Source organism: Archocentrus centrarchus, chromosome 2 (assembly GCF_007364275.1).
Source record: "Archocentrus centrarchus isolate MPI-CPG fArcCen1 chromosome 2, fArcCen1, whole genome shotgun sequence".
In the NCBI taxonomy this organism is placed as follows: domain Eukaryota; kingdom Metazoa; phylum Chordata; class Actinopteri; order Cichliformes; family Cichlidae; genus Archocentrus; species Archocentrus centrarchus.
The window spans coordinates 30874538-30946626 of record NC_044347.1 but is presented as its reverse complement, the minus strand read 5'-3'; the positions used below and the strand labels follow the sequence as shown (position 1 = coordinate 30946626).

The 72089-nt window shown below is 41.6% G+C and overlaps 1 protein-coding gene across 1 annotated transcript; it reads left to right on the top strand.

Annotated features, from left to right (window-relative positions):
• Positions 1–17562: 17562 nt before the first annotated feature.
• On the top strand, positions 17563–54586 carry LOC115799160 (anosmin-1). The gene is given in 15 exon segments (XM_075074459.1): positions 17563–17916; positions 21545–21604; positions 32901–32966; positions 33365–33587; positions 34833–35017; positions 39157–39286; positions 40699–40904; positions 41412–41538; positions 44269–44373; positions 49442–49530; positions 49785–49956; positions 51218–51298; positions 51301–51437; positions 51791–51932; positions 53027–54586. Coding segments are annotated over 15 exon segments (1959 nt in total). The 5' UTR covers positions 17563–17730; the 3' UTR covers positions 53077–54586.
• The last annotated feature ends 17503 nt before the right edge of the window (positions 54587–72089 follow it).

Genomic DNA, 72089 nt, shown 5'->3' with positions numbered 1-72089 from the left:
AGGCGTGAAATACGGGTTTGTGAGGTAAATCCAGGTCTTCATAGTGGTTCACTTCATGGCTGGTTCATCAGTGTTTGTGAAACAATGCTATGCTTTTATTTTCTAGTATGATAAAAAATGCCCAGTACATATTCTTAACAGTCACAAAATTATTTAATAATTTAAATGTAGTTGTACAAAAGTGACAGGAAGACACAACAGAGAGAGACAGAAGTACAGACAGCTGGAAAAAACATGTTTTAGTAAATATGAAATAAAAGCATCAATGTTAATTCAGTACTTATAATTTATTTTGTTTCATTTATGCAATATAATAAGTTTAATCTCACTTCAGCATCTACTACAACAATGTGAAGTCAGTGACAGTGAAACATAAAAGCCTAAACCGAGTGCTCCCCTCAGCATCCAGCCGAGTATAGCAGAATCTGGTGGAGCCTGTGGCCCTGTGTCTGTGAAGCACGGCTTTACCTTTATGTATTTACATAAAAGGTAAAGTCAGAAACAACCCTACAATAATTAAAAGGGCATTTTGTATTTATTCGGGTTATCTTTGTGTAATATTAAAATATGAACTTAACTGTGACTGAAAAAACTAAGAAATAAGGAAAGGGGCAAATACTTTTCCACAGCACTGCAGTGGTGGACCTGGACGCCTGGACCTGATTATGTCACTTGGTCTGGATATTGGAACCGTCTGTTGTGAGGACAAAAGACATGCTGTGGAAGAGAGCCAGGGATTAATAACTGTCTGGATCAATGAATCTATCTGAAGTTTCAGGCACATTTGCCATAAAATTGAAGACAGAACTTGAGGTCCACAGGCTTCGTTTGAAGGACTTCGTTTGTTTTTAATGACTTGGTGAAGGAAACATGAGCCTCTTACATCTACAAACTCATTTCTGCAGGAAAAAGGAATCCTAAGGTGCTCTTTGACACAATGATAACATTTTGATAGCATTTCTGAAACTTTTAATTGTGCTAGAGAAAAAACACCCCCTCAGACAGTCCCATTTTGCGCGGTGTCTTTGGAGGACATTTCTGAAATGCTAACTCTGACAAAAACCTCAAACCTCAAGTAACTTCTTGCAGCTTAACACAGATGAGACAGAGTATCTAATGCTCCTGAGAAAACCGCTGCCCTAATCAGACAGTGATTGGATGTGATGGTCTGGGGTCAGTTTACTCAGTGTTTTGACTTTTTTGGACTTTGAGGTTTTGCTTATTTAAATGATCTGTTTAAGTCCTGGTTTATTTAGTGTGTATATTAACTTCTTATCTTGTTCTATTCTGTTTCCCATTGCTTTAGGCCACTTCCTCCCTCCTGTGTCAGGACCCTGCTCAGTTTCTCCCATTTTATTCCTGAAGTTCGGGTCTCATTTTCACTGTGTTTGGTTTTGCTTCCTCTGGCTCATCGTCTCTGTTCATCTGTGTTCCCCAGCTGTCTCCACTTCCCACTTCAGCCTTCTGTGTATTGATTGTCTCAGTCTCCCTTTGTCTCTTGTCAGTGTCGGTTCATCTTTCCTCAGTGTCTCCCACTTCCAGTATTCTCTAGCCTGTGTTCTCAGTAAGTTCATAGTTCTCAGTTTTTGTTGTGTACCTTTTGTTTCACCTATTTTATCAGCCAAAATAAAACTGCTCACCTTTTGCTACCTCTGCCTGTCTGAATGCCTGTCCTAATCTCCACTACACTTATGACATTGGGAGCTTTTTCATCCACTGTAAAAGCTAATCACAGAACCTTGGAGTCATGTTTGACCAGTCTTTGACATTTGATGCTCACATCAAGTCTCTGAGGTCAGTTTTTCCATTTAAGAAATATTGCTAAACTCTGTAACTTATCTGTGCTTTCACCTCCTCTTGCTTGGATTAGTGTAATGCACTGTTTTCTTCAATGATGAAAATCATCTATTAATTGTCCCCATCTATCCAAAATCAGTTATTATTATCAATCCTTTATTTTATTTAGGAAAATCTCTTGAGACTCATTGTCTCATTTACAAGAGAGACCTGTTACATACATCAACAACAAAAAATGTCATAAAAGGGAGCGGGCAGAGAATGAATGTAATAGAGTCCTGAGAGCGAAGACTGTGGTATTGTTTTTTACGTGAAATGTAACATGACAAATATGAGGGAACCAGATGGAGGATGGATTTGTAAATGAAGGTATACCAGTGTAAGAGTCTACAAGTACAGTATGTAGAGAGGGCCGTTTACCTAAAGAATACAGGGTGCAATGGTGAGTAAGGGCTTTGCTACCTGTGATAAATCCAAGCGCTCCATTAGAGACAGCATCCAGCAGACGTAAAGAGCTGGCAGAGGCCCTCATATACACAATATCCCCATAGTCTAGAATACTCAGAAAAGTGGCAGGAACAAGTTGTTTTCTGGCATTTTTGAGAAACAAATCTTGTTTCGAAAAAAGAAGCCAAGTTTTAACTTAAAATTTTTAAGCAGATTTTCAATGTGGGGCTTAAAAGTTAAATTTTCATCTATAGTGACGCCAAGATATTTATAAGATATTACAAAATCAATGAGCACACCCTGTGTGGTGGTGATAGCAGGGAGATATGCGGGCACCTTCTTCTTATTGGAAAATAACATGCCCTTTGTCTTACTTGCATTCAGTAACAATCTAAGATGCAATAGTTGACACTGAAAGCTGTCCAAAGAGGACTGCAAGTGCTCAAAAACAAGGGCAACTGATTTTGCATGACGATAAATTACTGCACTTGTAAGACCATGACCCAAATTGTTAATATAAATGGTAAACAGTGTAGGTCCTAAAACTGACCCTTGTGGAACCCCCCAAGAAATGTCCATATAACTTGATGTTTGAAAACCATATTGTACACACTGTTCATGGCCAGTCAGATAATTTAGAAACCACCCATAGTCTGTTCAGTAAATCCTATGTCCAAAAGCCTTTGACACAAAATCTCATGATCAACCGTGTCAGAGGCCTTGGGCAGATCTATAAAGTGGGCAGCACAGTAGTCCTTGGCATCAAGAGCTCCAGTGACATCATTTAGGACCTTCAGGGAGGCAGTAACTGTACTATGATGTTTTCTAAAACCCGACTGATGCTGTGATAAAATATTCTTTCAGTACAAATAATGCTTAATCTGTTCATTGATAATCTTTTCACGAATCTTTGCTAAAATACACAATTTGGAAATGGGCCTATAGTTATTTAGTACAGTTGAATCTCCACCTTTTAATAAAGGCAAAACAAAAGCTGATTTCCACACATCAGGGATACAGTTTTATTGAATTGATAAATTAAAAATATTTGTCATTGGTTCAGCTATAATGTCAGCAGCTAATCGTAGGAAGTGGGGGGGAGATTATCAGGGCCAGCTGATTTTTGATATCTAGATGTTTGAGCTCCCTACAAACCTCGCTGACAGGCAGTTTAGAGAAAGCAAAAGTCTGACCAGAAGTTGGATTTCTGAAAGTGTAGTAGGTCTTATAAATCTTCACATATCATCACATTTTTAAAACTTTCAGTCAGGCTTTCTGTCAGGTTTAGATTTCATTTGGAAATCTTGGTTCTTACTTTGATGGCCTTATGGGGTGAGGGCCCCCACCTACATTAGCCAATTGCGCTGCCCTACTCTACATATGTTGGAGGCTGTGGCTCGGGAGGCAGAGCAGGCTGCCTACCATTTGGAAGGTTGGTGGTTTTCCTCGCTCCTCTTGTCTGCATGTCAAATTACTCCTGTACAAGATACTGAACCCCTAGTTGCCCTGATGCATTCATGTTACTTTCTTCTTTTTCAATTGTTTCTTGGAAAAATAGTGTTGTGTACACCTATATTATTGCATGTATAATTTACATATATGTTGGACAAACCACCAAACAAAATGGCTTGAGGCTGTAGGGCTTACTTTTTCAGCTGGCCGCACTGGTACCAGTACAAAGGAGTATTAGGGCCACATTGAGAAAAAAAATAAATTGTGCATTTTGAGAATAAATTCAACATTTTGAGAAAAAAGTCAAAATGTGCAGATTAAAGTCGTTTCAAGTCAAACAACTGCCACGACACGTCTGTTATCCCCTCCAGAATGTCTTGTATTATGAGTTAGTGAAACTATACTTTAGAATCAGTTTTAGTAACAAGGAAATGATTTCTCTTTTAGTACATAAACACGATGTAGTGATAAGTATGAGGACGTTAAAGAGAGAGAGCAGAAAGCTGCATCTGCTCAGAAGGAAAAACCACACAAACTGGCAACGTTAGATGGAAGGATGGCTGCACCTTCATACAGTACAGAGGGGACATGTAGACACAATAACACAGCTGATCAAGCTGTTTCTACCCAAAGGCATTTTGTAGAGAGTGTAGCAGCTGCGCCGTTATTTGACTTGAACTGACAACTTTGACGATTTTGACTTTATTCTCAAAATGATTAATTTTTTTTTCTCAATGTGGCCCTCACACTCCTTCATATACTAGCAAGCTAAATATTTCAGTACAAAAGTAACGCACAGAAGTGCAAAGTTTGATATGTTTTATTGGTCGAAAACATTTAATAATGGTCAAAAATGCATTTATGTAGGCTGACTGGCAACAGAACTGTTCTTTAATTAAACAACGTTCTGACATGAAAGAATCCTCACAGATAATGTAATGAACAAATTATTCACTTTTTAATATCAACCTTAAGTTAAAAAAACAGCTATTAAAATATGCCTGTTCAGTTTGAAACTCTAATCTAATAAATCAAAATAAATATCAATAAAAATAATAAGCAAAAGAAATAAATAAAAGTGATACCTCTCACATTTAATAGACAAGCCGTGTGCCTCTTTACAGCCCTGCATTTAGTCAAACAAAAGGTTAAAAACTTTGGCCTAAGCAGAAGAGCCAAAATGATTTTTCTGCCTCTCATTTGAAACTCATTGTAAATTGTCTTCTTGTCCAGTAAGTAAACTTTATCCTATGTAACTGACAAACAGCCATATTCATGGTAACATTCCCGTCTTACCTCATTCAGAGTTTCTGGCTCCTGCCGCTGTCTCCGGCTCCCAGACACGCGGCCGCTCAGAGGGGGGCGGGGGGAGCGCTATGTTGCGCCTTCAAAATAAAAGCACGCGAGTTAAAATTTTTTCTCCTCCGCGGTGTAATTTCTGGGTGGGACAAATGTGCCTGTCTCCAACATTGGGGGGGACACGTCCCCCCTGTCCCCCCCGGTTCCTACGCCTATGATTACCCCTGTTTTATGCTCTTTATGGCTCCCACTTGGTTTTAGAATTCAGTTTAAAATTCTCACTCTTACATACTGAGCACTAAATGGACAAGCCCCAGAATATATATCCCAACTATTTGTTGAACATACCGCTGCTCACTGCCTTCAGTGATTAAGGACCAGGGGGGCAGAGCTTTTCAGGCAGTGGCACCAAAGCTCTGGAACAGTTTACCACTGCAGCTCCGTTTAGCTGACTCTGTGGAGTCTTTTAAAAAACTGTTAAAATGTGTCTGTTCAATCAGCCTTTCTGTTCTCCTGTCTCATTGTACATCCTGTATAATGACAATAAAGGCATTCTATTCTATTCTATGCTGTTGACATTATTCTTTTTTAATATGGTAATTCTGGTTTAACATGGTGTTTCTTTTTGATATTGTGTTTTAATTGTTGTACAGCTCTTTGTGACTTTTTGTCTGTGAGAAGCGCCATATAAATAAAGTTTACCTACTTACTTGCTTACTGAGGACCAGTCCATTTATACCTACCTCTCTATTACCTTCTTATGATACCTGTCTGAAAACTATGGGGGTTGGGGTGGGTGGGTGGGTGGGGTTGTCCCTTCCAAGGCTTTGGATCTGCTCACTCTTCACACCTGTGACTGAGTCTTTGTCTTGTGTCATTTTGCCTGTGGCGTGGGCTGGCTTTCATGTAAAGCAGAGATCAAATTAGAAGCATGCTGCGTTCTTGGTATTGTTACTTTTGCTGAACTAAAAGATTGTCTTCTTCCTCTACCACTCACATTCAGGGAAAGACTGCAAGGAAAACAAAACAGTATTAAAGCCAAACAAATTTGGCAAACTTTCCATATAAATAATAACCCAAAGCTGTTTCCTCACGTGGAACCATCACAGCATACTCCTCTAATTGTACAGTATACAAACTTCCATCGTGATTGCTGCTAGAGAGATCAACATCCCCTCCCCATGACACACTCAGGAAACTTATCAACCGCCCTCTTTATGAGGTGTACCCCATTAAGTGGGGTTTCCCTTCAGTAACAAGTGCCTGGAAGCAGCGTGGAGCTGTCTTCACAGCTGTCTGCATGGAGCCTGAAGGACCCCACACTGGAAAATGAGATTCCACCAGGACACATGCAGAGAGGAACACACACACACACACACACACACACACACACACACACACACACACACACACACACACACACACACACACACACACACACACACACACACACACACACACACAATAAAAAACACATGGTCTTCATAGGCTTAGCTACTAAGAATATTTAAAAACAGATGCATACAAATCAGATACACCCTGGTATGATATGGCATGAGTGATGGTGGGATTTTACTGTAAAGTTATTAAAGTCATACTGCAGGCCTTATGGCTGAGATTTTGGAGCACAGTGGCATTGCAGCCACAGAGTATGGTGCTTAGATGGGTTGTAAACAAACCCACCAGTCCATTCAGCTTATCTATATGGTAATACTGAAAGTGCATGACACTAATCATTCTTATCACTCATTTAATTTTTCTTCTAAAAAGCCTCTCTGATTGTCTAATTGCTCAGTTTTCCCAACAAACATGTCAGTGTGGGCACTCAGTGGGCAGGTGTGGGTAAACTGTGGGACTGTGTGCAGGGCAAACTCACACTTATCCCACGAGGGCCTCAAGTGGGTGTGCCCACACAGTGTCCACAGGAGTTTTGCCCTTTGGGGCCCCTATACGGGTTTTCCATGTGCAAGTCCACAGTTGACCCTTTTGTGTCCCCAAGAAGTAATTCCATAAGGGAGCCATGTAGGCTACATTTGACATGTTCCCTTCTCCTCTTAGATGCTGTAAAATAGCATCCAGGCCAACCTGAAGTGGCAGTTTTGATGGATGCGTGGATCTTGAGGCTGGGATGGGGGAGCAGCAGAAGGAAGTGCCTTTGCAGAATGTGACTTAAATGTACAGTTGCAAGAAAGACTGCAAACCTTTTGGAATTACTAGAATTTCTCAGCAGCCTTATAAACAATTGTTGATGCTAAAGAGGGTTCAATGAGTTCTTTACTTTTTCCAGCCTGCGCTGTAGAGTTATTACTCTATTTTGTACAATAAACATATGAACAGTACAGCCTCTTGGGTGCTATTTGTTACGTCAGACATTTTTTTTTTTTTGGCATTTTTGGCCACAGCGGCTTTTATCGACAGTGGAGAGGGACAGGAAATGGGGGAAAGATACAGGTGAAGACACGTGGGCAAATTGGCGATGGGCTGCGACGCGAACCCGGGCCGCCCGCACCGCAACGCGGCATATGTATGTGGTCGCCGGCTTTACCAATAAGCCACGCAGGCGCCCCACGTCAGACAGTGTTTGTCTATAACTGTTACTGTAATTTTTTACTGTTTTGATAGATTTTTACTCTTTGACTGTGAATAAAGGTTAGTGTTTAAAACATGACTTAATGAATTTATTACTTCTTCTTCTTTGAGTAGAAGAAAAAAGTGATATATAAGTCCACTTACCTATGTTTATGTCCACAGAGGGCATCCCAATTGCCATTTTTTTCATCTTCTGATTTTGGTATTTACTTGCTTGAAAGGTTTCCTTGAAATGGTAAATGGTCCAGTACTTACATAATGCATTTGTACTCTATTTATACACTCAAGGTGCTTTCTACTGCTGCTGCCTGCTACTCATCCACCCAGTTCATACAGTGCTTTGGATCTGTGTGTGCTGTGTAGCTGGAAGGAAGAGGACCCAAACTGCAGACTCTGGAAGCAAAGCTCAAAGTCAAAATGCAGCTTTATTTGCTGGTAATCCTCAAAGTTAAAAAAAGCTACAGAAAAGCAGGTCAATTCAATTCAATTTTATTTATGTAGCGCCAAATCACAACAAACTGTCGCCTCAAGGTGCTTTGTATTGTGGGTAAAGACCCTACAATAATACAGAGAAAACCCAACAGTCAAAACGACCCCCTATGAGCAAGCACTTGGTGACAATGGGAAGGAAAAACTCCCTTTAACAGGAAGAAACCTCCATCAGAACCAGGCTCAGGGAGGGGGGGTCATCTGCTGAGGGGGTGGGGGGTGGGGGGGCTGAGGGGAGAGAAAAGACATGCTGTGGAAGAGAGCCAGAGATTAAAAATAATTAATGATTAAATGCAAAGTGGAGTATAAATGAAGTAAATAAGGTGAATGAAAAGAAACAGTCTATTATGTGAACCCCCCAGCAGCCTAGGCCTATAGCAGCATAACTAAGGGATGGTTCAGGGTCACCTGATCCAGCCCTAACTATAAGCTTTATCATAAAGGAAAGTTTTAAGCCTAATCTTAAAAATAGAGAGGGTGTCTGTCTCCTGAATCCAAGCTGGAAGCTGGTTCCACAGAAGAGGGGCCTGAAAGCTGAAGGCTCTGCCTCCCATTCTACTCTTAAGTATCCTAGGAACCACAAGTAAGCCAGCAGTCTGAGAGCGAAGTGCTCTGTTGGGGTGATATGGTACTATGAGGTCTTTGAAATAAGATGGGGCCTGATTATTCAAGACCTTGTATGTGAGGAGAAGAATTTTAAATTCTATTCCAGATTTAACAGGGAGCCAATGAAGAGAAGCCAATATGGGAGAAATCTGCTCTCTCTTTCTAGTCCCTGTCAGTACTCTAGCTGCAGCATTTTGGATCAGCTGAAGGCTTTTCAGGGAGCTTTTAGGACAGCCTGATAATAATGAATTACAATAGTCCAGCCTAGAAGTAATAAATGCATGGATGAGCTTTTCAGCATCAATCTGAGAAAGGATGTTTCTAATTTTAGAAATATTGCACAAATGCAAAAAATCAAGAATCAAGAATCAAGAATGCCTTTATTAGTCCCACAAATGGGGAAATTGCAGTTAACAGAACATCCATCCAAAACAAAAACATAACACAGACAGGGGGGGGGACAGATGTCTGAGGTCATGCAACCGTTTCTCAACGGCGCTACCTTTAGCAGAGAGACAGAAAGAGATACATTGGGATAGTTAGGTTCAAAAAATCATCTCATACTGTGTTCATAAAGAACACCTTACGAGGTTCCAAAAAACACCTCAGCAAAAAGCATATTGCACATATAAAGCCGGGATAGCAGTATGGTGGGTAGGGTCAGGGTCAGGAGGGGATGCAGACGGAGACGAGAGGGTGGGGGCATTGTGGAGCCCAGATGCCAGCTCCCAGCCAAACAGTTCGCTGATAGTGATGGAAGTTCATCAGCGGCCTTGGTACACCAGATCCAGCTTCACAAATCACAGAGAGGGCTGAGGGGGATAGCGGCCTTCACACATAGCTCTGGAGAGATATGATTGCCAGCCAAGGCCGGCTAGGGAGCCGAATTCTGATAATGCAGATGTTGTTTTGGAACAGGCTGCTTGTTATTTCAACAGCCTTCAGTCTCACTGGGAAACCATTCAATAAATCCAATAATCCAAATTCATTAGTTACCGTCCTCACTGAGCAGAACCGTACCTTATCTCCAGATCGAACCCCTCTCACCTGCTACTCCCCAAGTCTACGGCTCAGGTTCATCAGGCTTTGAGTCTGAGTCTGTACCATTCTGGTCAGCCCAACCACCTGGGTCGGCAGCCTCTGCAGATGTCGAACTGCCGTCCAGGTTTTCTTGATTTCACGGCAAATCAGGTATCCTCCAAGCCCAAACAGAAAAGATACCGCTACCAGATAGCCAAATATGTAAGCGTCTTCCACGTCTTCCACCTCTAGGGCCGAGAAGCACACAGGTCTCCACGAGCTCCAAGAGTCGATGACGTATCCAACCGGGTCTGTTCCACTCGGACACGCAGGCTCCCCTTTCCCAGATCTCATAGTGGAGAAAATTCGATCAATGGTCTTGAAGGCCCAGTTTGCCAAATCCATATTAATCTTATTCTTATTCGAACAGTGTGCAAGAGACGCTCTCACAGCAAGCAGCAAGCAGGAAAGATAGGGAGGGCAGGGAGAGAGATAGAATGCGACCTTCCCCGTCAGAGGCTGGAGCTTATCAGTCCTACATATTTGTTTAATATGTGCATTGAAGGACATATCCTGGTCAAAAATGACTCCAAGATTTCTCACAGTGTTACTGGAGGCCAAAGTAATGCCATCCAGAGTAAGTATCTGGTTAGACACCATGTTTCTAAGATTTGTGGGGCCGAGTACAAGAATTTCAGTTTTATCTGAATTTAGAAGCAGGAAATTAGAGGTCATCCAGGCCTTAATATCTTTAAGACATTCCTGCAGTTTAACTAATTGATGTGTGTCATCTGGCTTCATTGATAGGTAAAGCTGAGTATCATCTGCATAACAATGAAAATTGATGCAGTGCTTTCTAATAATACTGCCTAAGGGAAGCATGTATAATGTAAATAGAATTGGTCCTAGTACAGAACCCTGTGGAACTCCATAATTAACCTTAGTGTGTGAAGAAGACTCCCCATTTACATGAACACATTGGAGTCTATTAGATAAATATGATTCAAACCACTGCAGTGCAGTACCTTTAATACCTATAGTATGCTCTAATCTCTGTAATAAAATGTTATGGTCAACAGTATCAAAGCTGCACTGAGGTCCAACAGGACAAGAACAGTGATGAGTCCACTGTCAGAGGCTCTAAGAAGATCATTGGTAACCTTCACTAATGCTGTTTCTGTACTGTGATGAATTCTGAAACCTGACTGAAACTCTTCAAATAAACCGTTCCTCTGCAGATGATCAGTGAGCTGTTTTACAACTACTCTTTCAAGAATCTTTGAGAGAAAAGGAAGGTTGGAGATTGGCCTATAATTAGCTAAGACAGCTGGGTCAGTGATGGCTTTTTAAGTAGAGGTTTAATTACAGCCACCTTGAAGGTCTGTGGTACATAGCCAACCAATAAAGACTGATTGATCATTTTTAAGATAGAAGCATCAATAATTGGAAAGACTTCTTTGAACAGTCTAGTAGGAATGGGATCTAATAAACATGTTGCTGGTTTGGAGGAAGTAACTATTGAAAGGTCAGGAGCAAACAAACTGCAAACTGCAAAAGGACACAGGACTAGACTAGAGAGCGCAGTCTAGTCCTGTGCACAAAGGTAAGGACTTAGGACAAAGTTGTAATGATTTGCACAGACCTCTCCCTCTAAGGGTACAAGCTGACCCAAACCGTGACAGCAAAGTGGTCTCCACAGCATAACAGAGTCGCCAGATCTCTTCAGCAATGGCTGCTCCAGTCTACATGTCAAAGTATCCTTGGGAAAGATACTGAACCCCAAACTGCTCTCCGATGCGCTCATCGAAGTATGAATGTGTGTGACTGTTAGATAGAAAGCACTTAGGCTTAGAACAAAGTGCTTGTATGAACAGGTGAATGAGGCTTGTTGTATAAGGGACTGTGAGTGCTCAAGTAGAGCTGGAAATCTCTTTATGAGAATTAACCATTTACCATTTACTTATCCCATGTGAGGTCCAAATGGGTGTGCCCACAGTAGTTCTGCCTTTTGGGGTCCCTATATGGATTTTTTTTTTAATGGGGGAATTCACTATGGGTTGCCCACAGAAAGCTGTCACTGGGGCAAACTTACTGTGGGGTGTACCCACAGGGGGATGAAAGGGGATTTTCTAAAGACAAACCTACCAATGGTTGCCAACTGCCATAGACCTCACGGGTTTTCTGTAAATTTGAAGAAATAATAAAAGTGACTAAAACTGCAAGTTCATTATACTTGTAGAGTGGAAGAAATCTGAAGACTGACCGAATCATGTCATTATTTTATTCTGTTTTTTGTATCGGTTACAGAGGACTTCCTTCCTTGGAGAGAGTGGCATCAGAGGCTCTGGCAATGAAGACATAATAATGAGAAGTGGGCTACTGAAACAAGACACATATGCAATTGATGGAATGCTGCTTTAATAGGAGGCACAAAAAAAAAGTTATGTGAGGCTTACGTGTAGGAACTATGGAAACCAATATCCCCATTGGCAAAGCAGCACCTCGTAGCTGGAGGCTATAACATCAACAGAAGGAAGCTACTATCAGTGCTGGAGATTGAGTGGCTGCAATAAAACTGGAACCATGCTGAGCTGACCCTTTCAGAATAAAGCAATTTCAAAGAACTAGATTATATCCCAACATCTGTCAGGACAGATGCATCCACTGAGCTGAAGATGGAGATCGGGACCAGAGTGTATGAGATGTAACCTTGTTCAAAAAGTCTTACTGAAAGAGATACGTGCCAATGTCAATTCAGCTCACCGTACTATTTCCACTTGGCTACAGACCCACTAAACCACTGCAGCAGTAATCCTGGAGATACTCTAATTTAAGATCAGGAATAAAAGAGGCACCCCCAACAGAGAACAAAGTTGGATTCCAGGATCAAGAACCCCTTAGGGGTGTTAGATGTGTTTAATGAGAGGCTGGTTCTGAATGGAAAAGAGGTACCACAAGCTGTCCACAAGTGCAGATCTACAGCTCTGGCTGCTAGGCTGAGCAGATACACCAGAGAAGCAGAGACAAGAGAATAATGGCCTGTTCACCAAAGACCCATACAGGATGTATTTCAAGCTGCAAGGAAAATAACACAAGGACAGACCCACCCTGAGCTGACGCTGACCAGTACTGGGAGAAGCATCGTCACACAACACATCCAACGATGAATCCTGACATAACTGACTCCTACTAACAACAACCATGTGCATATACTTGTATTTTGCTGTTATTGTTGTTTGTATGTACATAAAGATATAAACAGTAAATGGTCTGGTTCTTATAACACTTTTCTTCTCAAAGCGCTTTAAAGAGGAAGACGAGAGCAGGTAATGAGAGGCAATGACTGCTCAGCAAGTCAAATATGACAAACAGGAATTTAGAGCTTGCATGTATGGCTCTAAGTCCTGTGAGATTCCTGTGAGTCCAGCAGTGGATCTGTACATGATGTGAAAGCTATTTTATTTCATATTGTGGATTACCTTTGAAAATACCCTGAATGATAACATTTGTGTGATGTTCAAAGGTTATGTAATACTGGCTGGTTTGAACAATAACAGACTAAACTGGGCAGTAGCAGTACTTTGAGACAGTTGCAGTGATGGAGTGTACTGGCATGATGCATGGCAGACTGTGTTGGGGTGGGCTCTACGCATGGAGCACAGAGCCACTGCAGATGTGGTGTGGATGACCAGGGGGAAAATAATAAAATTAGATTTTTATATGAAAAATAAATAACTAGTTTCCTGTTGATACTCTATGGACTTTTATTTCACTAAAATTCAGCTTGTATCCTTCTGTTCTGACTTCTAAAGATCTGAACACCTTTAGAAAAGTGGAGCAGTAATTAATTTAAAATTATGCCACATTCTGCCTCTTTACTGAAGTCCCCAGTTTTAAGGTGCTTGCAGGTAAACATTTTGTGTAAAAAGCAGAGCAGGGATGGCACGTGCCAAAATGCTTCAGCGAGCTCGGGTTATCGTCTGACTGTGTTTCACTGTTTAACATTTATGTGCATTAATAAATAATGTCTGTTGAACAGAAACAAAAAGGCTAAATTAGCAGATGGGTTGCCAGATAGGAACTTTAATAATGGGGTAAAGGGTGCTGTGTAAGACATTATTTTTAAACGTCCCAGAAGTAGAGATGATAAATGGAGTAGTTCCTATACAGTGCTTTTCTACTCTAACTTAGCACTCAAAGTGCCTATACAACATGTTTACATTCACACCCATTCATACAAACATGTGTAACTAAGCTATATGCTTACTGTCTAACACTCACACACATTCAACAACAACTTGGGGTTCAGTATCTTGCCCAAGGATACTTTGGCAAGCAGCCCAGAGCAGCCAGGAATCAAACCGCCAACCTCTTTGTAGGTGACCTGTTCTACCTCTACCTCCTGAGCCACAGCCAGCACTGGTGAGTAAAGGTCAGAGCACATGACTGGAATTATTTTCATTCTCCATGACTCCACCAGCATCAGGGCCTAAAGTATGGCTCCCCAGTGGGAACACATGATTCACAGGGCTCTGTCCGCATGGACGTACTGGATCGCAGCCTCTATCAAATGCCTGCTAATTCCTGTTGTCTTCCCTAACTGAAGGGAATATAGCCCCAGCACACTGGCATAAACAAATGCACACACAATGAGTCCATTACAGCGTCATAGTATGCTGCTTTTATTTGTGAGTAAGTCAAAGCCCTCACGGGAGGCTCAGAGGGATTTTCTCCATCCTGTTGTGGGTGGACCACCAGAGCATCAGCAGCTCCCTGCTTATGTGGAGAAACCCACTTCATTAACACCATATTCTAGGACTATCCCTGGCAGATGCTAAACAAATCAGAAAACACTTCAGAGGCTTGCTCATAGGCTCCATGTCAGTTTCTCCAGTGAGTACACTGAGGAGCCAGTCTGTTAATCAAAACTGAGCATCTCATCGCCTTTTGGTCTGAATGTATATGCAGAGGTGTAATGATCCTGCTCTGCCTCTCTTTTTTAACCTGTGAGAGGTAAGAAGGCTCATTAGGTCAAAGAGAGTACTATAAACCCTGAGCGTGAGCAGCGAGGTATGAGTGACTGTTTGGAAAGCTAGTGCTGCTGAGAAAAAAAGCCCTCATTAACCCTGCAGGATGCTCCAGCACTGCAGGGGGGGGGGGGGGGGGCTTACAGCAGGCATGAGAGAACTGACAATCCAAGGAGGATCTCTTCAGAATTTCCAAAACGTCATGTTTTCTCCTGTCCTTGGGCAAGGAAACCAGCAGTGAACTGCCTACTTATGAGAGATATGCTTGTGGTTACTTTAATAGAGGAGTCTATAAAAATGCTGTTTGCAGCTACCGATAAACATAACAGCTGGGATTCCCTGAAAAATGCATTGCCTGCTATGCCCTGGTCACACTGAGGGGAAAGCTCTCTCATCCTTGGAAAAAATGTCTCCAGCGTGTAAAATCACAGATTCAGGAACGTAAATGTTTCCTCTGCTTTAATAGAGTGGCAAGAGGTGTTTTTAACTCGTGCTACTACGTCTGGCAAAATGTAAGTATTGGAATGATGTGGTAAGAGGAGCAGACCCAGGGGAAATCTGGCAACAAGTGGCACACATGCTGTGAAACGCTGTGCAGCCTGGCTATGAGGAGTGGACTGACAGAGGCACGAGTCTCTTCATTCACTCACTACTCACAATGCCTGCCAAGGAGACCAAAGTAGACTAAAACATTTACTTCATTAAAAATTGTATGAAATAAAGGTGGAACTTACATGAAACACTCCTCTGAAAGGAAAATATGTGGACATGCACTGAGAATAGGGGACGGTGGTGAGGTGGTTAGCACCCTTGCTTCAGATCTAGTCTCTGGGGTTCTCTGGGGTTTCTCCCACCGTCCAATAACACGAGTGGGCTTGGGTTAGCTGGTCGTTCTGAACACACTGTAGGTGGATTGTGTGTGTGTCTTTATATGTTAGCCCTGCAGCAGAGTGGAAGTAACCTTTGCAGCAGCAGAGATGAATCGGTTTTTGCCCGGCTGAGCCTGCAGCTGCAGCTCTGTGTAGCTGATCCACAACAAGAACCAGCTGACTGGATACAGGTGAGCTACAGAAAATACAGGTGTGTGTTTGTGTTGGTTAGACTTTCATTACAACATTTTCCTTCATCCTGTTCCTTGTGAAGATTCGAGTGTGTCCATTCAGTCTGCATGTGTTTTGTGGACTCGAAGAAAGTATTGGACAGTTTATGGCCATTTACAACACTAACCATTTAACCACGTGCCATCCATGGTGGCGCAAGAGTTGCTGGTTAAAAACCCCGGCTCTGGGGCCTATCTGTATGGAATTTCCATGCTCTCTCTATCTCTGTGTGGGTCTCTGGTTTTCCCCACAGTCCAAAGACATCCATGGTTTTTCCATGAAGAATAACTGACTGATTACTGATCCTGGGTCAGAATCAGGAACAGCCCATGAAGTGGTCATTATTACTGCCACCACAGAGGCTCTGCTTTTGGTTTGTGTGTGTGTGTCACTCTCTCTGCAAACATGACAGCTGGAAAAGTTTGAATGAACTGTGGTAAATCTTTGTAGGGGTGCAGAGTGGGGTTATTATTCAAACTGACCTTACATCCACCAGAGTCTTCAAGGTCAGCTCAATGATTTATTGGCTGAAAATTGACAAAAATCCTTATAAGCTGGAAGCTATGATTCTTACAAATATGGTGTGTACATACTTAGAAAGTACTATTTAAAATAAGATAAAATGTCACATTTGACCTCTGACCTCTCCTTTAAGGCCAACGATGATGCTAAATAGAGCTACTTAAAGCCCTGTTTCTTTCTGCCATTCTTTGTATTGACATCATCTACACGGATCAGACATCACTCACAGGTGAAGTGATTAACACTAAGTATCTCTCCATCATGGATCCTGTTAGTGGATGGATACATCAGGATATATCAGGGAGCAAGGGAACATTTTGTCCTCTAAGTTGGTGTTAGGAGCAGGAAAATGGGCAGCGTGACACCTTCAGGGCTCTAGTCCCTGGATGGGTCAGGGCAGCACAGGGGGACCAACACAATATTAGGCAGGTGGTCAAATAAGATCAATTATCATAAAATGTCTTTTATCTTTAAAACGATGCTTAAAGTTCTGGTGCCTTTGTTTCATTATGACTTTGTTATGTACATCACAGTAACAGGTTATAACCATTCAAACACATAACAATGTGAATACATGTACAATGGTCCCCTTTTTTTCAAACAAAATAAACTTGTGATCATAAACTCTTTTCACTTGATATTTATCAGGAAGCATTTAAACTTATTTTACAAACAATGAAACCTCTCTCAGCGATATTAAAATAACAAAGTGAATATATACCAAATACAATAATATTTTCTTCAAAGTAAATGCCGCTCAGAGTGAGCTGCCTCGGAGGACGTTTGCGCTCTCGGAGTGCTTCTTCTTCACAGACGTTCAACATCATCGTGGCCAAATGATCTATCTATCTATCTATCTATCTATCTATCTATCTATCTATCTATCTATCTATCTATCTATCTATCTATCTATCTATCTATCTATCTATCTATCTATCTATCTATCTATCTATCTATCTATCTATCTATCTATCTATCTATCTATCACTGCTGTCTGCAGTCTACAGCGGCTCATTACAGCTAATTAGTCATTATGTGACTGCTCGTCGTATCATCTTATCGTTTTTACCTTATTACAGTATAAAGCGCCTTGAGGCCGCTGAAGTTGTGACATAAATGAAATGGATTTGAATTTTGGCTTCATCTGATGGTTTCCATTGCTGAGCCAACACTGCTGGAACTGACAGGCTGTGCGTACAGTGAACAACTCCGCCGACAGGAACAAAACAAAGGCTCTGAGCATCCTGACCCTGACCGCGTACGCCTAGATCTTATAGCTCCACCCTTGGCTATATAATGGCTAGTTAAGCTGGGCTTTCCTCAGATTACTCCACACAGCATCTCGTTGTTTCACAGTCCCACCCGCGGACAAGGGAACGGAGATGCTGACCACAAAGAGCAGCGTGAGGACGAGCCTGTGGATTATTTTCCTCTGTAGCTCAGGTGTGTGTACCAGGAGGCAGCGCGCCGATGCTGACGAGTCCTCGTCGGAGGCTGTTTCCAGGGCCAGGTGTGCGTCGCGATGCCTCAGCTTGCACAGCGTAGCGGCGCTCTCCACACCTCTGCAGGTTAGGACACACCGGAGCGCATGGGCGTTGAAATGCTGCGATGAAGTTGTTCATACATAAGGTTCAGTGTTCCCAGACTTAACCTTTACTGCTTCCCACCAAACTCCTCATTTTCATGCATTTCACTGGGACTTATTTTTTAAAAACATTATCAGCAAATGTTGGCTTTCATTAGTCTGTAAGAAAAATATTAACCTGAGCCTGCTGGAGTTATGAAAATCAGTCCCAAAGAGCAGGATATCTGCATAACTTTCTATCTAATGTTATTAAATGAACTTTTAAGTGACTATTAATATTAACTCCCATAGACAAACAAGTATGTGGTCAGAGCTGGGCAGCTTGGCTGTATTAAGTGAAACACAGTGATGTAAAGTCATTTTTGCACTACAATATGTGGTCATAGGATTCTGGTGAGTGACTGAGTCAAAATCAATGCTAATTTTAATCTAAATATCCTAAATGCTAACACTGTCATTAAACACAGTGATGTCATGGAGGTAACAGCTCATCTATCTGTCATGTTTAATACAGAACTGGACCATAAGCCTTATTATACTGATTATTCAAACAGTCTTCTTCTGTCAGTAACACACACACACACACACACACACACACACACACACACACACACACACACACACACACACACACACACACACACACACACACACACACACACACACACAGCCAGTGCTTGAGGCTTTAGTGCGATGGGGGAAGCCTGCCTGTACAGTCACTTAGACCAATGACGACTGCACAGAGTGATGGTCCAGTCCATCATGAACGCCTGCTGTGGCGCTGTCCTCTTGCTTGTAACATGCCAAGAAGCAGACCACTGTAGATCCAAGTCTTCACAGCTGCGCTTCACACATGCATCACTGATACATCCCTTGGCATTCCTGGTCGTACAGTACCCAGCATTCCCAGTGATGTCAATTCATTAACCACTGAAGTGTGAAACATGCTCACGCTGACCTTGTGAAACGGCATGAAATGAGTGTGACCAAGTCACACCATGATTGTTAGAAACCCTGTGGCCTTGTGACTAATAGGGCAAAGTCAGTGTAAATGTCAGTCACTTAGAGCTGACATACACAAAGAGCTTTGAAGTTAGAAAGCAACAATCATGGCTGATTTGTTTAGGCCTGCACTGTTTTAATCTATACTATCATAGTTATACGTCCACACTCTGGCTGTCCACTGGCTCCATTCCTCATAAAGCTCCTGTAAAAGTCACAGTTAAAAGCAGTACAGTATATGTTTCATGTCAATTCACTCTGCATATTATTAGATACAGCCTAATCCAATCTAATCCATCAGCTTCTGCAATGATTTCGCCCTTCAAAAGATCAGAAACTGTCAGTTCTTTTTAGCTGTCAGGAGGGTGGTAGTTTTATTGGTAATTTTCATAATTTGCAAAATCATCTAAATGTGGGTAGGCTGTAACCTCTAAAGACAAACCACACAGTGCTTGTCCAGCCCTATAACAGAGTGCTGGAAGGTGTCTGAGCTGGTTTTAATAGGTAAAGATTAATGGTCTAGCCTTGTTCTAGCTGTGTAATAACTATGTAATAACTGTGTTATAACTGAATTATAGTGTTGTCATATTTGAGTTGAATTTGGGCTGTAAATGTGCAAACTAATCCCCTACTATAAAGGAAAAGGGACATAATAGGAGTCTTAGACTGGGGAAGAGCTTGAAGGCTCTTCTTTCTCCCAGCTCTGTCCCCTCACTGCCACATTATTCACCACAAAGGCTTTGTAGGTGGGGCCCACCCAAAGTTCCTGTGCTTTCTTTTGGATCACCACAGCGCAGGAGGGGTAAAAAAGTATGGCGCTATATAAAAATAATAAATATAATGTATCACTAGGTCATACATGGTTCCTCTATGGATAACTTCCTCCTGCATAACATTTATTGGGTCTTTATGTGAGACCAACATAAAGTAGCACGTATTTGTGACATGGACGAAAATTATACACAGTATTAGGAATTTTTTACAAATAAAAATCTGAAAAGTGAGGCATGCATTTGTTACCCTGATACCCCTGAATAAAACCCAGTGAAACCAGATGCTTTCACAAGTCACCTAATTAGTACAGAGAGTCCACCTGTGTGTACTTTAATCTCAGTCCTAATCCAGCTGTTCTTTGTCAGAGAACATCAGTGAACAAAGGTCAGGGAGAGAGTTTAAAGTTAAGGTCAGGTTACACAAACACGCCCCAAACTTTGAGCGTGTCATGGAGCGCTGTCCAAACCCGGAGCGAGAACATTTACATTTTTGATTGTAATGTGACAAAATGTGTTCAAATGGCATGAATCCTTTTTCAGTGCACTGCATTCCCATTTATTCCACAATTCCTGTGATTCTACGCAAGGACTCCTTTTAGGAAATTGCTGCTCGGTCACTTAAGATATCCCTACCAGTTTTTAGATGTTATTACTATTACTAACAATTGAACTGGTGCTTGACATAGTTCAGGGAAAAAGAATGACCTTTCCTTTAATAAAACCAACCCCAGAGAGGACAGCTTGTCTCAGCTCTCCATCATTTATGCTCCATTTATTTATTGACAGAGCAAATGTCAGTGTTTGACAGGCAGCGTGATGTTTCAGTCTCAGTGTTTGCTTCCAATATTTTACTAGCTGTGAAATGAAAAAAGAAAACACAAAAACAAAGAAACAATTCTTATTTACTGTCATTTTATTCACCAAACCTCAGCGGCCCACCCATCACCAGCTCTGACTCCCAAAGAGCAAGAGACTGTCAGCATTGATGTGCAGACTGCATAAAAAATGGATGCAGTCACCATGATATTACTTACCAGTGACGTCCTGTCTTGAGGCTTCGAGCTGAGCACTTTGGATGTCACCATCTTTGTGTTTTATAAAGGTTTTGTAGGTAGAGTTGAATTCGGGTTGCACTGTGATTGCTCTGAGAATGAGACGACTGACAGTCTGTTCTGTTCCTGCTGGAAAATGAATTCAGACTAGACAGGGATGCATGGATGTGACATCCTTTCAGCTTGTTAGTCTCCTAAAGGACTAAAACAATCAGGGTAACAAGTCTTACAGATCCCGTGGAGAGAAGCTGCTCCTACAACTGCAACATTTTTGCATGTGTGAATCTTGGTGAAAAGGCTGCGGAGTGAACTGCTGAATACTTATCAGTGTAGTGAATGTTCCTAAAAAAAGACTGCTACCAGCCACAGACAGGAAGCTGTTTAGTCTTTTAGAATAATGCCACTATTACCCGTCAACGTGGGCAACCAGGCAATCAGACGTGTGAGTGAAGAAATGCAGCCCTGACCAGAATAATCGAGGATGTAGGCAGTACCTGTTTAATCGTGCGTCCACAGAGCTGTGAGGACTGCATGCATCATTTCAATGAACACAGTTAGCAGTAGACTGTTCTGGTGTGCTTATGCAACACTGTAACAGTCTTCAGACACCTGTTTGCTTCTAAAATCACCTGAAAAACAAACCTTCACTGTTACACACGTGTGTGTGTGTGTGTGTGTGAACTCTGGTCCTCTGTAATTTCTAATGTGCTTATCTGTGCTTAATTCAGTTAGACTCACTAATTTATACATGTTTGTATTTATCTCTTTGTCTCCCTCACTTCAGTCTCCTCTTCAGAATAATGGATCCCTGGGCTGGTGTCATACTCATAAACAGTGTGCAAAGGTAGGCAACTGTGGTTCCCATTCTTTAAAAACTACTTCCTTCTGATTTTCATTCATCACACAAACCTGAGACTGTGGGTTTTTCCATGGAATATAACAGTGCCTGTGGGTGGACTAGTTCTTATTTAACACTTTTCTACTCTAGCTGAGCACTCAAAGGGATTTATACATGTTTGCATTTACACAAGCACTGTTTCCTATATCAAAGTGCTTTCTATCTAACATTCATACTCTGACAGTTGCATCAGAGAGCAACTTGGGGTTCAGTATCCTGCCCGAGGATACTTTGGCATGCAGACTGGAGCAGCCAGGAATTGAACTACCACAATTCCAGTCAGTAGATGACCTGCTCTACCTCCTGAGCCACAGCCACCCCAAGTGCTGCAGTGGTTAGCACTATCACCTCACAGGAAGCGGAGCCTGGGTTCAAAACTCCTGGTTAGCCGGGGCTTGTCTGTGTGGAGTTTGCATGCTCTTCCTCTCACTGTGTGGGGAACCCACAACTGGTACATGCACAGGTTAACTGGTGAGTCTGAGTTGACCGTAGGTGTGGATGTGGCCTTGAGATGACTTTTTGGCGCTATATATCAAATTGAATTGAATGTAAGATATTTGAATAATTTGATGCAACTTGTAGATTGACATATTTTATAATTAAAAATAATATATTCTTAACATACATGATGTCATATCAGCACAGTATGACAGCAGTATTAGGACAAATTTAGACACTGAATCATTCATGAATGTACTCATTATTCATTCTAACTAATGAGCACTTTTAACCAAAACATTTGAAATATATTTTGAAGTAGACATTTTGGTACTTTACATACTTTTGTTAGGATGTAAATACTTCCACTACTGTGCAGTTTTGAATGCAAAACCATTTTCCTCTTCTTGCGTGCCTGTTCACATAAAGCCATAAAACCGTGTATATTAGTCTGCAAATAGCCGGAAAATTGTGACCAACATCTCCTAAGCCACTTTTCAATGCCATATTTATTTCTAATAGAATTTTTTTATTTCCCATGAGCCTCCCTGATTTGGTCTCTCCTATGCCATCACATTTTGAAAAATCCCAGACTTGCCTCTGAGCACAATCTATGAATTTATATCAAGTTTATTCCCCCTTGTTTTGTTGTGTAAAACAAAAGATGTTGAATAAAATGTAAATACATTATGGCACCCAGGATGTGACAGAATTATTGCTGCACAGTCTGCTGCATATACACTTTTACATCATGGATCAGAATTGAAGTGCTTCTGTTAGCTGTTCAGTGTAAAAATAGGAAGTCACGTGGGACTGCTAGTGTTCGTCAGTGTAATAAATCACTCTTCATCGTTCTCTTTTGTGTGTGTGCAGCTTTATGTGTGTGTGTGTGTGTGTGTGTGTGTGTGTGTGTGTGTGTGCTTGCTGCTTGCCTTTGCAGTAATAAATCAGCCCACATGCAAACCGACAGCGTGCTCTGTGCACAGGTGTACATCTGTAGGTACTGATGCATGCTGGTGTATTATAGTAGTTATTATCCATTTCCTAACTCTGCCATTCATCACCAGTTTTGGCTCTTTATTCGATGGCATCCTATACATCACAGCAGTTTTCCTGCTAATACATCAACAGTCATGAAAGAGGCAGACAGTAATAGATGGAGGATATTCTCTGTTTGATGCTATGGTAATCTAAAAATTTGCCATGGTATCGTTCACAGCGTGATGCTCAGACTCAGATAGTTCTGGTGTTTTCAGATACAGTCGTGAAAAAGAAAGTGCAGTCTGTGCAGTCCTGTGAAGTATGTCCCATCATTCAGCAGCTGGCAGAAACACTTTTAGCAGCAGTTACTTTAAGTAATCATTTCCTTTATGACTTATCGGTATCTGACATTGGTGTGGAGGAATTTTGGCCTGCTCGTCTTTGCAACATTGTTTCAGTTCATTGACGTTTGTGGATTTATGCACAGTCCTCTCAGGGTCCTGCCTCAGTATTTCAGACATGTTGAGGTCTGGACTTTGGGCCACTGATTCTTTTCTTTTTCAGGGATTCTGTTCATTGTCCTGCTACTGCAAAATAAGCACAAATCATCAGCCCTCCACCACCGTGGTGACAGGTGTTCGTGCTCATATGCTGCTTTTGGTTCTCACCAAACATGCCACTGTGCATTATGGCCTCTGTGGTCTCATTTGTCCAAAGGACATTGTTCTACAAGTCCCATGCTGTGCTGCCATGTTCTTTTCAATTTCAATTTCAGGCTTTTTATATATGAACAATTCACAACAGTAATCTTAAAGCATTTTGCACTGTAAGGTAAAGACCTACCGTAATGGAGAAAATCCAACAATCAAGCGACCCCTTATGAGCAAGTACTTTACTACACTGGGAAGGAAAAAATTTCCTGCACAACCAGGCTCAGGAAGGGGCAGTCATCTACTCTGATGGGTTGGAGGTGAGAGAATGAGTGGAGTAGAAGTCCTACAACAACCTACTGTAGGCCTATAGCAGCATAACTAAGGGAGGGTTCAGGGTCACCTGATCCAGCCCTAACTATAAGCTTTATCATAAAGGAAAGTTTTAAGCCTAATCTTAAAAATAGAGAGGGTGTCTGTCTCCTGAATCCAAGCTGGGAGCTGGTTCCACAGAAGAGGCGTCTGAAAGCTGAAGGCTCTGCCTCCCATTCTCCTCTTAAGTATCCTAGGAACCACAAGTAAGCCAGCAGTCTGAGAGAGAAGTGCTCTATTGGGGTGATATGGTACTATGAGGTCTTTGAGATAAGATGGTGCCTGATTATTCAAGACCTTGTATGTGAGGAGAAGGATTTTAAATTCTATTCTAGATTTAACAGGGAGCCAATGAAGAGAAGCCAATATGGGAGAAATCTGCTCTCTCTTTCTAGTCCCTGTCAGTACTCTAGCTGCAGCATTTTGGATCAGCTGAAGGCTTTTCAGGGAGCTTTTAGGACAGCCTGATAATAATGAATTACAATAGTCCAGCCTAGAAGTAATAAATGCATGGATGAGCTTTTCAGCATCACTCTGAGAAAGGATGTTTCTAATTTTAGAAATATTTTGCAAATGCAAAAAAGCGGTCCTACATATTTGTTTAATATGTGCATTGAAGGACATATCCTGGTCAAAAATGACTCCAAGATTTCTCACAGTGTTACTGGAGGCCCAAGTAATGCCATCCAGAGTAAGTATCTGGTTAGACACCATGTTTCTAAGATTTGTGGGGCCGAGAACAAGAATTTCAGTTTTATCTGAATTTAGAATCAGAGGTCATCCAGGCCTTAATGTCTTTAAGACATTCCTGCAGTTTAACTAATTGATGTGTGTCATCTGGCTTCATTGGTAGGTAAAGCTGAGTATCATCTGCATAACAATGAAAATTGATGCAGTGCTTTCTAATAATACTGCCTAAGGGAAGCATGTATAATGTAAATAAAATTGGTCCTAGCACAGAACCCTGTGGAACTCCATAATTAACCTTAGTGTGTGAAGAAGACTCCACATTTACATGAACAAATTGGAGTCTATTAGTTGCAGCACAGTGCCTTTAATACCATTTGCATTAAAGTATGTATTACATTTATTCCCCACTGCTGTGTAATGCATTACTGTAAATTTAAATATTACTAAGAGATGATCATAGAAAGGAGGGTTTTCAGAGAATACTGTTAAATGGTCAGTTTCTATGTCTTCAAGAAACTTTAAAGAAGTCCAGCTGCCTTTTTTTCAAGCTTCAGAGATGACCATGACCTGGTAGACTGAGAACCTACACTGACATTCAGTTTCTACGCAGTATGTCAGAACAAGGTCCAGGGTGTGATCAAAATGGTGGGTGGACTCATTTACATTACAAGATAGCTTAATCTGAACAGGCCAAACATTGCAAATTTTAGGCTGAAACATTTCTACAGTACATGATCTATGGATCTGCCATGTACCCATGTTCATTTTGCACATTACACACTACATACAAGCATCTACTTTTAACAGTTTCTCACTGAATGCCCATAAATGTTTTAATAGAAACTAAAACAGGTCAAATTGATATATCTTTCTATGGTTTAAGCAGACTTAAAAGGATAAGCAGATTTTGGTTGGTGTGGCCTCAAGTTCAGTGACCACACCCTCTGACTTTGAGGACCTTCTTTAAAAAAAAAAAGAAAAAAAAAATCTGTTTAGGGTACCCATAATTCTTTGTGATGTTTTGTAAAACCCATCCAATAAAGACATGAGTGGGATCTGTAAGAAGATGTGAGATAATGTCCTCCTCAGTAACAAAATCAATGAGTGGAGTGAATCCAGTTGGTGCTGCAGCAGATTTTATTTTTGCCAGTTGCAGCGATAACCCATATGGCCTATCAATTGTAATTGTCAAAATCATGGGATCTTCAGTCAGATTCTAGATAATCAGGTACTTTAATGCTCAGGCCTCCCAAAAAGTGGGCGTCGCCCATTCAGCACAGAAGGTGTTAATCTGAAAATGAGGGTTAACATTTCCTTTTCCAATCACCTACCACCATTATCCTGTAATATAATCAGATTTGGAGACGGTGATTTCCCAAGTGCTGCTGATTTCATGCAGTTCTTATCTGGAGCCACTCTTAACATGCTAAGTGAGGCTTGTAGAGTCTGAGATGGAGCTCTGGGTTTTTGGTTTTCTCTGAGCATTGTACGCTCTGACCTTGATGGGAATTTGCTTGGATGTCCACTCCTGGGAAGACTGCCTTGAATGTTTTCCACTCATAAATAATATTTCTCACTGCAGAACGACAGACTTTGTTTGGAAATGACCTTATAATCCTTGCCAGATTGGTGGGCATCAACAATTACTTGTCTATCACTGCTAATGGCTCTCTTCCGTGTGGTAACACACACCTGAATGCTTTTATAGAGGTGCTAACACTTGCTGATGATCACTTAATAAAGTGCATCCCCTGGCTTCTACTTACCCTCTTAATTACTACAGCAGCAGTAAGGATGTACTTGGTTTTCACAGGTCTATAGAATTCTGTGACTGTACACTGTAAAAAACAATCCATAAACACAGTACAATGTACTGTATAAATGTGTTCTTGTTCACAGACGCCTCAGTACACAGCAGAGGAACCGCTGAGACAATCGCTCTGAGAGTTAGAGGCGGTAGAGAAAAATCCAGGACTGCCACACTGATCACTCGTAAATATGATCTGATCTTCGTGTCATGATTCTCGACAAACACAACTCCACTAAACCAAAAGCTTTGTTCACATCTTTATTCAGCACTTACAGAGAAGACTCAGTGAAACTTGAATGGAGCCACTCGGAGCACCGACTGTATCAGCTACAACAGCTGTTAGACATGCCCTGTAGCTCCTCACTCAGTGACAGGGAGGAAAGTAGGACCATTTCCCCTCAAAGCGTTTTCACTTCATTTCTGGGATGACTTGATTGATACGTCCTCTTCAGGTCATGGCACAACATCTGACTTGGGTTAAGATCAGGACCCTAACACATCCCAAATTTTATTCTTCTTGAAGCATTCTGTTGAAAAATTACTTACACGCTTCAGGTCTTTGTCTTATTACATCACACAAGCTCTCCTAAGCTTAAGAAACATTATATGATATTTCAGGAACACTTGCATGGGTCCTTTTAGAATATGATTACTTAGTTGTTCAAAGTTGTAATCAAACAGTACAGATAGAAAGAAGTTTATATTATAAACTGTAAGAATATCATGCCATAAGGGTCTCTCCTTTAGGGCGTTCATTAATAATTGTTAGATAAGATGCTTATAGACAAACAGCTCTTTAATTATTAACCACTTTGAAAAGCTCAGACATCTTCTGAGTGATAGCCTTGGATATGTTATATTCTCTGTATTACTTAAATATTATTCATGTCTTGTTCAGACTCGTGCATTTGACTAATATGACAGTCCCAGTTTCAAGATACCCCTGCCCAGCTCTTAATCTCAGAGAGGTCTGATGATAAGCTTGCTGATCCTTGTTGCTGTGAGACAGCCTATCACGTTGGCTTGTGATCATTTGGCCCCATGTCATCCTCATGGGCCCTGGTGGTAATGAGTGCTTGTTAATCCTTCTGTCACTATTTCCTCCAGGCACATAGCCATTTGCAAGTGCCAGAGTTGATTAACAAGACACTCCCACACAGTCCGGTTCGATTCAGCTCTTAAAAAGGGCTTAAGATGGCACTGCAGCATTGGAACAATGAGGGAGCATCGTACTCGTGCGCTGACGCTGGTGTCCGAGCTCGTAACATAGACAACTGGCATCGAGTGCAGCGTAGTGACCTTCTTCCAGGAGCACTTGGCAGTAATTAGTATACTTCAGTATTCCCAACAGCTTTGTTGTGATGTTTGACTAAGAGCCAAACAACACTCAAACTCACATTTTCAGGCAAATAAAGTACTTGGGAAATAATTTGCTTTTACTTTGTTTATTGGGAAAAGCTGAGGTTTGGCTGTGGATGTTCACAGATCTGGAAAACTTTCACAGACAATGGCAGTTGTTGAAACGGGAAGCAAGACGTAAACACAAGGCCTATTTCCTCTCTGAGGGGTTTGTCTGGGCACGGATTCAAACAGTGTCAAGAACCAAAAGAGCAGTTTTTACTCGGTCAGCAGCGAAGATGTCTGCTCCATTATCTCTGTTTGGTCACGGAGGGACAGAGGACATCCACTGACAACACTACAAGGACACACACAACAGCACAGCAGCACAGTAATATTTCCATTACTTCAGAGGACATTAGGCTGACTTACATTAATCTCTTGGACACTTACCCTGACCATAGCTACTACTCACCTTACCCCAACCCCAACCAACCCATACCCAGACCTAACCTAACTTTAAATGTTATTGTAGGGTCTTTACCTTATAATATAAAGCACCCTGAGGCGACTGCTGTTGTGATTTGGTGCTATAAATAAAACTAAATTGAATTGAACCTTAATCTAACCTTAAACCCAATCTGCACCCTGAGCTGTAATGACTGGTATTGTGTAGACTCGGTTAATGAGGCAGGTCCACACACACACACACACACACACACACACACACACACACACACACACACACACACACACACACACACACACACACACACACACACACACACACACACACACACACAGCTTTGCACTGTTGCTAATTAAGAGCAGCAACACTTCAGTAAGAAATATCTTCAGTTGTGAAGTTCGTACTTTCTCAGATTTCTCAGCTATAACTCAAAGTTCCCCCAAGGCCACTTCATCTTCAGTATAGTGAAATGAAATGCTTGATTTAAGCTTGAAATGGGGCAGAAAACTCACTGACGCTGAGGTACAAAGGGAATGGCACGAGAGTAGGAATGTCAGTCTGCATTAGTGGAAGCCCAAAGAGAGGAGATGGGAGATGGCAGGACTGGAACAGGGCTATCAGACACTCTCCGCTGCGTAGCGAGACAATGTGTACTCCATGCGCACTCTGTAGTCAGTTCCACAGCAACTTTTTCTTCCCCTTGTCTTCCTGTACCTTTCTTTGTACACATCGCTGGCTCTGAAGTTTGTCTCTGATTGCAGGAAGTTGGCATAACAAAAGCCACTGGTGCAACATGTAGACAGTGTTACAGTTTAACCTGGAATAATTACGATTATCACAAAGAATATGTGTGAAATGTATTCACACACAAAAAGTAGTAAAACAAACCTGCAGTCTGGTATCAGCAGCAGCATGACTGAAATAAGTCACCATTAGATATTTTTTTGGAGAGGACATTACTGACTTATCTCCTTTAGCACTGTAGCATTTTTCATTCTCCTCTATTTCTAAATACAGACTGAGTCATGTTTGTCAAAACTAATCTGCACAGTCTTTACTCAAAAAGAAAACTCTTTTCATCTTGCATTTTACCTTCATAACTCTGGACATCAGTTTTATTGACATTTTCTCACCTATATTGATGAAAAGATGCAGAATTGTGACAACAGTGCAAAAGTGCTGGTGCCTCAGTGTGGGGCCCATTCAAATAAATACAAATATACCTCAAATACATTTTGCAGCTCTCCCTTGGTGGCCCTGCAGCAGTTAGTTAAGTTAGTGTCATATTAACACATGGGGAGTGAAAAGAGGTGAGCAGGGAAGGCTGACAGCCTATAGCAGCATAACTAAGGGATGGTTCAGGGTCACCTGATCCAGCCCTAACTATAAGCTTGATCATAAAGGAAAGTTTTAAGCCTAATCTTAAAAATAGAGAGGGTGTCTGTCTCCTGAATCCAAGCTGGGAGCTGGTTCCACAGAAGAGGGGCCTGAAAGCTGAAGGCTCTGCCTCCCATTCTACTCTTAAGTATCCGAGGAACCACAAGTAAGCCAGCAGTCTGAGAGCGAAGTGCTCTGTTGGGGTGATATGGTACTATGAGGTCTTTAAGATAAGATGGGGCCTGATTATTCAAGACCTTGTATGTGAGGAGAAGAATTTTAAATCCTATTCTAGATTTAACAGGGAGCCAATGAAGAGAAGCCAATATGGGAGAAATCTGCTCTCTCTTTCTAGTCCCTGTCAGTACTCTAGCTGCAGCATTTTGGATCAGCTGAAGGCTTTTCAGGGAGCTTTTAGGACAGCCTGATAATAATGAATTACAATAGTCCAGCCTAGAAGTAATAAAGGCATGAATGAGCTTTTCAGCATCACTCTGAGAAAGGATGTTTCTAATTTTAGAAATATTGCACAAATGCAAAAAAGCGGTCCTACATATTTGTTAAATATGTGCATTGAAGGACATATCCTGGTCAAAAATGACTCCAAGATTTCTCACAGTGTTACTGGAGGCCAAAGTAATGCCATCCAGAGTAAGTATCTGGTTAGACACCATGTTTCTAAGATTTGTGGGCCGAGTACAAGAATTTCAGTTTGATCTGAATTTAGAAGCAGGAAATTAGAGGTCATCCAGGCCTTAATGTCTTTAAGACATTCCTGCAGTTTAACTAATTGATGTGTGGGTAGGATAAAGCTGAGTATTATCATTAATAAAGACAGGTTGATCATATCTAAGACTGAAGCATTAATTAATGGTAGGACTTGTCTGAGCAGTCTTGTAGGATTGGGGTCTGTTAGGCAGACTGATGGTTTGGAGGGAGTGACTATTGAAGTTAACTTGGAAAGATTGATCAGAGAGAAAGTGTTATTAAAGTTACTGTCCTTAATCATAAGTCTTTGGGGTGGGTGCGATTATTTTCCTCTAAAAATGTTAAAATTTAATTTGTGAAGAAATCATTACAAGTCAAAGTTTAACAGCTCAGCAGAGCTCTGACTCTTGCTCCTGTTTTCTTCTATTGGTGATGAACAGTAAGATAGTAAGCATTTTTATTTAGTGATAAACAAAGATCTCCTAAATGAGTGAACTAGTCCCTCCCCAGCATACGAGCTGCCTGCTAAGCATTTGGAGTGCTCCTCTAACTTTCAGATGACTTGTCATACCCTTGTGAGGGTGTTGTACTTTCCACTGTTCCCCACTGTTTCTCACTACAGCATGAAATTAGAATTAGTACACTTGTTCCCCTGGGCTCCTTCTGCTTACTGGTGCAGGATCTGGCTTCACCGTATAGAGGACCACACTGTTAAGCCCTGACATGCTCTAGAAACCCCCTGAGAATGCAGGCCAACATTCATTCCCTCACTTTTAGGTGTCTGCTTACATAAGGCTGAGTGCCAGCGCTCTCACATTATATTTACACTGTCTTCTATATTGATTAGACTCAAAATGAGATACGAAGGTGAAGCATTAAACAGTTTAACACATTATTCAAGCTTTTCCTTCCTGCTAAGAAGAATCCCAGAATCTGAGTGACATGTTTCACTTCAGGAATTATTACAATATTGAGTTATAAAGGCTGGACATGCATAAAATCAACTGTTTGGCAATACTTGCTTTTTCTTTTAAATCATGAGGATTTAATAATGAGTAAGAATTTACATGTCATCACACTGATTAAAGTTTCTGGACTTAAATATTTCCTTATTCTAGGAAAAAAGAAATATGACTGATGACAGATGACCCCCCCCCCCTCCCTGAGCCTGGTTCTGATGGAGGTTTCTTCCTGTTAAAGGGAGTTTTTCCTTCCCACTGTCACCAAGTGCTGCTCATAGGGGGTCGTTTTGACTGTTGGGGGTTCTTTCCAATAGTTCAGGGTTGTTACCTTACAATATAAAGTATCTTAAGGTGAGTGCTGTTGAGAATTGGTGCTATAAAAATAAATCTGAATTGAGCTGAACTGGATTAAATGGTTGAAGTGGAGGGATAAAAATACTGAAAATATACATTTTGATTAAAGTAAACATGATGAAATTCATTTTATTTATATTGCACCAACCACAACAATGGGGTGGCTGTAGCTCAGGAGGTAGAGCAGGTCACCTACTAATCTGAAGGTTGGTGGTTTGATTCCTGGCTGCTCCAGGCTGTAAGCCAGAGTATCCTTGGGCAAGATACTGAACCCTGAGTTGCTCTCTTATACAAGCGTTGGAGTGTGAATGGGTGTGAGTGTTAGACAGAAAGCACTTAGCTGTAGAAGGAAGTGCTTGTGTGAATGCTAACATGTTGTATAAAGCACTTTAACATGCAGGGGTTTGATTTACAAGAAAACAGAATACCACCCCCTCCTGTGCAGGCTCACTGCTGCTGCTTCATTCTCTGGTTTTTAATGCAGTCTAAGACAGAGTGACTTACTGGTTTCCTCACTTGCAGTAATAAAAAGCATTAATTAAGCATTAATAAAAAGACAGTCACTTTACTGTTTCTTCTATTGAAGGGGAGGGGGGATTAAATACTGTACAGGATATTAACACATATGTATCGTTAAGGAGTTAATGTCAGGAAAATATTCAACTGAATCAAATATGATTCTGTTCAAATTCATAAATGTTTTCTAGTTATTATAAAGGACTTTCCCAGAAATGCTGAATTTGGTAAAATAGATGCATAGAAATGTGAGCTTTAGGAGAGAGTGTGAATTACTTTGGCTTGTGCAATATATTTTTTTTAATATTAATATTTAACTAACACAAGATCTGACAGCAAGGAGACGGATAATAATTTGTTGTGAAAATCTGGCCGGTGCTTCAGGCTGTGGTGATGAAACCTCCAGCTCACAGATGAGCGTGATGGAGCAGTCATGGCATTAAACTGTCTGACACTCTAACAGAGTTCAACAGGCTATAAAACATAAAGATTTTGCTATTTTTCACCTCAAAATGCATTTCTTCATATCTGACTGTAAACTCTGACAGTGGCCACACGTGTGCTTTGACCTCCACAGTGCCTGGAGCCCTGCAAGGACTCCTGGGAGATGAAGGAGAAAAGCAGCTGCAGAGAGTTGTGTGAGGTATGGTGAGCATAAAGCCAGCGTGTACATGTTTTGAGCATACAGTGTAAAAGCAGCCATGCATTGTTATGTGAACGCATGGTTTGTCATGAAGGTAGAGAGTCTGTTGGTCTCAGGAACAAGCTCAAGAATCACTGCTGGAAGTTATCATTCATATTCATGAAGGCTCTTTTACTCCTGCTGTGCTTAATTTTCTCGTCTAGATACTTGTTGATGTAATCTTGCCATTATCAAATCATACATATAGAATCAATACTGACTGTATAATATTTCAACTGTGACAATTACACTGCTAACATAATCTAAGCAGAGAGCATCAGAAACTGTAAAAGGTCCAACAGAAAGATGTGAAACACGTTCACCTGTGATGCTAACCAGCTCATCTTTAATCCATCCAGTGGGTGTTTCCCAAAAAGCAGTGGGAGTGTGTGACCAGCTGTGAGTTCCTTCACTCAGTGCTGACGGTGAAGCAGGGCAGCTGTCCTCCTCCAGAGAGAGCCAGTGGCTTTGCTGCTGCCTGCGTGGAGAGCTGTGACCATGACGCCGAATGCTCTGCTCAGAAGAAATGTTGCTCCAACAGCTGTGGCCACACCTGCCAGACTCCTGCAGACCTCTACAAGGGTATGTCAGCCCGAAGCAGAGTGTTACACGTCCCTCAGTGATGTAATTCTAGCTGCACTGCAGTGGGCAGCAAGCTACAGGGTCTCAGAATGGAAGTGATGTCGTCCTTGAGTCCACAAACAGTGCTTGTTGTTTTGTGTTGAACAATTATCGAGACGTTTATAAATTAATAATAATTCTTTCTTCGGCTGGAGCCTATCCCAGCTGTGATAGGGTGAGAGGTGAGGTACACCTTGGACAGGTGTGTCTGAGGGCTAGCACAACTTCACACTCACATTCACATTTAGAGCCAGTTTAGAATATCCTAACACAACATCAGCTGTGAGAGGATGCTGGAGCATCTACAGGCACAGGGAGTTTCATTAACAGGGAGCCTGTCCTGTCTCTCTCCCCCCTCAGCAGATGACTGCCCCTCCCTGAGCCTGGGGGGGGGGGGGGGGGGGGGGGGGGGGGGGGGGGGGGGGGGGGGGGGGGGGGGGGGGGGGGGGGGGGGGGGGGGGGGGGGGGGCACATGAGACAACTGGGACTGTTGTGGAGGGGCTGGAGGTTTCTTCCTGTTAAAGGGAGTTTTTCCTTCCTACTGTCACCAAGTGCTGCTCACAGGGGGTCGTTCTGACTGTTGGGTTTTCTCTGTATTATTGTAGTTCTTTACCTACAATATGAAGCGCCTCGAGGCGACTGTTGGGATTTTGGTGCTATATAAATAAAACTGCACTGAAATTTGAATTCAAACTTGTACTTTAATGCACATTATCAGTCTTGCCACCCTAAAAAGTGCCTCCTTGGGCCTTTACTCAGATAAATGAGGTAATTCCCGGTGGAACTATATGCTGCTGTGAGTCTGAGAAAATAAGAGCTCATGGGATTGTTCGGACTTTGCTGATTGTAACACATTATGGAGGAAGAAAAGCAGGAGGAAACTTTGCAGGCTTTACAAGGGAGCACTGAGTAAATGTGTAAATCCCTGAAGCATTGGAGGGTGCTGACTGAGAGCGTGGTGTCCTCTTTGCTGGGACATTACTGAGAACTACAGTAGATGACGATGTTAGGGATTATTTTTTACTCAATGAATAAACGACAATCACTGATTTTGATTAACATATCAAACAAACTACAGTCATATTAATCATGTTGTACTTGTTTCTTAATGAAAATCCTAAAGTATATTTGTTAAAAAATGTATCTACTGTACTCAAAAATCGCCTGAGTTTCACTCTGCTGGTGGTGGATGTATTTTGTGTCCAGGTGCTCCTCTGAAGCCCAGGAAGGAGCTGGCCTTTGAAGAACTGCCTTCAGGCCAGCTGGAGGTGCGCTGGTCATCCCGCTTCAACATTTCAGCCGAGCCTGTAGTCTACATTCTGCAGAGGAGGTGGAACTTTGGCATCCAGCCCAGCGAGGACACTGCCACCTCATGGGAAGTGGTTGCACAGGTTAGTCAACTGCCACCAATCTTTAACTTTACAGAAACAGACAAATTCAAGGGAAAATCTAAATAAAGTCTTCCTGTAAGCATTGATTCTCTGTGGCTCTGCTGGAGGATGGAAGCCCGCTCTCTCAAAAGATCATCCTTCACTTGCTGCTGTTGTTTTGTTGATGGTGGAGAGCACTGTCTAAGGCAGCGGTGGGCAGGTCACTTTCCCAAGGGGCCACATGAGACACTGGGACTGTTGTGGAGGGCTGCACCAATGAACTCACTCCTGCTCAATATTAATTTTAGCTCTTTATACCGTGCTCCTGGTACGAGTAGATGTTACAATTAGGCGATGAAATGTGAAGCAGACACAGACACGTGAAGTGCTGCTGCTGCTTTGCTTGAGTTTAATAACTTCATCTGCAGATTATCTGATCTTCTTTCTTGATCAGTAGAGAAATCCAGTGTGTTTGGGCATCAACGTCAGGTCCAGCGTCTGAGCTGCACAGGGCAGTGGACAGGTGCTCGTCACTGAGAGAGGCTCAGTGTGGAAGGAGAGAAGAATGAAACTCCAGCAGTCATACTGACTTGAAGTGCTCAACAACAGCACTGACCTACACAGCGCCCCCTGGGGTATAACACAGTGAACTTTGTTATAGTTCTAGTCACTTTATTTTGCATCCGCTGCAAAAGTCACCTCCATGTGAAGGAGTAAGTACTGTACATGTACAGTACTTACTCCTTCACATGGAGTAAGTACTGTTCATGTACATTTCATGTAAAGGTTGAGTAATGGACCAAGAACAGACCCTTGTGGAACCTCTGATTGAATTTTTATTCAATCACTGTGAGACAGTGATAGATAAAATGCAGGTTTCACTTAGAAGTATAAAGTTTTGTTTATAACTAGTAATGATTTCAATAATAATAGAAATCTTGTTTGCTAAAGATGTAAGTGTGCATTTGCAAGGAGAGATAGTGGCATTAGTGGACTGAGACACGGTGGGCTTAATGCATACAAGAGCAGAGGGTCTTTGAGTCTTGCTCACTGGCGTGCTGCTGGTGTTTGTTAAATATTACCATGTTGATTTGCAGGGTGTTATTACTGTGAGGGCTTTGCAGGAATGCAGAGTTAACTTTATGTTCGTGGATAGAAAACATGATCCAGCAAAGTTCAGGTGGAGCTGATCTCGTGTAAAGAGCTCTGTTGTGTTGCTGCCTCTGAAGAGCAGCAGCCCTTCAGCCAAGTGTGGAGCTGCTATATCCTGCTGATCGTAACATCACCAATTACATGTCATTTACCTGTGTTCAGAGTATTGGAACCAGCCCAGGCCTTTGGCTTAGCTCTCAGCTGGGTCTAACAGTGGGAAGCTGGTCCAGCAGCTGCATCCAGGCACGAGAGGGTCGATTCAAGCTCCTCATCTGCTACAGTGGCAGCAATTCAGCCCACAGTGACTGTAGAGTCTATGGAGACTATGGAGCTCATTTGCTTGTACCCACCTACCTAAATTAAAATGGGACATAACTACATAATGTATACCTATTTTTGTTTGAATACTAATTTTGCATTGACCTCATGTGTATTGGTCAGAGACAACCAAAGGACTGGGTTGGCCCGTGGTCTGTGCACAGGTCTTGTCTGACATGTTGTTTCAAAATCTAGGTGTTCAGTTGGTTTGAGAGCTGGTAACTGCATATTTAAGCATCTATATCATGTTTATTTGAATCTAAATTTATATTTTCAATATTTCTGTCCCTCCACTGAATATGAGGAACCATTCAATTCAGTTCAGTTCAATTCAGGTTTATTTATATAGCACCAATCCTCAACAACAGTTAAGATGCTTTAAATTGTAAGGTACAAACCCTAAATTATTAGAACAATCAAACGACCCCCTATGAGCAGCACTTGGTGACAGTGGGAAGGAAAAACTCCCTTTTAACAGGAAGAAACCTCCATCAGAACCAGGCTCAGGGAGGGGGGGGGGTCATCTGCTGCAATGTTATTAAAATATCCTTTAGAGCAGAAGAATCTGTTTACTGTTTAGGTCTGAGGTTCATGTTTTTCCCTTACATTGCCACCTGTGTGTAAAGCTGATATGAAAAACAGGTGGTTTGTACTTCTGTTCAGTAACTTATTTATAATGGTTCAGTTGTCATGGCAGCAGAAAATAATGAAATTGTTGAATAGGGTTTAAATCTGATCACTGTGTGCGACGGTGCTGATGCTGCACAGATACAGTTAAAGAAGATAGTAGGAGGTGATCCTTGGGTGTCAGTGCCTTAATACAACTGAGGTGCCAAGAGTTAATGTCTGAGTGGTAAAAGCTGTGTCAGGAGGTCAGAGGGACTGGGATACAGTACATCTGTCACACAGGAATGTTGTGCGATACCTCAAATGTGGCTATCAAGCCAATACCAAATAAATGCAGGGCCAGCCTTGCTGATACCAACACTGATACTGTCAAAGGCTCCCATGTAGGGGAGAGCAGTGTGTCATGGTTTATGAGATGAATCATCATCAGTTTGTAAATTCTGAACACATTTTAATGACCACTAGTTCGCTGTGATTGTTACTTTCCACAATAATTCACACGCTTTTCAAACGGTGTTTCTGGAGACCTGGAATGTAAATGTTGCTGTTTTTAAAGCACTTTGGCTCAGCTTCTGTCTTATATGTGCATTATAAATGAAACCAAACTTGACAGTCAAACAGTCAATTATTATTAATTATATTCAGACTTTTTTCATAGTTGATGTTTAAGTCATATTTTTCACTTCCAATACAATAATTAACACAATTCAGTTGGCTGAATATATTATTTGAATGTCTGAATATAGTCTCAGTAATCAGTCTATGATGACCAATCACATTAACATCAAGCAATGCTGGCAATCAGACAAGAGTGATGCCTGAACCATTATGGAGCTCTATATAAGCTAACCGGATATTCTTTGCCTCTCTGAAAGGACTGTGACAGTGACCTCTGACCTCTGTGCTGGGGGTCAGGGTCTGTCTGAGGGCTTTCCTCCTCTCTTTGTTTCTTTTGCTGCTTGTCCCAGTAAAAAGCGGTTTCATTTTCATGTCTTTATATCAGTTGGTGGTGTTGCCACAGGACAGAGTTTCCTTCCAGCACGTGTCACTGTTTGCAGTGGACAAATAATCACAGCAGACCAGAGAGGAGGGGGCGGAGCAAAGTGTGCCTGCACGAGAGGAGGTGTTTGCACAGATGTGTCTACTTTCTGATGAACCTGAGAAACACACAGTACTGAACAAACTAAAGCATGGATCCTATCACACTAGTATCAATCTGATATCAATACCAGCATTGGTATCAATACTTTTGATATGTAGATCGATCCGCCCACCCCTACTGCCATTTGTGTTTTACACTTTTGTTTTCATTTGCTGATTGGTTCTTTTTTCTCTCTTTTTACTTTCCCTTTTACTTGGTGGCACAGTTCAGGCACTAAAACTACTTGGTTCAGTTTAGGAACTATAAAAGATCATGAGTCAAGTGGGTTTGAATGTGACACCATGTGGTCCTTTACAAGTGTGTCTGTGATGAGCTGCTGTGACACCAGCACCGCAGCTGTGACAAAAGCACAGCATCCGACACCCTGGGAGAGAGCTGCTCTGCCCCGCTGCTGAACACTTGCCTGGCTGTAATGCCTAGCTAGAAGAAGGAAAGAGGAGGGCTTCATGCCATATTTCTTCCTGTGTTACAGTGACATGCTGGGACAATTGTTGTAGAGCGTGTCCCAAACTTTACACTAACATGTTAACTCAAAGATGTCACTTCAGTATTTTATCACAAAGGTTTTACAGGGCATAAAATTCTGCACATTTTCCTAAACTCAACAAGGTTGAAAATCAACTAGACTGAAAGTAGAAACTAACTAAACTCTGATGAAACTCTGACGAAATGCTGAGGAAGCACTGGCAAAGCTCTGGCAAAAATCTGACAAAGCTCTGGCAAAACATTGACGAAAATCTGAAGAAACTCTGACGAAACTCTCACAGAACACTGAGGAAGCACTGAAGAAACGCCGTTTAAAGAGTAACAAAACACCAATGAAACAGGGACTAAAACTGATGAAACTCTGGCACACAACTTGTTTTCTGCCAAACGTCACTGGCTTCATTTTTTCTCACAGACCACAGAGCAGGGAGTACGGCTGTCTGACATCCGGCCAGGTCGCTGGTACCAGTTCAGAGTGGCAGCTGTCAACCCTCACGGGACCAGAGGTTTCACCACGCCCAGCAGACACGTCCACTCAAGCAGAGGTCAGACAGACATTGCATGTATCTGTGTGCGTGCATGTTTAAAGTGCAGCTTGTGTAGATGAAAAATCTACATTTTGACATCAGAGAACATGTCAAACGTTCTGCCCCTGCTCCTACTGTATCAGACAGAACCGTTAACCACAATGGACCATTGTAGAGCACCTTTAGTTCAAGTTAGATCAGCTCAGCATGACTGATAATAAAGGAGTTAAAAGGTACTGAAACTAATGAAATGAGCATAATATCTTTAAAAAATGAAGCAACACTAAATCAAATGAAATGGAGATCAACACAGAGAGATGAAACATGCATCCATGTATCCACTTCCTCTTCCAGTTCAGGCTTTTCAGGGGACTGGAGCCTGTCTCAGGCCACAGTCACACTATACACTGTGGAGAATTCACAACAACAATGAAATCTGACAACAGAGACTGACTTTAGTGATTTAGTCATGGTGATGTGGGCATCTTCAGTTTGACTGTAGGCCAGTGAAGAGAGCCACACTTTGTATTCAAACAGCCAGCGGTGGTGACAGGGAGGAAGTGGATTGTACCAGCGGCGGCAGAATGACAGGAAAGGTGATGTGGTTAGAGGTAAAACCGGCCACATGCAGCAACATTAGCTACAAACAAAATGGGTTTTGACAGTTTAGGGGTCAGTAAGTGACAGAATACATGAAAGTGTAGCAGGGCAACCGGATGAATTAGAAGCAGAAGAGATGGGAAGAGATTCTTTAACGAACTTAGACTAAAGAAGCCAAAAGTTCCTGACAATTTATCAAGTTTAACTAATGAACCCTGCTACAGTCAGAGGTAATTCAACAGAGAATCGACTGTTTAACAGATGGTTGTATTGTTGTATATATGTGCTATAGAATTAATGCAGAGAAACCTCAAAGGATTCATTGTTTTCCTCTGTGTGGTTTCTATAGCTGCCACAGGCACAAAGGGAGCCGCCTCGGCAAGCTGAAAAGATGTGAACCTTAATCGATTCAGACGTGTTCATGAGAGCTGCGTTCTCCCCGTCTGCAGCATTGTGCTGCCATATTTAGGGACACAATGGAGGTGGCGCCCTTATGTGCTGACAGTTTTACCATTAATTTTCCATCTGTGGCCAGTGAGACATCAGATTGATGACTGATTGTGATAAGGTTGGGGAATTAGGAAACACAAGCTCTAAACACCAGCAACCATCAAGAAAAACCCACTGAGAAATCCTGCTGGCAAAGGTGGTGATAGGCTCCTTATAATGAAAGTAATGGTAGAGTTACTGTAGCTCTGGTTCCTCCCACAGCACAGCAGCATGCATGTTAGGTTAACTGGAGACTGATTGAAGAGCAGGGATGGCTCCATCACCCACTGTGAGTCTGTAATGTGGACATACACTAACAACATCCAACATGTCACCCTCAGACCCCGCCAACCCTCCAGCTCCTACCGAGCTGAGAGTAGCAAATATGAGCTTTGGTCCTGGCAGGACAGTAGCAACCAGGATTGAGTGGAGCATGCCTCCTGACCTGGATGTTCCCGTCCACCACTACAAGGTCAGCTGGAGCTGGACTGCAGTTGGCCATTCTTCTGCCTCATCCCTGACCAAGAGGAAGAAGACAGTCAGGAAGGTGAGGATGCTGCAGCAGAGGCACTTTAAATACACGACTGCTATTTAAGATTAAGGAAAGGGATATATTTATGTAATGCTCTCTGAAACACATCCTCCTCACTGTCACTTTTTAGATATAAAAGACTCTGAGACAGTAGGAACGCTACCACAGAGAACACAATCATAAATCCAACCAGATTTCAATAAAAATAAAAATTACTGCTACTGTTCAGTCTCAGAGGTTCTCCTGACATCAGCATTTCTGATGTTACAGAAACACTGCAGCATGTTTGCATCTGAGATCAGGAAATGGAGTCTGATCAGTATGAATATGATAAGAAATCAGCTCATGGCTCATGGTTTTCTCTGTGGATGGACTCAAACCAAGGGTTCATTCAGGACCTTTATTCCTGTGAATGGCTAAAATGATTATTTTAAAAACACAGTGTGGGATCTCATTGTGTTTATTTGTATGTATGTGCCTAATCCTGTGTGTGTGTGTGTGTGTGTGTGTGTGCGTGCACAGAGCCATGTGGAGCTGGACAGCATGAGGTCTAACAGGAGTTATAGTGTGGAGGTTCAGGCCGTGTCCTACTGGGGACAAACTCAGTTCAAAGGGCCCCGCGCGGTCCTCCACTTCACCACTCAGCATGGTATGTAAATGTGTATAATTGGCATTTGTCATGAAGGAATAAAGTTTATCTTCACGTCTGCTTCAGAAGTCTCTGAGCATGTTCAGATGTTTAGTCTTGCACTCAAAGTTTCCTCCTGGTTTTCAAAATGCATTTGTATAATCTTCAGGTTTACTTTTACACTTTTATGGTGACATTTTTTTTTTTGAAAAAAAAAGCACCTTAGGGTTTAATATCTAAGAGATTTTCTCCCACTGCGATGTTAAATCTTTGATCCTCTGTATCTCAGAGCTTCACTCCACACCTACAAACCTATCAGAGTGACAGGGCTGGAAACTCTTTTAGCTTTCAAATTCTAAATGTCAAGGTGCTGCTTTCAAAGTGATGGCTGACATTATACAAAGGAAAAAATAGAAAATGTTCTTGACAATTACAGAAATGAGTGTGAGAGTGAGTGCATCATGAAACAAGGATTGAAGTGAAGTTGCTGTCAACCTTTCTACAGAGCAGAAACTGGGAGAAAGAAACACTTTTTGAATGAGTGTTCAAGGTGAAACGGTGCACCAGCACATCAACTTTTCTGTACATGACATTTTTTCAGCCTATTAAAATTGAAAGTATGCGTGTTTTGGTGAAAGATATTTTAACAGCTGTTGGTGAGATTCCCATGAAAGTTTTGTAGAAGGTCACAGTTCTCTTCAAAAAGCATCTCAAAAACCTTGAAAATGTAGTTCATAAACAAAAGTGCATCCTAGTGGTTCTGATGACCCCCCCCCAAAATAAAATAAATAAAATTATATATAAAATTGGCAAAATCAAATGTACAGAATTATATTTAATTCAAATGACAAACTTTTAGTGTTAATTCTTAAAATGATGAAGCTTGCAGAGAGTAAAATTTAACTTAAAAATTTAAAATCACATGAAATCAGAAGCAAATCAAAAAACTGAAACCAAGATATATCAGTTCATAAACAGTCGCCTCAAGGCGCTTTGTATTGTAGCTAAAGACCCTACAATAATACAGAGAAAACCCAACAGTCTAAACGACCCCCTATGAGCAGCACTTGGTGACAGTGGGAAGGAAAAACTCCCTTTAACAGGAAGAAACCTCCATCAGAACCAGGCTCAGGGAGGGGGGGTCATCTGCTGAGGGGGGGAGAGACAGAGATTAATAATAACTAATGATTAAATACAGAGTGGAGTATAAACAAATAGGTGAATGAAAAGAAACAGTGCATCATGGGAACCCCCCAGCAGCCTAGGCAGCATAACTAAGGGAGGGTTCGGGGTCACCTGATCCAGCCCTAACTATAAGCTTGATCATAAAGGAAAGTTTTAAGCCTAATCTTAAAAATAGAGAGGGTGTATGTCTCCTTAATCCAAGCTGGGAGCTGGTTCCACAGAAGAGGCGCCTGTTGCATGCAGATGAGTAACTAATGTACCAGAATGAAACAATAAAGTCATGGCCATGAGATAATAAGAGCAGGGAAACTAAATGCTGTTATCAGTGTAAATCAATCCTCTTTTCTTTGTGAATAAACTCATTGTTTTTTTAGCTTTTCAATCAGGACCTGCATTGTCAAAGTGCTAAGAATAAGATGTGGACACTGTTTAGTTGCCTTTTTTACTTGTGGCCACAGAATATCTTATTTATTCACATGTAAAAAAAAAAAAAACAAGCAGCTTATCCAGTATGTTTAATGAGATCCACTGTGATGCTTCATATTAGCAGATGTTCTGTAACATATACATACAGTCCTGTGAAAAACAAAGCTTTTACAGGACAACTAAGCACACCCTCTGCTTCCATTGGAATGAAGAGGAAAACTAAGTCCTGCTGCTAATCACATGCACTTTATTAGCTGATCACCATCCAGTGTGAGCACCTCTATAAAAGCAGAAGTTTGCAGGTTTGAAGCTGTGAGGTGCCAAGAAGCAAAAACATCAGCCATGATCTTAGAAAAGTTATTGATGCCCGTCAGTCTGGGAAGGTTCATAAGGCCATTTCCAAACAATTCCATAATTTTCCAGTGAAAAAGATCTTTCATGAGTGGAAAACATTCAAGACAGTTACAGCACCAGTTTACCCAGGAGTGGACGTCCCAGCAGTTTCACCCCAAGCTCAGACTGTGCAGCACTCAGAAATGGCAAAATCCCAAGAGCTATATCTACTGGCCTCAGTTAACATGCTGAAGGTCAAAGTTCATGACAGCACAACTGGACAAAGACTGAACCAGTGTGGTTTGTGTGGCTGTGCTGACAGGAGAAGGCGTCTTCTCTCTAACATGGCAGCACAGCACATGATGTGTGGAACAACATCCTTTGGAGAGACAAGCCCAGCGTGGAGATGTCGGCCATAGTGCACAGTTCATGTTTCAGCACAAACACCTCCACCACCTGACAGCACGGGGGGTGGAGGGCTGAGGATGGCACCTTGGCATCTTACAACAGGACAATGATCCCAAGCACAGCAGCAAATCTCCAACAGAACAGCTGCAAAAGAAAAGAATGAAGGTGCTGAAACGGCCCAGAGTCCAGACCTGAGCCTGACTGAGATGCAGGGGTGGGACCTTCAGAGAGCTGTGCATGAATGCTGCAAACCTGGAGCAATAACTTAACTTACTGCAGCTAAAGGTGATTCTACCTGTGACTGAGTCATGGCATACTTTTAGTTTTTCACACGACTGTATTGTTTTAAGAAGGCGGAGCCCAGATATGTAATTCAATGATATTTTGTGTATTTTAAAGCCACCAGTGATCCAAGAAACCTCATAGGTGACACTGTGGATGTGGGGACCCCGTTCTACCAGGACGGACAGCTCAGGGTTCATGTTTACTGGCAGAGAAGCATGGGTATGTACAGCAGAGTTAAACATTATGATTCTGCTTATATATCATGTCACAAATAATATTTGCGTTATCTTGCAATACGTGGATAATGTGCCAGAAAAAGGAGTTTTGATCTGGTCCAAAGCCACAGACAGAAAGCTGGTAAATCAATAACAACCTGAACACATTTTCTAATTTACTGAACCGTAATTCACAGGAACTCATTATTAGCTGTGAAAGATAAAGATAAAGTCTTTTTTTAATCTTTGTACACTAGACAGAAACACTGAGCTGCATAAATATACCTTCTAAACTCACTGTGGTGAAAAAGTCAATGCTGCAGCTGCACAGCTTCTGTGATGAGTAATTAATGTTGTGGAAGGAGGCTATTCTACTTCCACGAGACATAAACTAACCACCCGTTACACTAAATCAATAACAGGCTTGAAGTGAGTGTTGAAACCTGAGCTAAGGTTAAGGTTACTTTATCGTCTCAGGTTAGGAAAGTGCTGCATCAGAGCAGCCAGTGCCCAACAGTACAACAAAGCATGCATACAGCGTGCAGACACAGATTTACAGTTAAAACAAAATAAGTCAAAACGCTGTTCATCGATAAAGAACAAATGATTGTTTGTGACAGTTTTATTACATATGGGGCCCTGTTCCATGCTCACAGCACATGCTCAGGGTCACCTATGTTGGACTGTGCAAAAATGCAAAAAATGTCTCATGGAGTGAGGCATTAGTTGCTCCTGTGATCTATCCCTGATCACTGAACAATCCGTCCTGCAATGATGCAGACTGGAAGGTCCTACCTCTCTGCTCTGCAAACAGAAGACTGATCATCCACAGCTTTGGTGCAGCAAAGGCATTTAAGGTGGAGGAAACGTGCATGTATGAATACAATGAGCTGCTCGCTCTGCTGTTAGGTCACTTCTCTATCAGTGGGTTATTACATGCAGGTCAGAAACAGGAAGCTGTTTGCGGGTTTACACGGGGCAAACATGACAAACAGGAATTAGCAGGAAGCTCAGTGCTTAGATGACACATAGAAATGATGGCTCAGCTGTCCCTAAAACAAAAAGAAAAAGCACAGCTCTGCTAAAACCTTTAAAAAAGATGAAAAACCAAATATGAGCAAAGATTTGGAGGACTGCTGAAATTAGACTTAATGATCTGCGCTGCAGAGAGACTGCTGCTGAATATCAATGCAGCAGTAATGGGAATGTTGAAGTTTTAGGCTCAGGGATACAGGGTTGTGACTGAGAGCACACATTAAAGGTCACATGGTGAGACACAGCACCTGTGAGTAAAGACAAGTGTCATCATCCCGGACAGGTCATCTACTAATCAGAAGGTTGGTGGTTCGATCCCTGGCTGTGTGCCAGAGTATCCTTGGGCAAGATGCTGAACCCTGATTGCTCTTGATGCATCCATCAGAGTGTGAATGTTAGCTAGGAAGCACCCGTATGAACAGGTGAATGAGGCATGTTGTATCAAGTGCTCATGTAGAGCAGAACGTGTTCTATAAGAACAAAATGTATGTATCTGAGAGTTCCCCGGTCACAACGAGGTTAGCAATTAAATCTTTCTGCATGGTTGGAATAATTTACGTGCCTAACAATCCTGGTGAAATCATAGACGGGCAGAAGCTGCAGTGCAAAACAGGGTCAGTAGTTCCTAATGTAAAACTTGGACTTATAATCTGGCAAAGGAGGAATGGAGATGAACCCAGGGTCGGACCCGGATGCCTCACTGGCTCTCTTGAATGTGCATTTCAATCTTGACACCTCCATGAAAACCTGATGGGAGTGGACTGGTCCTTATACAGTGGTTATCTACTGGAGCACTCTGTACAGCATGCCTCATTCACCCATTCATACACTTCTTTCTAATATTCCCACACAGTTTCAGTGTCTTGCCCAAGGACACTTTAGCATGCAGACTGGAACAGGTGGGATTGAACCACCAACCTTCTAACTAGTAGGCGACCTGTGTGAGAGAAAAAATACCTTTAAGGTGGCAAAGACAGGTGGTAAGACACAGTCTCTGTATGAGACACAGCCTCTGTATGAGACACAGTCTCTGTATGAGACACAGTCTCTGTATGAGACACAGCCTCTGTATGAGACACAGCCTCTGTATGAGACACAGCCTCTGTATGAGACACAGTCTCTGTATGAGACACAGCCTCTGTATGAGACACAGTCTCTGTATGAGACACAGCCTCTGTATGAGACACAGCCTCTGTATGAGACACAGCCTCTGTATGAGACACAGTCTCTGTATGAGACACAGCCTCTGTATGAGACACAGTCTCTGTATGAGACACAGCCTCTGTATGAGACACAGTCTCTGTATGAGACACAGACTCTGTATGAGACAGCCTCTGTATGAGACACAGCCTCTGTATAAGACACAGACTCTGTATGAGACACAGTCTCTATATGAGACACAGTCTCTGTATGAGACAGCCTCTGTATGAGACAGCCTCTGTATGAGACACAGCCTCTGTATAAGACACAGCCTCTGTATGAGACAGCCTCTGTATGAGACAGTCTCTGTATAAGACACAGCCTCTGTATGAGACACAGCCTCTGTATGAGACACAGTCTCTGTATGAGACACAGCCTCTGTATGAGACAGTCTCTGTATGAGACACAGTCTCTGTATAAGACACAGCCTCTGTATGAGACACAGTATCTGTATGAGACAGCCTCTGTATGAGACACAGCCTCTGTATAAGACACAGCCTCTGTATGAGACACAGCCTCTGTATAAGACACAGTCTCTGTATAAGACACAGTCTCTGTATGAGACACAGTCTCTGTATGAGACAGCCTCTGTATGAGACAGTCTCTGTATGAGACACAGTCTCTGTATAAGACACAGTCTCTGTATGAGACAGCCTCTGTATGAGAGACAGCCTCTGTATGAGACACAGTCTCTGTATGAGAGACAGCCTCTGTATGAGACACAGTCTCTGTATGAGAGACAGCTTCTGTATGAGACACAGTCTCTGTATGAGAGACAGCTTCTGTATGAGACACAGTCTCTGTATGAGAGACAGCCTCTGTATGAGACACAGTTTCTGTATGAGACACAGCCTCTGTATGAGACACAGCCTCTGTATGAGACACAGTCTCTGTATGAGACAGCCTCTGTATGAGACACAGCCTCTGTATGAGACACAGTCTCTGTATGAGACACAGCCTCTGTATGAGACACAATCTCTGTATGAGACACAGCCTCTGTATAAGACACAGTCTCTGTATGAGACAGTCTCTGTATGAGACACAGCCTCTGTATAAGACACAGCCTCTGTATGAGACACAGTTTCTGTATGAGACACAATCTCTGTATGAGACACAGTCTCTGTATGAGACACAGCCTCTGTATGAGAGACAGCCTCTGTATGAGACACAGTCTCTGTATTAGAGACAGCCTCTGTATGAGACACAGTCTCTGTATGAGAGACAGCTTCTGTATGAGACACAGTCTCTGTATGAGAGACAGCTTCTGTATGAGACACAGTCTCTGTATGAGAGACAGCCTCTGTATGAGACACAGTTTCTGTATGAGACACAGCCTCTGTATGAGACACAGTCTCTGTATGAGACAGCCTCTGTATGAGACACAGCCTCTGTATGAGACACAGTCTCTGTATGAGACACAGCCTCTGTATGAGACACAATCTCTGTATGAGACACAGCCTCTGTATCAGACACAGTCTGTGTATGAGACAGTCTCTGTATGAGACACAGCCTCTGTATAAGACACAGCCTCTGTATGAGACACAGTTTCTGTATGAGACACAATCTCTGTATGAGACACAGCCTCTGTATGAGACACAGTCTCTGTATGAGACACAGCCTCTGTATAAGACACAGTCTCTGTATGAGACACAGCCTCTGTATGAGACAGTCTCTGTATGAGACACAGTCTCTGTATGAGACACAGCCTCTGTATGAGACACAGTCTCTGTATGAGACAGTCTCTGTATGAGACACACACTCTGTATGAGACACAGACTCTGTATGAGACAGTCTCTGTATGAGACACAGCCTCTGTATGAGACACAATCTCTGTATAAGACACAGACTCTGTATGAGACACAGTCTCTGTATGAGACACAGCCTCTGTATGAGACACAGTCTCTGTATGAGACAGTCTCTGTATGAGACACAGTCTCTGTATGAGACACAATCTCTGTATAAGACACAGCCTCTGTATAAGACACAGTCTCTGTATGAGACACAGCCTCTGTATGAGACACAGTCTCTGTATGAGACACAGTCTCTGTATGAGACAGTCTCTGTATGAGACACAGCCTCTGTATGAGACACAGTCTCTGTATGAGACAGTCTCTGTATGAGACACAATCTCTGTATAAGACACAGCCTCTATATGAGACACAGTCTCTGTATGAGACACAGCCTCTGTATGAGACACAGCCTCTGTATGAGACACAGTCTCTGTATGAGACAGCCTCTGTATGAGACACAATCTCTGTATAAGACACAGCCTCTATATGAGACACAGCCTCTATATGAGACACAGCCTCTGTATGAGACACAGTTTCTGTATGAGACACAGCCTCTGTATGAGACACAGTCTCTGTATGAGACACAGGCTCTGTATGAGACACAGTTTCTGTATGAGACACAATCTCTGTATGAGACACAGTCTCTGTATGGAGACACAGCCTCTGTATGAGACACAGACTCTGTATGAGACACAGCCTCTGTATAAGACACAGTCTCTGTATGAGACACAGCCTCTGTATGAGACACAGCCTCTGTATGAGACAGTCTCTGTATGAGACACAGTTTCTGTATGAGACACAGCCTCTGTATGAGACACAGTCTCTGTATGAGACAGCCTCTGTATGAGACACAATCTCTGTATAAGACACAGCATCTATATGAGACACAGTCTCTGTATGAGACACAGCCTCTGTATGAGACACAGTCTCTGTATGAGACACAGCCTCTGTATGAGACACAGTTTCTGTATGAGACACAGTCTCTGTATGAGACACAGCATGAATAGATCCGGTCCTCCCTGTGTTAATCTCTTGTTGTTTGTGTAGATCCTTCAGTTGAATTGTACAGAATCCAGTGGGGACCTGAATACTGCGGACACAACCAGACCAGACCTGTGGAGAAGACCATCACAAAGGTAAACCTGAGCAAATAAAACAGCAACACCCTGATCATCAGTGTTAAATCAGGAGCATTTAATGCTTAAAATAAAATACAGAATATAGAAGAGACAGCTTTTATTAATCTTGTTATTGCTAGCCAAGAAAATATCTGCATCACTAGCAGCTGATCTTAGTCACTGCTGCTTTGTCTGCTGTGAAAAGTGACTTACAGTAATCTGAAGTGGGAATGAGTCTGCAGCCATCCTCCCTCCCTGTGTGTCTAATCTAGGAGAGCTTTATCAGCCTGCAGGGCTTACTCTTCTCCTGTAAGTATAAAGTCCTCCTGCAGCCAGTCAGCAAGAAGAGCCGCCCTCTGGCAGCCAGCACCAGCTTTCACACTCCTTCCTGTGCCACCATCCAGGCCAAGAGTCCAAAACCCATCAGCTGTCCCCAGGAGACAGGTGAGGCAAACAACATCAGGTCGTGAAAATGTGTTTTGATGATTTTAGATTTGAAGCTAAAACCATGGATTATTTATTTACGTATGAATGTGTGCAGCCCTGAAGGTTTTCTAGCAGCAGGAAGCATGGCTCCGTCCCATTACCTCACTTCAATTCTGTTACCTGCATTTACACCACAATCTGTTTCCAGGCTGCTCTTTAAAGAAGTAATTCTAAGGGACTCACATATATGTATCTAAAAAGTGTATTAATGCTGCAGTGTGTTTGTGAGGTTTTGTAACATGATACACAAAGAGGACTCTGAAACACCCACAATCAGGGTTAAAGTCAGACTTGGCACACGGGGCAGCCTAAGATGAGCTGCAGCACGGAATGACTCAGAAACAAGTCATGTAATAATTTACACTGTGAGCTCCAGCAGAGTTCACTTTGTGTACAGGCTGAGATCAGCCGTGCTGTTAACTGCTCCTTATGAATTCAACACAACACGAGCAGATGCTGCACCAGTGACATGGCATCATCATCATCATCATCATCTTACATTTACACTGATGTCTGCTACCCTGGGTATAACCTAACATTGACCCTGAACACCACAGCATGCAGCACTATAAACTTCACCACAATAACGTAAAATAACCAGCTCAGCCTGCACCAAACTGCCCAGATTTTCATCCAAGATTATTCACAAAAACATAATTCAATTACACACTGTATACAGATCCAAGTTTTTTCTCTCTCTGGGAAATATAACAATCACTCATTAGCTTCCATGTGTGACAGACCACACAGAGAAGGCTTTAGGTTTGGTGATACTGCTGCGGTATTTGACCTCACCACTTAAAAATGTTGCTCCATTTCTGCGAGCTCCTCATCATCAGTGAGCTGCTGAAGTGCCGCACTGTGACACCTTTTCTTATTCCTGAGCCACTATCACTGCTGTCAGCTGGAAGCAGCAGCAGGATGCAGATTAATATGTGTATTAATCTGTCAGATTGAATGACTCATCCACTGAAGGTGCCATTTTAACCCCTGCCCGTACTTACAGGAGCACAAGAACAGCAAAAATGCAGAGCTGAATGATGTTGACATGAAATGCAATTGTGAAAGACTTATATGCACAAATATTCAAAATTAACCAGTCATCATGTTCCAGTCTGTCTTTTTTATACTCCTTCCAGGCACTTTGTTCATGTGCTTCCTCACGGAGATGATAAACAGTCTCTGCCTTCATTTAACTGTCCAGTTGTGTATCTTTCAGCTGCGGCTCCTCAGAAGGTCCTGGTGAAAGCAACCAACCTGACAGCGTCGTTTGAGGTCCTGGGTGCCAACATGACAGCCATCTTGGCTGGGATTTATCTTCACACCATCAGCAGCTGACTGGTTACCAGGTTACCTGGGCGGAAGTTATCCCCACTAACCGCAACTGCAACATCAAGCTGCCGCACACCCTGATCTCCCAGTCCCTGATCCTACCCCCGGTCAGTGAAGTGTCTGTGCTCACCTGTACAGTACATATTTGGTTTGCTGTGGCAAAACCAGGTGCATCTATTAGTGAAACAATGACTTATAATAAGTATTGGAACCTGTAGCCTTGCCTAAAGTTTCTAAAGTCTTTGAGAAATGCAAAACTGCAGCTTACTTTTACACTAACAATACAGAAGGCATTACTGTCATCACTGCAAAAGGCAACACAAAAGATAGAGAAGTCATAATCAGTGTATTTATGTGCACTTTCAGCTTCGAGGAGACTTTAACCTGTCCTATCTTACAGCCTGAGTATTTCACACTTTGTCCCATACTTCCCCTTGACTCGCTTTCTCCTCTCTTTCAGGATGGTAATGTCCTGGTGGTGCCAGGTCTACGTCCTGCCAGCCTGTACAGGCTGGAGGTACACGCCATCACACCAGTGGGTGAAGGTCCTGCAACCAGCAGAACCTTCCAGACACCTGGATACCCAAGCACCTTAAAGCACAGTAAGAGATTCAAAAATCAAATAGAAAACACTGATGGAAAAGCTCATTTCCCCCTTTATTCAAAATGACAACGTCGTTTGATTGAAAATCCATTGTTGCAACATTACAAAATAATACTGACCAAATATTTCTGGAACTGACTGTATTCTGGGCCCTCTTCATGGCCCTCCATCACAGAGTGTAACTGTGATAGTGGCCAAAAGTCATATTTTTAGGCTGAATGGTCAGTAAGTAAAGACAAATGTAAAATGGCAAAAATCCTTAAAATAAAAAAGTGATGGTGCTGGGTGCCTGCTCCGTTTGGAAATGTTCTGATTCCCTCCTCGTCTACGTGGTGTTCCCACTCTGATCGGGAAGCAGCAAAGCCTGCCTGAATAATGTGACGGCCTAAATGCACATCCACCAGGATGACATGATGTTGTGTTTTCCTTCTGCCTGCTGTCAGTCCTTCATATCTGTTTGCGTCTCTCCTGCTGTTGCTCGAGTTCTAATAAAAATACCCACACCTTCACACAAACCTGCAGGAAGGTGTCATGTAAATGAAGAGAGGCAGACAGCTGAGATATAATTCACACATACCTGTTGCTGTGAGTCATCCTGACACAGCCAGTCTCTCACAGAGCCAGCTAACAGAGCTCCACTTAGTGGAGTTAGCCTGAGCCAAGCTAGCTGTCCAGCATTGACTGTTTATACACGTGATGATTACTTACCACAGTCATGAACGTGTCCTTCACTTTGATGTTGATCAGCAGGCTCCACAAGCAGCGGCCTGGCTCTTTCAAGAGATTTTCATAATGTGATTAATATTTTGCAGGCAAGAGGCACAAAAGCCTGAAACTCATGCTGTGGGTCTTCAGTGCAGTGGACAAACACTGCAGTCCACACAGGCAGAGGTGTCTCCAGTGGAAAAACAAGCTCTTGTGTTCTTGTGTTTGCATTGGCGACACTCTCCTGCAGAAAGTTTTGTGCCATTTTTTGAGAACAAAATCAAATCAAAAAAGTTGCTGCTGCAGAGCATCAAACGTATGAGCAGCTTAATTATGTAATTTTCCACTTGTATGAGTTGGCATTAAAATATAAATCCCCCCTTTCAGGATCAAGACTGAGGAAGCATCATAAACAGCCGATCACTGACAGACACTGAGACCAGACGGCCTGCATGAACCGAGTCTCCCAAACTCAGGATGAAGAGCGGTGATGCTACCTGATACGTGCAGCATCGTGTGGCTTCTTGATCGAGATGAAACGTTTGAATCCCTCCCCGCCGTGTCTTATAGTGGACCGAGCTGTTCTTCTTCATGCTGCTGTCAGCGTCAGAACCACAGCTGGAGATCTTCCCCTGTTCTGCCCTTTGACTCCAGCTCAGTCAGTGCTTGTTTGTGATATGTAATAATAGCATGTTGACATAGATGCTATAGCAGTTTCACTGCTGTAGGGCTGGATACAGTTACATCATTTTTAAACAATGTGCCAGCACACTGCCCAAACCTCAAATGTATTGCATGTTGTATCAAAAGGTAAAAAAGCTCTGAACTCATTTCACAGTTTATCACTTTAGTCACTCTGTCACAATAGACCAATTCTCATGCTTTTAATACAGTCATTAGAACAAGAACTTTACTTAAGCCTCGTGTTATGTGTGGGGTCATAGAAACTCACACAGCTTAACATATTAAACATCATATATAATCTTGTACTCATCCTTTTTCCAATTTATCTGAACTGCTTATGAGTTCAGCATGAGCTCTGTTTGTAATTTGTGTTTTCAGAGGAGTCTTCTGAAGGTTTGCTCTGTGGCACACTTAGAGCTGAAATCACACCAAAGGTGAAGAAGATATGTTAACAGCTTTCACTCCGTAAACACATATTGGAGAATAATTTTACTGAAGTGCACTAAGGTCTGTTTCACCATAATAAACCAAGGATCAAAAGTAATGTCAAGAAAACAAGCAGGTGAGAAAATGTCCTAAATCTTAAATCAATAAAGAATGATTCATTTGAATCTGATTATCCATTTAATGCTGACATAATCTATTGCTGTTACCTAGTAATATATAGTATAAAGTAATTAAGTAAATAAAATTTCTCCTGTCTAGGACATCAAATGCTATGATTTTATCAAAGATGCTGGCATTTCAGAGACACGCAGGTCAATGATGCATGTGAGGGTGTGAAACTAAACAGCCTGTAAAACAAAAAGCAAAACACAAAGCTCCAGCTGCTGCCCCCTGCCACCCGGAAGCATGAAGCTGCCTCTCCTTTGGTGTGCAGCGTTGCTGCGGTCAGTGTGTCTGAGCACCATCACTAAGGGACACGTTGTGTATCTCTGAGCTGCCAGTAGCTGACTAAAGTATTTACCACATCTGGGAATGCACAATGTAATGTCAGTGTCATTGAGTGGTACCATAAAAAAATTAAAAACCTGAAATAAAATTTGTTGTTTTGCAAATGCCATGTAGCTCCCCCACACTCTGTAAATGCTGTATATACTTCTTGTCTCTATTTATTAGTAGTATATTTGTGTCTGGACTGTTACCATTTTACATCTGTGTTGTATGTGTTCAGCCTTTTGTTACCCTCTGGAGACCCTGTACAAAGATGTTTTTAACTCCAGATAAATTACATGTCAGAATATAGCTCTCTTTACCCGCGTGCACTTTGATTTATTTTTCTCTGCTTCCCATTCATGCATTTTCCCTCAGTATTTAACCATGACCTTTGACCACTGAGAAACAAAGCTATGAAAAAAGCAAAGCGCTGCACTCTGATTCAGCTTCTACTATTGTTGATTGAACCATGAACCAAAGGTTTGTTTATATATATATATATATATATATATATATATATATATATATATATATATATATATATATATATATATATATATATATATATATATATATATATATATATATAAGCTTTATATGAGAGAAGACTGAGGTTCTACTACAGAGGGCTGCAGACAGGCTCACTGTGCAGGCAGAAATAGCTCAGCCTAGAGTATCAAATGTTCTTCTCAGACAGTCTAAATATGTTTAACACAGTGAAGACAAAGACAGAGACTGCAGAACAGAACCGAACAGACGAGGTTGGTTTGATGCAGTGCATTTCTGAGAATGTAAGTGAAAGGCAAAAGAAAGCTGAAATTAATTTTTCTTAAGCCATCCAAAATATTTATATTTGATAAATATCAGATGAGCTATGCACCTGTAACTGAACCTCAGACAATAGAAAAGATGCATGTAGCCACCATGTTGTCAACTGTTGGTTTTGGTCTCTTCAAAGTAGCATTTTGGTCCCTGCCACTTTGGCTTTTTTGGAGCCAGAAATTAACATATTTGGATGGAGTGCTCATTTCCCAGCTGATACTAGGCAGCTTGGTTAGGAAGCTACATTCATAAAGTGTAGGGCTGCAATGCAAAGACACACATGTCTGATCAGTACCAAGTAAAGGACTAATAAAATACTAGAATGTCTCTCACAAAAACTGAAGCACAAACTCGTTGGATGAACTGCACCACACAGCAAGTCACAATGTGAGGCAGGTAGTCCATTAAAAATGCTCCAAGAGGCTCCAACAGCAGAAAGCTGCCTGTGTCAGACACCTGTAACAGATTCTAGGACTGACCAATAGTCAGTGGTGTGGACATAAAAATGTTAAAATATAATTATTAAACAAATACTCATATTAAGGGGTAATAGCCCTGGCTACCGTATTTCACACACACAAATTATGGGGGCAAACACAATCCAGACACACAGTCCAAGGCCAGGTTCAGCTGTGCTGCAGGTACTGGTACTCCAACTTTGACAGACCCACCACACTGTATGGAGTAGGCCAACAACTATGCTAGCCTTGGCAGGTCAACTCTGCCTTCAGGCTGCAGCACATAGCAGGTCCAGGTCGCACAGAGAAACAGGAAAATGTGACCAAGTATTTAGCTAGTTTGTACAACCCCAATTTCAATCAAGTTGGGAAGGTGTATGAAATGTAAATAAAAACAGAATGCAATAATCTCCTTAACCCATATTTAATTTACTAGAGATCTTAGGAACTGCGATGACACCTATGAAATGCAACTTGGGACCATTGTTCATGCAAGTTTGAGTTGTATACACGCAAAATTTTATTTATATTTAGAACAATGGATTACACTGCAGTGGAGAATACATTTAGTTACAGTAGAAGTCTTTCTGAAATTGATGTAACTAAGTTTAAGGATATAAAAGATATAATGTAATTCTTCCACTGTCATCTTCACTGAGCTGGAGAGGAAACTGTGTCTCACTAATTTAGAAGATCTTCGTTTAGCCTGGAAAAAGGGTTAGCCTCCGTAAAGCTAGGACATCTTACTACTCATCACTGATTGAAGAAAATAAGAACAACCCCAGGTTTGTTTTCAGCACTGTAGCCAGGCTGACAAAGAGTCAGAGCTCTGTAGAGCCGAGTATTCCTTTCACTTTAACTAGTAGTGACTTCATGGATTTCTTTACAAATAAAATTTTAGACATTAGAGAAAAAATTATTCATAACCATCTCAAAGATTATTCTTCATGTTCGGCTGCTTTCAGCACTGCTGGTATTTGTTTAGACTCTTTTGCTCCAGTTGTTCTTTCAGAGTTAACTTCAATAGTTACTTCCTCCAAACCAGAAACATGTTTATTAGATCCCATTCCTACTAGACTGTTCAAAGAAGTCTTTCCAATTATTGATGCTTCAATCTTAAAAAATGATCAATCAGTCTTTATTAGTTGGCTATGTACCACAGACCTTCAAGGTGGCTGTAATTAAACCTCTACTTAAAAAGCATCACTGACCCAGCTGTCTTAGCTAATTATAGGCCAATCTCCAACCTTCCTTTTCTCTCAAAGACTCTTGAAAGAGTAGTTGTAAAACAGCTAACTGATCATCTGCAGAGGAACGGTTTATTTGAAGAGTTTCAGTCAGGTTTCAGAATTCATCACAGTACAGAAACAGCATTAGTGAAGGTTACCAATGATCTTCTTAGAGCCTCTGACAGTGGACTCATCTCTGTTCTTGTCCTGTTGGACCTCAGTGCAGCTTTGATACTGTTGACCATAACATTTTATTACAGAGATTAGAGCATACTATAGGTATTAAAGGTACTGCACTGCAGTGGTTTGAGTCATATTTATCTCATAGACTCCAATTTGTTCATGTAAATGGGGAGTCTTCTTCACACACTAAGGTTAATTATGGAGTTCCACAGGGTTCTGTGCTAGGACCAATTTTATTTACATTATACATGCTTCCCTTAGGCAGTATTATTAGAAAGCACTGCATCAATTTTCATTGTTATGCAGATGATACTCAGCTTTACCTATCAATGAAGCCACATGACACACATCAATTAGTTAAACTGCAGGAATGTCTTAAAGATATTAAGGCCTGGATGACCTCTAATTTCCTGCTTCTAAATTCAGATCAAACTGAAGTTCTTGTTCTCGGCCCCACAAATCTTAGAAACATGGTGTCTAACCAGATACTTACTCTGGATGGCATTACTTTGGCCTCCAGTAACACTGTGAGAAATCTTGGAGTCATTTTTGACCAGGATATGTCCTTCAATGCACATATTAAACAAATATGTAGGACCGCTTTTTTGCATTTGTGCAAGATTTCTAAAATTAGAAACATCCTTTCTCAGAGTGATGCTGAAAAGCTAATTCATGCATTTATTACTTCTAGGCTGGATTATTGTAATTCATTATTATCAGGCTGTCCTAAAAGCTTCCTGAAAAGCCTTCAGCTGATCCAAAATGCTGCAGCTAGAGTACTGACAGGGACCAGAAAGAGAGAGCAGATTTCTCCCATATTGGCTTCTCTTCATTGGCTCCCTGTTAAATCTAGAATAGAATTTAAAATCCTTCTCCTCACATACAAGGTCTTGAATAATCAGGCACCATCTTATCTCAAAGACCTCATAGTCCCATATCACCCCAACAGAGCACTTCTCTCTCAGACTGCTGGCTTACTTGTGGTTCCTAGGGTAGTTTCATAGTAATTCATAGTAACTGATGATGCTCATCACGTTATAACATCAACAATTAATTGAATTACGTTATGTACATTGTGTAATAAAACCACATCTCATGTCCTAATCCAGTCCTTTACAGGTGTGTCTAACATTTGAAAAAAGTTCAAATGAGATGCTTGAATATGATTTATTTGCATATTTATTAATCAATTGCTAAGATTGTTCTTTCAAATAAAGCTAACAGTTTTGTCCTCTTGGTGTCAGTGTGGGATAATCGTACATATACTCTTATTTCTGAGTCAGTGAGCAGGACGACACACAGCAGTGGAGACTGTATACAATGATAACATCGGGGACAGGACACAAAAACTATGTGACATGCTATTCTTCTAGTTTATGAAAGATTTACATAATGAATTTAATCAATTTAAGCACCTTGCGGTGACTGTTGTGATTTGGCGCTATATGAATAAAATTGAATTGAATTGAATTCATTGTGGTGACTTAGTGCAAGGTAAAAGACACCATACATAAATGTGTTAATACATGAAAAATAAAATGTGTTAAAAACCTCAATATGCATTAAAAGCACTAAAGTGTCTTAAAATGCCTTTTGAAAACCTCCATGGTGACACATGGTACACAGTACAATGTGTTTTTTAATATAACCGGTTAATGTATTTAATATAACAGCAGATTGCTCCTCATGCAGGACAGAGAAATGTCTTAAAATTCATCGGTCATTAAGATTGCTTTCAGTCTGCATTATCGTGGGATTACTGAAAACACAAGAAAAACTAATAGAAATGTAACTACAGACACGTCACTGTGGTTTAAAACACTGCTGTACGTCAATGCATTTACTGAGTACTTTGTCTCTGTATTAACATATTCCAGCTGCCTGCTGGGAACTATCTAAAGACTACATGAACCACGGGATGACCTGGAATTCTGAAACCCTGCTGATGTGACTCTCCATTCAAGGACTGTGACACATCCACACATGAGCCGATTGGAAGCCCTGTAAGATTTTTGTGCTTTTCCAGCTTAGAAGTAGCAACAAAGAGCCGAGGTCAGAGCCAACAAAGCACGGCTCAGGCAGCAGCTGGAAGAAGGAAAATCATCACCTTCAACTATGTTTGGTACAATATGTTCATGTGATCACAGCAGTGACATGCTGTTAAGTTATAAATATGACACGTGTAACTGCTGTAGTTATATGTCGTTGGGCTGTTGTTATGTGGACGTGATGTGTGATTTAATGGCAGCACAGCTGGAGTCTTTTTTTAAAAACTGTTTTTGAAGTGCAGCAGTGTGATCCTGACTCGGTGCTATGGTTAAGCTTCACAGCTATCGGTTACATGGTTACAGGCTGCAGGGTTGCTGCAACATGACCAACACACACACAAAAAAGGTGCTCTGTTTTGGGCAAACCAGCTTATGAACTGTGACAGTGTGATTGCAACTGTGTACCATTGTTCCACCTCAGACCTCTGACCCGTATCAACAAAGACACTATGAGCTCCTGCACCTGCTGCTGCACCAGAACACAGCATGCTGGAATGAAACATTGTACAAGTTGTCCATTTTAACATGAGGGTTTTGTGACTGACGGCCTCTTGGAGCCAGCTTTAAGCTGTACCAAGAAGAACTGCAGTCTGCGGCTCTTGGCTTCAGCTTTCAGCTCCAGAGAGTTCTTCTTGGTTCAAGCCTCTTAGCAGCCTTTGTGGAGCTATGTGAACAATGCATTCACAGCCACAGGCACGTTTTATTATTATTATTATTATTATTACATGATAAACACTGTCCAATAAACTGATTCTATTGAAAGTCCATGGATCACAAAGGGACTGAGAACAATACCCTGTACAGAGAGTTTATAAGATGTAGAATTAATACAGATATAAAACACATAAGAATAATTTAATGTCTATTATGAGGTTGTATAAAAAGGAATATTATAGTAAATTATTACTTATTAATAAAATTAAAATGAAGGGGTTGTGGAACATGTTAAATAGCATTATTAGAAATAGCTGTAGTCACTTTAACTACCCTCAGTACTTCACTCTTAATGACCAGAATATTAATAACATGGATGGAGTGGCTGATAGTTTTAATGTTGGACAGACCTGCTGATAAAATTACTGCTTTGGGAAAAAGAGCAGCGGGGATCACAGAAAAAAATCCTGATTCAATTTTTCTTTCAGCAGTAGAAGAAAAGGAAATAATTGAGGGGAAATGTCAAAATAAAAGCTCAACAGATTGGAATGACATAGAAAATTGTTAGAAAAGTAATTGAAGGGATTATAAAATCTCTAACATATATCTGCAATCTGTGTTTGCAGGATTTCAAATCAAAATGAAAATTGCTGAAGTTTATCTTTGTACAGAAGATTCCAGGCCTGCTTCTCTGCTCTCACAGTTCTCCTCAATACTGGAACTTCATCCATAGACTGGACACATTTATAACTAAACGAAATATTAACAGACAGTCAATATGGATTTAGATAAACAGGCTCATTCATGGCAAGAGATTCCATGCATGTTCCTTTTGAAGGCTGCAGGGGGCTGGAGCCTATCCAGGCAGTCCTTGGGCAAGAGGCAGTGTACACCCTGGCAGGTCACCTGGACCTATGGGCAATTTAGAATCACCAGGAAACTGGAGTTTCTGGAGAGAACCCACACAGACATAAGGAGAACATGCAGACTCCACACAGAAAGGCCCCGGCCAAAAGGGATTTGAACCTAACACCTTTTTACTGGGAGGCAACAGTGTGAACCACCACATCACCGTGCTGCATGAAGAAAAGAAGTCCCCAATTCAGTTCAATTCAATTCAATTCAATTCAATTCAATTCATGTCAATTCAATTCAATTCAATTCAGTTCAGTTCAGTTCAGTTCAATTCAATTCAATTCAATTCAGTTCAATTCAATTCAATTCAATTCAGTTCAGTTCAATTCAATTCAATTCAGTTCAATTCAATTCAATTCAATTCAATTCAATTCAATTCAATTCAATTCAATTCAATTCAATTCAGTTCAATTCAATTCAATTCAATTCAGTTCAATTCAGTTCAATTCAATTCAGTTCAATTCAGTTCAATTCAATTCAGTTCAATTCAGTTCAATTCATTCAATTCAATTCAATTCAATTCAATTCAATTCAATTCAATTCAGTTCAATTCAATTCAATTCAATTCAATTCAGTTCAATTCAATTCAATTCAATTCAATTTTATTTATGTACCACCAAATCACAACAAACAGTCACCCCAGGGCGCTTTGTATTGTGGGTAAAGACCCTACAATAATACAGAGAAAACCCAACAGTCAAAACGACCCCCTATGAGCAGCACTTTGTGACAGTGGGAGGAAAAACTCCCTTTAACAGGAAGAAACCTCCAGCAGATGGTGAGGGGAGAGAGGCAGGACAATAGAGACATGCTGTGGAAGAGAGTGTGGTGTCTGTACTGCTCTGTTAAACTATATATGCATATATGGTCTCTTTCTTTTAGGCCTTATTGATTGTGTAAAAAGAAGTAACCTGAGCTTTAAGGTTTGGCCTCAGGCCAGAAAGAATGCAGAGGGCCTCTTTTAGCTCTCTGGCCTTCCATATAAGGAATAGACCATATGTTTAGCTGTAGGTTGTAGGATGAAGCTGTTTTCATAGCCATATATGGAAAGTTAGGAATATGGGGGGTTTGACCACCCCTATAAAACCTTTGTTCTCCCTTTGTTTAGTGAGTTAGGGTGATTGGCAAACATCCTGTCCCAGATGGCTCGAGAAGCATCTGTTTTGACACTGTCTGTTTCTTTGCAATAAACTTTGAATATATGCATTAAGACTTTGTCAGCGAGGATTCTTTCTCCAAGAATGCAACCATCCAAAGAGGCGACAAGAGACAGAGATTAATAATAACTAATGATTAAATGCAGAGTGAAGTATAAACAGAGTAAAAAAGGTGAATGAAAAGAAACATTCAGCGCATCATGGATCAGCTGAAGGCTTTTCAGGGAGCTTTTAGGACAGCCTGATAATAATGAATTACAACAGTCCAGCCTAGAAGTAATAAATGCATGAATTAGCTTTTCAGCATCACTCTGAGAAAGGATGTTTCTAATTTTAGAAATATTGCACAAATGCAAAAAAGCGGTCCTACATATTTGTTTAATATGTGCATTGAAGGACATATCCTGGTCAAAAATGACTCCAAGATTTCTCACAGTGTTACTGGAGGCCAAAGTAATGCCATCCAGAGTAAGTATCTGGTTAGACACCATGTTTCTAGGATTTGTGGGGCCGAGAACAAGAACTTCAGTTTGATCTGAATTTAGAAGCAGGAAATTAGAGGTCATCCAGGCCTTAATGTCTTTAAGATATTCCTGCAGTTTAACTACTTGATGTGTGTCATCTGGCTTCATGGCTTCTGGCATGAGGATTAATACAACAACAATAAACTATACAAAATAACGGTAAAGATTTGAACCCATGGAATTAACCAGAAACTGAGACAAAAAACTCAAGATGCTCAACAAAATGGTGAATAAGAGTAAACAATAATCATCAAACTGGGAACCCACAGAATGTTAAATAATGACAAGAATTTGAAATACATAACACAAAACTCTTCTCAGAACCTCCAATAATAATGGACTGAACGCAAACTCAGAACTCTGGGTTCAAGACTCAGGACCGTGACAGAAGGTTACAGTTACAGTGTTACAGTTATCATCTATTATGTCTTAGAGATTAATTACTTTCCATTATCTCTGCTGTATGTCTTCTCTGTTCTGTCTGCTGCAGCTCTGTGTATTTCAGGGCATATGAATATGAATAACACTGTGGTGTTTTTCTTGTCTGCTGCTACTGTTCCCAAAATGTTCTCCATCTAAGATGGTCTACAATGGACAATTATTTCTGCCTAAAATTGTGCTTCTCGTTAAAGGTAGCACCAGTGTATGCTTGGGTCCTTGAAAGCACTGGCCTAGTTCTTATTTTAGGGATGATGATGTGGATCAATCATATTCTTAGAACAGCCAGCATGACTGAAAATGGTGTTTTGAAGCTCTAATGAGGGAAATAGCAGTTTATTGAGTTCAGTATGTGACCCACAGATACAAAGTGACAAACAATATAGGTCCTATAACGTACTTGTGAGTGTTTCACATTGTTTGTGGCAACTTTAGTCATAAAATGTGTATTTTATTTTCAGCAGCGTTAAATGAGAGCGCACAGATCCCAGTGGGTGTTTCAGCATCTCCTCCACAGTGTGAGAGTTCAGAAGAGCTCCCCTCCCCCTCTAACACAGAGGCTGGCTCTGGTTGAGAGGACTTGTTCAGCAAGAAAAAATGTGAACTTTTGATGTGTTAAACATGAAAGGCAACACGTAATTTCCACCCTGAAACGGACCGTGTCAACTCGCCGTGCAGGGACCGTCGTGAGGCTGAGCAAGGAATGTTTCATGCCTGTATGTTTGTTAGAAATGCGCTCTTTTGATTATAACTTTAATCCGATTCCACACATCTGTCAGAGACAGTCACTCCCTCATTCCATTCAGGAATTCATTTAGTGTTTTATGATCATGTAGCCAACCATAATTAATGACCACATCCAAGTGGGCGCTCCAGCTCTTAATGTGAGAAAGCAATAGTTTAGGCCTCAACACATGGTGGGTTTATAGATTATATGACACGCAGCACTGCTAACGCCCTGTGTCTGTATTTACTGAACTGCGTACAAGGACACAGCAACACAGAGAGATTTGATAATGAATTCTGGGCTCCTAATGAGTGGGAAGACCTTGAAATGGAAATATAATTTGATGGAGTGTGCCCTGCCTGCTGAAATCCTCCACCATCCAGTTTGTTTGTTATGCAACATGTAATTAATAAAAAGAATGCCAAAGCAAAGCTGGAGCTGTATGATTTACCCAACATATTATAGATCACAAAGGCAAGCAAAGGTATAATTATGGGTCTTTAAAATATGGCATCAAGACAGCATTATCACTTATTAGCTCTTCTTGAGAACCTTTCAGGTATCCTTACATTTTATTTACTGAGCTTACATTAGATCTTCCTTATATCCTGATAACTGTATGATTACTACTGCACATACACAGAGAAGATTATGGAAGCAACAAAAAAATTGCTATTCAGGACTCAAAATTTCATATTAATAAGTCAAAATTTCAAGTTACAAATTTCAACTCATTAACTTTAAATTTTGAGTTAGCTCTGCCAATCAGGAAGCTCCATGAAAGAGGTCATTTCCTCGTTACTGGGCAGCAGGAGGCTGAAGGCATCAGCTGTCCAACATGAAAACATGGATTCCATGGATGCAGCTCTTATTGGCTGGAAGGCATTAAGGTCATTCAAAGGTCATTCAAAGGTCAAAGTCTGATGACAGCTTGTTCACGTTAGCTATAAACACTGCTAGCTCACTGATACTGCCGCTGCCCCATTTTGAGTGTGCATGCGTTGGCGTCATCTGCTTCTGTAACAGGAAATCTTTCACAGAGCTTCGTCATTCACAGAGCTAACTCAACATTTTGACTTATTAATGCAAAATTTTGTTATCCATAACTCGAAATTTGGAGTCATGGATAACATTTCACTGGTGGAACAAGCTTCCATAGAGTAAGTGCTTCGCCTGGTGTGTCTCAAGATTTGCTTTTGGTATATTTTCAATATTTCTGGTTCCATCCTCTCTCCTTCTCTACAGGCTCCTGTTGTTAGTGCTTTCTCTTTCTTTTATTTATTCATGTCTGTCATTGTTCACATACGTGTATGTGCATTATCGCGGTGCCAGAACTGACAGGCAGGAAGAGAAAAGGAAAAAAGATCAGAATAGAGCACAAGTAGAAAAACACAATGATTCACCAGCTGCACACAGAGAATAAAAACAAAAAATACACATTTATATGTCTTATTCACATGTTATTTATGTGTCTTTGTCATGAAATGTATGAATAATGAGGTTGGGGAGCCGCGACAACACCCCAGGGGCAGATGGAGAAAGAGCCAGGACACCCGGGGCGACCGCAGCCCCCCAAGACTGTTTAAGACTTGAGGCCTTGAAGTATTTGACTGTACCTGTAATACAGTACATGTAAGCTTACCTTTTTGGACTACAAACACAGACAATTATGGCTCACCAGTTAACCAAACATTCCAGTCTTTGGATCGTGGGAGGAAGCTGGAATACTTAAGGAAAACATGCAAACTCCACACAGAAAGGCTCCAGCTGACTCAAACCCAGAACCTCACTGATGTGAGGCCAAAGTGCTTACCGCTGCACCATCACGTCTGCTCACTGAGAAAGAGAAAGGAACAATGAGCTGAAAAAGGTGATGACACCTGCCTGCAGATACCGTTCACATTCCCTTCAGTTAGCAGTGTGCAGATTTGTACTTTATGAAGATGCATTTCTAACTCTGTGTGTTTGAGTCCAGAGGAAACAAAGCAGTGAAACCTGTCAGATATCAGAGGCAAACAATGCTGCTGTGAAACATGCTGTCAGAGGCAATTAACTCAGTTGTAAGCATCAACAGGAGAGTGAGATCAAAAGTTACAGAAGTGACTCATCCTCCTGCTGCGCATACACTAGCCTCATTATACACCATACACTGATATTTAATTGAAACTGGTGGCAGTGGCAGCAGCAGTGGTTGCATTAATGTAATGCTCCGTGAATGAATGCTGACCTCTGTCAGTCTGTATTCAACCCCAATCAATATATCACTGCGCTGGAAAACCTGAACTGAGTGATTGGAGGACAAAATTATTTTGCATGTAACCCAGGTGATGCTGGGGGGTGAGGGTGATACTGGGGGGGTGGGGGTGCTGGGGGGGGGCTCTGATTTTGTTCAGAGCTTGAACAGCAATGACAAAGAGCTCTACATACATTTATCTTTGCAGCCTTTGGCTGCGCTGACAACAGCTCTCACATACATTCACATTCCTCGTGTCGGCTCCATGCCTCACTCTTGTCAGTAGCTAGGTTAATGAACACCACTGAATTATTTGGTTTCTTAAACCCAATTTTGATCACTTCAAATGATATAAATGATATCAAATAATATTATTGATTTCCACAAAATTAAATTCTGAAATGTTATGCTGAGAATGTTAAATGCACTGCTTTGTTCATGAGCTGTTTCCTCTGCACTGGCTGAACAGGTGGACTGTGAGAAACAGGTAGGAGAGTGAGGAGAACCTGCAGCTAGGAGGGCAAACACATGCATGCTCAGGTGTGCTTCAGAGTAACATACGCAGACACAACCAGACAAAGATGCACTACAGTTACAGTTACATGGGCCAATCCTGTCAAGACCCAGATGATGCTGTCCAGCAGTGATGCTGAGTTTGGATCCAACAGCGATTCAGGTCCTCTAAGAAAGAGAGACCCAACACCAACCTGAATCTTCTCAGGCTGATTTCACCTGAAACACGGTGGTGTCAGAGGACGAGGAGAGCCTTCATTACCTCCAGAATCAGGAAAAACAAACAGTTCAACCATGTAGATGATGGATTTGTCTTTACAAGATGAAGTGCCTTGAGAAGACTAGTGTTGTGTTGTAGTTCACTGGGCTCTGTGTCTTCTATCAGAATCAGAAGGTTTTTATTGCCATATGGGTGAACAGGTTCACAGCATTAGGAAATTGCTGCGGTACTTCGTGCTTACAGAAAAAACAAATAAGTATAAAAACTATAAGACAATATACAAGTATACAAATTGCAAATATACAGAGATATTAGAGCTATAACTATAACACAATATTACAAAATTACAAAATATACAGTGCAGAGACTAATTAAAAGATAAAAGAATGTAAACTATATTCCACTAATATGTACATCAGTGCAATCAGACAGGTGCAGGTGTTTGATTTCAAGCAGTAACCATTTTGTTCTTCCACTTATAAAATCCTCTTTAAGAGGCACCTGCAGTGATGACAGGTTTTACCAAAGACACTGGACTCAGAGCCAGGATGCTGTTCTGTAGTGTTGTGTGTTTCACCTGTTTGTGTGCAGGCCACCTTGCAAGCACCTCATTGGTCTCATGTCCTGAATGAAGAGCCTTCCTCGTGTCGGCTCCATGCCTCACTCTTGTCAGTAGCTAGGTTACTCGTTGTATGTACATTTATAGTACCTGGGGTGCAGACCGCTGCTGACGTCCTGCCTGCTAAGTGCTGTTAACGACAGCAGACTGAGGCATTGGTGGAACACTGGGAGGTAGAGTCAGTGAGCGGCACATCACACACAGGTTAGATGCCTTCCTGTGTCAGATGCACTCGTTTTAGGAGTGTTACTCATGTCTGTGATTTTGGGTCTGAACAGGAAGGCCAGTGATCTGATTTATTTCCCTTTGAAAGGAACAGTCAGGCTTTACTTCTTTATTCTTTCCTGGATCCCCGTTCACTGTTACTGCAGCAACAACTGCTCGTCCTGGGGTCTGCAGATGGGCTTTAATGCTTCAGCTGGAAGTCACTTTATTTGTTTGAGTAGCATCCATCCACACTGCATTCCTGGTTTTCCTTTTGTGCAATCTTTACTGGCTCCTATACCATAAATAACTAAACTAACTATGAACTGCTCCCTCTGGTTACCTAATATCACGTCCCTTCCTCTAATGGGCCAGGATTACAGCACATATTAATATTTTTGGGCCAACCCTTTTTGTGCTGAGGCGCCTGACAGTTGTCATCTGAAGACTGTTTAAAGTTATTTCTGGGATCCTGAGACTTTAAAGCCTGGGAGCTGGTGTAAAGGAAAAAAATGTATTCTAAGATATGGATTCCTAAGATTTTTTATACTAAATTTTAACTGACAAAATCCAAAGAATATTAAATTACTGCGAATACATATAAAAGCATAACAACACAGAAAAATGATCAATTAAACAGGAGCTGCTATTATAACTCGACAGTTATGCCTCATGTCTAAAAAAGATTTGAAAAAGAAAGAAATATCACGATACTTTGGACTATCAGGTTCCTGACCAACTCTGACAAACCAAGTGTGGGTTTTTCAAATGTGGGAATGCTTCTGTTTTCTGAGGAACTGGAAATGTCTTCTTATAGAGCGACAGGGTGAGAGGCAGATGATCCAGTGTGGTGACTCCTAAAGGGAGCAGCTAAAAGACAAAGGAGGATAATGTTGATTTAATTAATTGTGTTGCTTTGTAAGTCAGCCTGTTTGACCTGCAGGTGCTGGCAGAAACACACTTGGTGTCATACATACTTCCATGAGTAATGAGTACAGCTGACACATGTGGGAGAAAGTGAGCCAGGAGGAATGGAAGTGTTCTCAGAAATGATGAACGGACTGGTTCTTATACAGGACTTTTCCACTCTGAGCGTTTTATACAACATGTCTCATTCACCCATTCATACAAGCACGTCTGTCTATTCGACAGTTGCATTGGAGAGCAACCTGGGGTTCAGTATGTTGTCCAAAGATATTATGGCATGCAGACTGGAGCAGCCAGGAATCGAACCACCAACCATCCAATTAGACTGAAGCACTGTACAGTAAACTGTCCTCAAAAGCACAGAATATGTAGACAGTAAAACACATCTTCAAATTTCCATTGAACCAACAAAGATCCAACCGTTTTACAGCAGGAAGGCAGAATGAGCATAAAGTAATCCCACAGTGGAGCTGGGAAGGTGCATCATTTGGAGGGAGGAATTTAATAGAGGTGAAGATGAGTGCCAGAATTTTACAAAGCAGAGCACTGATGATTGTTTGCAGGGATACTCAGACGGAATAAAGTTGAGGGTAAATGAGTGGTAGGATATTTGGAGGAGAATAAAAAGCCCAAGGATTTATTTCAGGGGTACTCGTGTCCACGCTGGTTGGTGAGAATACAAAGTAGGAGAAAAAATGATTGAGGCAAAAGGCTCGAAAGCATGAAGGCAGAGACAGATGTGACAGCGTGCTGATGGTCAAATATGGAAAGAGAAGATTACTGTATGAGGTGAATATACGTTATATATGCTAAGGTGTTAGACCCAATGTTTCGCTACCATTATAGTATTACACATGGCATGGTATAATTTAAAAGTCACATGATGTCATTGTGCAAGGAAAAGACACGTGGAAGGTGAAGACACATGAACAGAAAATGTGAAAGGGGAGGTAAGTCATAATGTTGGCTTAAGCTTGACTTATCATGGATGTAAGGCCAGTAAGAAGGCAGATTATAAAATGTAGTAATCCCTTAGTGGGTCTCATATCCAAAGCAGTACAGGCCGTGTCTGGGCATCAGAGGAGCTGAAGCAAAGGATTATGGAAAGCAACAACAAAGTTCATGCAAAGGCTGAATAACAATATAAAAAGATACCTTGATAGTAGATGAGAAAGACTTTGTGTTCGTCATGGTGGTTATTATAAACTGTGCATCACAAACAGATGAGGAACCTCAGACTGTGGGAGGAGGCCGGAGTACCTCATTCAAACTCCACACAGAAACGCCTCAGCTGTGCAAACCGGAGCACCACCGTGACACCGTGTTCATCAACAGGACAAAGAAGCAACGAGGTGCTGATTCTGTCACTGCAAGTGGCCATTTTACATCAACGGCTCATATGAAAGATCACAGTAATGTGCAGATGGGCCCTTAATAATGCTACATTTACACCTCTCTGTCATGGTCCTTGTGCCTTGGACCTCAGGTTTTGAGTTTCTGTGAAGGGTTGTGATTCCATTTTGGTTTTGAGGATCATTTTGTGTTTGTTTGCTCCTTTTGGATCATAGTTTGTATTATTTCTATTATTCCATTATCTCCCAGCAGTCTCTGTGTCCACTGGTTAAGTAGCATTTAGTTAATTCTGTTCTGGCCTTGTTTCTGTGTCTCCTGTGTGAAGTTGGTCTTGGCTCCTCATTCAGTTGTGACTTTACAAGGCAACTTTGAGCCAGATAGGTGAGGAAATGGAAAGATGAATAAACTTCTGATTGAGTTAAAGTAAGTCAAAACATCTGTGTCTATGTAGTTAACTGTATTTAATAGCTCACCTTCTGTTTTGTGTGGAAGCTATTCTGTAAAGTTATGCCAGTACACAAAAAACTGATAACTTAATTTTTAATGAAAACAATGAATAATCAGACAAACCCTCATCTGTGGAATTCATATCATTCATACAGTAGCCTGGCATGCTGTCATGAGCTGTGCTGCTCACAGTGAATGCATCAGAAGTGTCAGGAGGGATGAGACAGTTGTCCTCATTTCCCAGGTTTTCTCTATGTTACTGACGTGTAGGTCTGAGAAGTACAAGCTGTCCACTTCATTCAGCCTTGACTGAATACGATCGAGGAATATGAGTATCAGAGCTTGCGTGGTATAGATTTCATCAGGTCTTATTATGGCTAATACACTGCTCAAAAAAATTAAAGGAGCCCTTTTTAATCAGAGTTCAGCATCAGTCAGTAAACCTCTGTGATACTGAAGAGGTCAGTCAGTATCAGAGGGGGTGTTCATCAGTTTCAGCTGCTTTGGTGTTCATCAAATTACCAACAGGTGCACTAGAGGGGCAACAATGAGACACCCCCCCAAACAGGAATGGTTTACAGGTGGAGGACACTCACGTTTTCCCTCCTCATCTTTTCTGACTGTTTCTCACTAGTTCTGCATTTAACTAGGGTCAGAGTCACTGCTGGTAGCATGAGGCCACACCTGGACCCTACAGAGGCTGCACAGGTAGTCCAACTCCCCCAGAAGGTTTGCTATGTCTCCCAGCACAGTCTCAGAGCATGGAGGAGATTCAGGGAGACAGGCTGTTACTCCAGGAGAGCTGGACTACTGACAGCCATTTTGGGTTGCTGCAATGAAATTTCAGCAAAGTGTTCCAGCTGCTGCATCATTGTTTCACTTTGATGTTTGGGGTGTCTTTGAATTCAGTCTCTGTAGGTTCATCATTTTCGTTTCCATCAAACGATGCAGCATCCTTTCATTCCTAACTCAGTATCCAGTCCATGTCAGTGTAGATATCAGCATGATTTTTTTTCACATTATGATATTATTTGTTTTCAAAGTGTTCCTATAATTTTTTTGGCAAATATAAAACAGCTAAACATGCCAAACTATGTTAATGTAGTCTCAGACACTGATTAAAACATCACTGGTTCCTTCACATGCTGCTGATGGAGGCTGAGAAAACTCTACTAAAACAATATGTGAGCTCTTGAATGATGTGTGTTATACCAGCTGCAAATATTATTTGGAGTGTGAGAAATGAAAATGAAAACATTTAAAATTGCCTTTGAGAGGTTTAGTCTTGACCTTAATATTTGTGACATCTGAATGCTTTAACATCCCTGTCCCTGTCACTTTGGGTGTTGAGTCTTTGAGACAGATGAAAGTATGCCGGCACGCAAAGACGCAGCGGTCAGCAGAGTGAAAGTTTTGAGTCCTGCTCATCTAAGCTGTGTAACCTAAAGCTGTGAGGCTTTACTAAACATCGGGGCAAGGCACGCTGCAAGAATTGCAGTACTTGGAAGTGTTTTGGACATAGCAGCAAGCCAGCACGGAATTCCATCAAAGATTACGCCAATAGCTACCTGAGAGAGTGCATGCAGTGCAAATGTAAATAAAGGAGGGGGAAGAGAGCCGGGATTCATGCTAAGCTAAAGGCTAACCCCCTTCTGTCCAGCACTACCATCGTGCCTACTCTCAAATGTCCGATACATGGCTCAATAACGACATCCTAGATGCAGCCATTCGACTGGTGGGGTTGATGGTGTTCTGGGTGGACAGAGTGGCAGCTACTGTAGCTGCAGTAAGAGAAGTCAGGGCAGGAGTCTGTGCATCTATATTAATAAAGACTGCTGTGCAAATGCCACGTTAGCCACCAAACACTGCCTTCAGCAAGTGTCGGCCTTTCTATTTGCTCCTAGCACTAATGCTAAAGCTAAAGCTCTTGGAGACTGCATGAACACCTGGACAGCTTTGTTGTAGTGGCAGGGGATTTTGACCACAGCTACTTAAAGATGGTACTCTCTGAGTTCAAACAATGTGTGGACTTTAAAAACCGTGGGGGTCACACACTAGACCTGGTGTATTCAAGGTCCCCAGACGCAGCCCTTGACCCCACCTCTGCTTTCACCTATCTGTTTTTGGTGGTGCCCACCTACAAACCACTAGTAAAGCAC